Consider the following 69,710-nt stretch of genomic DNA (forward strand, 5'->3'; position numbering starts at 1 on the left):
CTGCAGTGGCGGGGGAGGGGTCGTTGGAGCGGCCATCTCTCCTTTAGTTCTCACGCTCCTACGTGGCAGAGAGATGCCCAACAAGGAAAAAAGTGCCCTCCACCCTCCCCCGCCAGACGCCTCCCCTGGCCCTCCCTGGCCCGGCACTGCAGGCTTTGAGGTGGCAGTCCTGGAGGGGGACCCCCGCTGACTGACCGCAGGGGGCCTGGGGTCGCTGGCCCAGGCCCCGCGAGTTTACGAACTCGGCGCCTCCGGGGCCGGGGCGGACCCTCGGCAGGGGAGCGGGCAGCGCGAGGAGCCGGACTGCCTAGAACTGGGGCAGCCGCGCCGCACAGGAGCAAAACAAGAGCACGCGCACCTGCCGGCTCCGCCCCGCCCCTGCGCGCCGGCCAATCGCGGGTCGCGGGCGGGGCCGGCGCGGGCGGGTCGTGGGCGGGGCCGGGGCCCCAGCTGCGGCCGGAGCCGGAGCCGGAGACAGAGTCCGCGCCCGGCGCAGCCGCCGAGCCTAGGGCGAGCGCAGCCTCTTGCCCGCCGCCCGTCCCCGCCGCCCGCAGCCTCGTCCCCGCCGCCGCCGCCGCCGCCCCCGGGGCATGGCCTGTCTGACGGCCGCTTTCTCGGTCGGCACCGCCATGGTGAGTGAGCGCATCCTTTGGCCCCGGGGCTTGGTTCTGTTCTCTAGGAGAATAAGAAAAGCACAAAGACCCGCACCCGCACCCTGACACCTGTCCCCCGAGCCCCGGGAGAGGCGCCCGCCTCCCATCGCCCCCCGCCCTAGCTACCTGGCTCCTCGGGATGCCCCTTGCAGCCGAGGATGCGGGGAAGGCGGAGGGGCCAGGAGAGGCAGGGAGGAAGGAGGCCAGCAGCCCCACAAGTGTACTGATGGCCTTGACCTCGTCTGCCTCCGGGTGAGGGGCCTGGGGCCTGGGGACCCGGAGTGTACTGGGGCGGGGCGGCAGCCCGGGCCAGAGGGAAAGGGGGCCCCATCCCTCTGCCGGCGCGTGCGGCCAGAGCCTGGGGAGCGGGCGCCTCTCGCGCTACTCTCCGGAGCACCGGCACTGTCTGGGGGAACAAAAGAGAGAGGCGGTGGAGAGCCGGAGCCCGTGCTGCCCCTTCGCCCTCGGGGACAGCCTCTCCTGGACCTGCTCAGGAGGGGGCGGCGGAGTCATGGGGAGGCAGATGAGGGCCGAGCCTGGGTACCTCTGGCCACATTTCTGCACCCTGTAGAGAGAATAGGGTGGGGACAGAGGCACGCATCTCACTTTTCCCAAGGGTGCCAGCTCCGTAGGGGTACCACCGGCTGCAGGCGCATTCTTTGCTAGACACTACTACAGTAAGTGCTATTCCTCTGAGTGGTCAAGAGTCTCCACTTGCCCCTTTAACATATCTCCAAAAAGTCACATTAGGAAAAAAAAAACAAACTAACCATCGTCTCACCCATCCTAGGGCCCTTCATTTCTATGCCTAGCACGCCGACAGTGCAGTTAGGTACCTCTGGACCGATTTCAGGTCATCTGAAGTACAAGTAGAAAGCATTCCGTATTCCAAGCCCTCTCGCCCTCCCTATCCATCCCCCTTCTATCCTTTGTCTATGTATTTACTATCCTGCTAGTCACTTCCCTTGAGCTGTAACCCCACCGTGCACATCGGTTTTCCCCTCCACCCCTCGCCTTTATTTCATTTTTAGCATCCCGTATTTGAAGTCAGCAGGGCTCAGCAGGATTTGACCGACAGTTACCTCTTGCCTTGAGCTCAAGAAAAAAAAAAAAAAAAGAAGTAGCCGGGTTTCTGCGCATGCTCTGCTCTGACAACTGCATCCTATGATTCCAAACAGGTTACTGTAGAACATACCGAGCCTCGGCAGCTTATTATATAATGATTTTGTGTAAACCGATACAATGGGGCCTCGGACACATTAAGGAGGTTGGTAGAGCAGGAAAGAGCCAGGGGCAGGGGGACGCACAGGCCGGGTCCCATCTCTGGGCATGTTCTGCCTCTATGACTTAGCTTCTCACATATAAGAGGGATCAAAAAATGAAAGAGGCAGTCCCCTTCTCATGGCATTTGCTTTTATCTGGTTGCATGTTTGGGTAACACTTGGCCATTCTTCATTTCACCCGTGTTCATTTCTTTGGGATTCCTAAATGATGGTGGTAATGGAAAATGAAGGAGGTTAGTATTGTTAGTTGTGGGTAAAGAAAGTTTCAGGTCGTCGAGATACTGGGTAACTAACTCTTGAAGCCCTTTCAAGACTGCAAAAGTAGCTCATACATGTGGGACAATAATGAATCAGAATGTTTTAAGGTACAGGTGTTTTTATGTCAAGATATTTTGGATGTTACGTTATGGTTGGAGACAGCCCCAGAACTCAGGTGTTTCGTTCGTGTGGAGGTGCCAATGGCTGAGCTCATTTTTTCAGAGAATGTTGTTTTGTGTGAAAACCATTCTCCCTGAAAACCTTGTGCTTTTTTGTTTTTAATTTTAAAAATTCTACCCAAGTCATAAACAGAGCCCTTGGGAGATACCCAGGATCCTAAACTTTGCTCCGCGGTCCAGCCCGGGGCTGGCTGCCAGGTGTGAGTCTGGAGAAGGTGCCTTGGAGGATGGAAGAAGCACCCACATGGTGTTTCAGAGTCCCTGAGCTGGGCTGGGCGGGGCAGGCAAGGGCTCCCAATGGGGACTGGTATTTGGGGCTGTTGGAAGCCAGATTTTGGACAATGAGGTTGGCATTCTAAGCGACCATGCCAGTGACACCTACCCTTTGCTTAGTTAAGGGCATGACGTTTGGGTTCTTTTCCCTTAGGCGGTGGTCTTGAGGATTCTGGACCAGTACGTTCTCCTCTAATGTGCCCAGGGTCCCAGGGAGGGATCTGCCCTTCAGCTGCAGGGTCTGCTGGTCTAGGTGGGCACCATAACTGGCAGCAGTGAGAGTGCACGCCTGGAGCCTGCGAGTTCCTCTTGGCTCTCCTCCCTTCCCCCAGATGCTGTGGGGCAAGTTTCTATCTCCAGCTGGACTTCCCTGGGTAAAGAGAGTGAAGAAGCTTCACAGTGGCTCAGGGGCTCTCTGACCATTACAGACCCTCCCCAGCTAAACAAGCATCTCAGTATATTAGCATTCAAACTGAAATCAGTGCCCAAGAAAATATTCCTAACAACAGCGGGCAGGAACCGTCCAAATAGGGTCTCCTCTGCATTCCACACCTGTGAACGGAATCACTAGTATTTACCAATTTTTATGCAGCACAAATTGTGTGTGGAAGAGGAGGTCAAAGACAATGCTTCAGCGAGATAGGGAAGCGAACAAAGAAAGGGAAAGAATGGGGAGGGAGGATGTATTTGTTTCATCTTTAATGAACTCAGGAGGCTAAGGACAAGCTAGCTGTAACCTACATCACCGGCGGCTCTCATCTGAGGATGTGTTTCCAGAGAGCTGGTCTATTTTGGAGTGACAGCCACTGCCACCCATCAGATAGGATTTCAGAATTTTATTAATTGGACACCCATAGCGGAAAAGTGGGTGATGGCATGCACCGCTTTGGTGTCGGTTGCTTTAGGGGTAGGGTTGTGTGGTCCCCCATTCTCTTGTGGATTTCCCTGCAAGGGACGGGGGCTGGGATGACCCAGGGTCCACTACAGCTTGCCTACAGAAAGCCAAGCAACGTCCCGGCGCTGCTGGGGACTGTTCGGGAGGACCCGTGCAGGCAGGGAAGCTGCAGAGAGCTGGACCCCTTAACGGTGGGGTCTCAGGCAGGTGAGGTGGTCTCCTCGTGAAATGGAGCGGCAGAGGGTCATACCCCACCCAGCCCCGGCCCCCGGAGAGCTGTGGAGACAGAGGAGGAGTAACCCGTGCAGTCTGGAGTTTAATGAGCGCGCTGTAATTGTGCATTGCTGCACGAATAGTCGCTACTCTTCCTAATTGCTTTCCTACTCCGCGGGAGGTATTAATGCAAAACTGTGAATAGTAAGTACGGGCCTCTGGCTTCACTCTCTCGCTCCCAAATCAGTTTACTCCCCCAGCTTTGTCCTACTGGCCCGTCCACTTGTCTCCCTCCCCACTGCCCCCCGCTGGTGAAGGCCACGCACCCTTCCCACTGCAGGCGGCTGCAGGAGACGTTCTCACCGGCTCGCTGGTCTGCTACTTCCGCCTTGAGATGCCTCCGCGGCCCGCAGACACCTCCTGATAAAGTGCACATCCCTTAACAAGCTTTGCAAGCCCTCCACCGTGCGGACCCCGGGTGCCTCGCTAGTCCCACCTTGTTCCAAAAGCCCCTCCCCCCTCCACAAATCAGAACTCCAGCCCCTGAATCTCAGATCTCCAGCTGTTCCGCTGTCTTGCTGCCCGAGCCTTTGCACGTGCTGTTCCCTCGCAGGGAATGTCGGTCGTGAACGAGCACCCCTTCCCCACCCCACCTCGCTAAGCTCACCTCACAGTTTATTTCCTCAGAAACACCGGGTATCCCCACCCAGGGCCCCCACTGCATTGCGTGACCCTCGTGGGTCCCTGCATCGTCTTGTTCTAGCTCTTGCCCCTTGGCATTGAAATTGTTTGCGGCCCAGTCTTGGACTTGAGCGAGCTGAGGCCATAGGCCACGTCTGTCTGGCTGACTGCTGATGCCCAGGGCTTTATCTGGGCTGTGAGTGAGTGAATGAGTGAGAGGATAAATAGACTTGGAGTCTAGACGGGCAAGTCAGACCCTCATCATAATCCAGGTCTGGCATCTGCTCCAGCTGGCAGGTGGGTGGAGTCATGGCCGTTTGTCCCTGTATTCGTGTAGGTTTCATTAAAAAGGGAAGACCCGACCTGTCCCTGGGCTATCTCAGGGGTTGACGCGAGTGGTGGGTGCTGGGGGAGAGTGTGGAAGGTCCAAGGTGGCGGGAGGTGGAGGGGGCCACGCCCTGGGGAGGGGCTTCTGGAAGCTCCCGCCCCCAACTGAAGACAGAGCAATTGGCTCTCCCGGCGTTAGGGCCAGTGCCCCGGCAGGACGCGGGTCTGGAAGTAGACGTCTCACCTTTCCAGGTAGGGGTGAGGATGGACTTTGGGGACCAGGCCTGGAACTAACTGTCTCACCCATTGTTCTGTCCACTACCCACCCCCCACCCCCCAGCAAAGCCAGGATTTGGTGTTTCCAGGGCCCCTGTGGAGTCAAACGGGGTTATAACCCTGGGACAGCAGCTCGTGTTCCCCAAGAGCAAGACAGGTGGGCCCAGGGGTGGCATTTGGTGCTGCTCTGGGTGCTGGAGCTGCAGGTGCACGAAGCCAAGAGCCTGCTGAGCTGGGGCAGGGCCTCCTGTTGTTCCTTCAAGGGGTGCTGACGCAGGACGCACCTGACAAGCCCGGATGCAGAGGCCACGCCCTGCAGCGCCCTCCCGGGAGCCGGAGAGGCTCTGAGGAGGCCCGTGGTCAGGCTCAGACAAACCTCCCCGATTATGCGGAGGATGCGCGAACGTACTCCTGCTTGTGTTTGAAGCATTTCTCATCCTCGGTGCCAGCGGCAAACCAAGATTAATTTTGTCAGAGTTTTACTCCGCACTTTAATTTTTAGCCACAGAATGTTATAGTCAGCTAAGTTTTCATGCGTTTAAGCTTTCCAGAGGTAGGAGATGCCTGGGAGGTGTGTGTGTTGTGTGTCTTTTTCTTAAACAGCAAAGCAACATTTTCAAACAGCACAAGAACCGGAAACCCCTGTGCCCACATCTCCCCATCCCCCTATTTGTGTTTTAAGGATTCAGAACCTCCAAATCGTCCAAGATTTCCACGATGGAAATAATGCGGAATAATAATAATGGAAATCCTCTTCAAGGATGCGGTCACGTACCCTCAAGAGGCCACTCTAAGGCGGGGGAGGGCTTGTTTCGGTCACTAGAGTTGCTGGAGTTTATAAGGGTGTTTATGGATGATGCATTCTCTGGTTTTGTTTTAGCCTTTTGTTAGGAACAATAACGATCAAAAAGCCATCAACTTTAAAGAAATACCTCACAAGCTGTGGAAAAATAACAGTAGGATGTTATTTAGAACAAGCAGCAGTATGGCAGCATCTCCCCAGTCCTACGGCCATCAGAAGGGCCTGAATTATCAAAGGTGGCTGTCCACGGGCTCTCCAGATCAGGCTGACTGCCTGCAACAGTACGGAGGAGTGTCGCCAGGGGCCACGCTTTGGGCACTGTGGAATGTTCTGTCTTGATTCAAGAGGCAGCTAGAAAAAGCACCGCGCATTATTCATCCACCCCAGGGTTCTTCTGTGTTTTGGAGGTGCCTAAGGCATATTGACTTGTCCGGCCTTGCCAAGCCATTAGAAAGAATATTCCTTTCTTTGCTTAAAGACCTTTGATTCTTGGCTTATCTGTAACAGTTCAAAGGACTCCCAATGGAAGCTTGAAAAGCCAGTGTAGCTATGTATTAGGTATCCAGGTGATGCAGTGGAAGAGGCAACCATTTTTTCAAGGTGACTCATACTGGGATCACTTCTGCCCCTCACTTGATCGTAGAGCTCAGAGCAAGTTCCTTAAAATAGTCTGTGCCTCAGTTTCCTTGTCTGTATCCCAGAGAAAAACAAATCAACCTTTCGAACACTTCAGTGCCATTATGAAGGTACAGTGAGAGAGGAGAGCTGTAAGGGATTTGGAAGATTTACAAGGGAAACACAAAGGCCATCTCCTACAAACCCCGTCCGTCCAAGTGGTATCACTGCTCTTGAGAAATGTCTATGCGGTTACGCCAGGAAGGGACTAAAAGAGCTCATTGTAAAGCTTTTTCAGTTGTGCATTTCTTAGCAACCTCATGCATTTTTATGGGATTTTTTAGTGAGTGGACTGCAGGCAGATAATTTTTAGGGTGGCTGGTGTTTCATTCTTTGAGACAGGTGATGTATTTATCAGTTTTGTGATTAGATGTTAGGATTCCTAAATGAGACGGTAGATCATAGTTTGTCTTTAGCATGTTTTTAGTAGAAGAATAAGTGAGGGCCGGGGAGGAGGAATTCGTCTAGGTGAGCATCCTTCCTGTGACGCTGGGGGCACCATGGAGGGTGAGAAGCATTGATCGATGACTCTGACTGATCGATGGCCCTGAGCCTAATGGTGAGTCCCTGTGGTCCTTCCCGTGGTGTAACTTACGCCTCCTCTTGGTGCTTTTCCTCCCCATCTTTCTAGAATGGTAGCAGTTACCCTGCAGCAATGACAGAGCCCAAGTCAGTGTGCGTCTCTGTGGACGAGGTGGTCTCCAGCAGCAGGGAGGTCATAGAGATGGAGCTGCTGAACGGACATTTGAAGAAAGAGGAGAACAGTCTCTCAGAGGCCCAGCGCCTCTCTTCCCTGCCGCGGAGGGCGGCTGTGAACATCGAATTCAAGGACCTTTCCTACTCGGTCCCAGAAGGTCCCTGGTGGAGGAGGAAAGGTAGGGCGGGGGCATCCAGAGGCGCAGGCACCTCGGAGGAAGGAACAGGTTGTTTGGGAAGATCTGGGTCTGGAAGCTGGGAGGCTGATTCTCTTTCCAGACTCTGGCTCTGCTGTGGCCAATGTATGTAATTGCTTTATGCCAGATTTTTCCTCACTTATGATATGAACAGATCAGATTAGATGACTCAAGATTCACAGCATTTGTTGTTTTTTTTTTTTTTGACTGAAGTATAGTTGATTTACAACGTCGTGTTAGTTTCAGGTGTACAGCAAAGTGATTCAGTGATACACAGATACACACACATATATATATATATATATATATACACACACACATATATATAAGTATATATATATATATATATATATGCACTTTTCCAGATTCTTTTCTATTATAGGTTATTACAAGATATTGAGTATAGTCCCCTGTGCTATACAGTAGGTCCTTGCTGTTTTTCCATTTTATATACAGGAGTGTGTATCTGTTAATCCCAAACTCCTAATTTATCCGCCCCTCCTTTCCCCTTTGGTAACCATAAGTTTTCTATGTCTGTGAGTCACACACTGGTTCTTAAGCTCTGATATGATCACACAGTTTGACCAGGGTCCATGTGTGCCAGTTTCCTGTCTGCACTCGGAGGGTCCTCTTTACTGGATGCCGTTAATGTTAGTCTTTCGAGATCGGACTCTTTTTTTTTAATGTTTCAGAGCAAAGTGGAAGCCAGGTGTTTCCTCCCAAGCTTGAAGTGTTGAAAAGTAACCAGTGACCTATAGTAACCTCTCTGGAAACCAGACATGTATGTTTACAGATCTTGAAAGGACTGTCTCATGGGGGGCGTTGGTGGGCTATCCATAAAAACAGAAGAGATGACGGAGCGGGTGGGACTCGGAGGTCTCGGGAGAGCCGCGCACACAGGAGTTTGCCGCCAGCCTGTTGCATGTTAATGGAACTGATGACTGACGGTATTCTGAGTTTTCTCAGCAACGTGGATGCTCCTTTGCCAGCTCTAGGTTTTCAAAGTGTGTGGAGTTAATGCCTCCCTGGGTTGGTATTTTTTTCTCGAGCCTGACCGACTTCTTCCCGTGGAACTCGCTCCGTGTCCCCCACTGCCCCGTGCACCCTCCATGTATCCATCTTTGGGGGGGGGTGACTGGGAGAGGACGTGCTACACATCACCCAGAAACAGTGGTCCTCAGTTTCTAATGAATCATTTAAAACAATTTGAAAATCTATGAGGAATTTGGAACAAAGTGACTCAGGTACCCCCGGAACATCCTGGAATATTGGGGTTGTTTAGAGCTCTCAACTTCAATCTAGATTCAATCCTTCTTCCTTTTTGAAGAAGACCCACCAAGACTCACGTGTTTACTTTTCATCTTTCTGCCCCTTATTGCCTTCATTTTGCTTCCTGCTCTCTTGACGTGAAGCAGTTGAGACGGTTGGCGTGGGCACCCTGGAATTCCTTGGAGCCATGATTTTAGAACCTTGATTGACTGGTCCCTGGGACCTTTGAGCCGAGCTGGTTGTGGGGTGATTTTGTGTCTGTTTGCACAAATGGGAACAGATCCCAAACCTCCTCAGCGGTTGATACCATAGCACTGTTATCTGAGACTCAACATTTTCAGAGGGTGCCAGCCTGTTTCGTTAACAAAGAAATTCTGTGAGAGGCTCAGGGTTGGGCCCATTTGGTTGAGCCTCTTGAAATTTCAGCATAAGGGTCCAGCCTTTTCCTTCTCCACTTGAACAAAGATTTGACCGAAACAATGCACTGAGCGACCAGGAGGGTGTCGTGAGGTTTTGACCTGACGTGTCTCTATAGACAAACGGCGGCAGACCTGTGGGCCACGTGGGCAGGTTTCTGTCCACGTGTTACGTGTGGCCTTAGAAACGTGGTCATGATGCTGAAAACGCTTGGGTGGGTATCCTCGCAGGTGAAGGCTTGAAATGCAGAAATGCACATGTTTGAAAACCACGGCAGAATCTTGGTTTGAAATCCAACCCTGCAGGTGTTCACCTGGGGCTGGCAGGTGAAGAATACCATTTCCTGGTCGGGTGTGCGGCTTGCCCACCCTCTGTTCTCTACGTGTAAGAACTGGTCACACTGATTGTCAACAGTGATGGCCTCTTAATTAATGAGGGAGGAGCCACTACCGTCCATGGCCGGTGGCCTCCTAGGAAGCCCCGCCCAGATGGCTGCCGGATAAACACCTGCCCTGCAGTAACCTGTGTGGGCTCAAGCGGGGAGGAGTAGAAAGTGGGCCCCCCGGGACCTGCCTGTGAGTCAGAGATGGCTAGGGCTGGAGAGGAAGTCGGGCACCGTCAGTCTGGCGTGTCCACGTGTTTGGTTTCTCAACCAACGAGGCCTGACTTCACTGTCTGGCTTCCTCCTGGCCTCTTTCTCCACCCCAGTGCCTGTGTCCACTTCCCTCTCTGTGCCCATTCTCCCGTGCAGCCCCATCGTTTCTTCTGTTCTTGGTACCCTCTCAGTTCAGAATTTAGATGGTTTATCACTGCCACATACCTCGAGGGTGTGGGATACCCGTCCACCTTCTCACTGAATAGAAAGGAAGCCGCGTGTGAAGGGCTTGCCCGAGCCTGAGCTGGGAGCTAGGCCGGGGGCTGGGTGGTGGTTTCCGACGCTTGGGCACCGGGCAGCGCCTGGGGCAGGGCATTGGGGTGCCAGGTTCCCCACGGCCATAGGGAAGCTGTGCTCCTTCTCCAGGCTCGGTGCCCACAGATGCTGCCGAGCTGGCAAGCATTCCCCTTTTCTCTTGGTGGTAGTTTTATATTTCGCGTCGCCTCTGTGGGATGCCCAGCGTGATGCCAAGTGTGACCGAACTTTGGGGCAGGAGCTTATGCTCTTACTCCTCTGACCATATTCTGTTTTTCTGTCTGTATCAAGTCAACAGTCTTTTGGTTTTTGGTTTTTGTTTTTAAATTCAACTTTATGTGCTGAGCTCATTGTAATGACCACAGTGAAGTGTGCGGTGAAGGACAAAGGAGCCTGAGGGCTGGAGTGATTCGCTCAAGGTCGGAGCCAGCAAGGTCCACCATCCAGCCGTCGGATTCCTAGTTCAGGCTTCTTTCCATCACGAAGACACTGGGCCACTCCAGTAAACTCTAGGAAAGCCGTTTTCTCCCAGAATATGGTGCTACAACACACAGAATGCTGTAGCAAAGCCTGGCACTGGGATTAGAATAATATTAAAAACTCCTACACAGTTATTTTAAAGAAAGAAGACGGAGAAAGAGAGCTTCATAATCCTTAGTAGAAGGGTCGTAAGTAACTCCACAGCAGTATTTTGAAGAAGGCAAATGTCAGGCACTGATGCTTTCTAATTCTTGAGCTTGACAATTGCCAGGCATTGACTTCAGCGTCGGAGAAAACAACTTGTATTTTCAATTCTAGCTCCATTTTCACCATATGGTTAATGATGGCTCGAGAGGAAAATCTGGATCGTGTCATAGATTCCTAGTAGACAACATAATTGTGAAAGGAACTGTTCTCAGGAGAAAAAAAGTACACCCCAAGGATGATTTCCCTGGCTTCTGGTACAGCGATTACTTTCCCTCAAGGAATTCACTCACATAGCCTAAGTTGATGGGACAGATGATTTGGAACAATGTGGACTCCGGTGCCGTTACACAAACTGTTGTGTCGAGGGACGTAGGGGAACAATCCGGCTTGATTGTCCTCACCCACCCCAGTGTGACTTATTTTTGAAAGCGGCTTTTGCTCCCTGGATGGTAGACACTGCGTTGGCGTTGGTAACATTTAGGACCCCTTGTTAAGAAGAGAATCCACATTGTGAAATGCTGAGGTGAAGCGGAGAAAATTCTCCACTCAGACAGCACTCTCGCTTTCAGAGCTCGTCCACACAGTGGAGTTGAGGGGGTACTCTGGGTCGTCTGTCCCCCAAGGAGACTGGAGCCATTTGCATTTATACAGTTCAAGCAGCCCTTTGGTCCAGTCGGCTCAGGGGCCAATTCTGTCCTTTCAATGTGTGGAGTACACGAAGTTCAGAGATATATCCCAGGTCACAGGAGCAGGGGAGGTGGGACGTGAAGGCAGGTCTGGGGGGCTTGAGGCCACAGGACCTGACAAGACACCTAGTAAACATCCGGCCCCGATGTGAGCACACAACGGGACCATTATGGCACGGATGTGCCTCACCCCATTTTACAAAACCACTGGGGGCGGCCTTGACTGTTACCTCTGACTCATTTCCCCTTTAATCGGCCTGCTTGGATGTCAGGCACCTCTGCCTTTCACAAGGACCCATAAAGAGGTTTCCTAATCCCATGGAGAGGCTTGGCTGTCCTGTCTCCTCCCCAGGGAGGTGAGGCTGGCATGCACGGCATGCTTTGCGCAAACAGGTGACATGATTCTTAGAAATGAAATAACACCTCCCAAGATTACCTTGTGGGTTGAGAACAAGAGTAATATCTGAGGGTTTGGAGAGTTTTCTTTACTCTTCCCCAGCCCAGCAGGGGCCTCAATACAGTAACACTCCGATGGAATGGGACAGCACCTCCTACTTTGAAACCGGACCCTCCAGCCTCATCCTTGCCAAATGCCAGGATGGAGCTAAATATTCTAGGCAGCCCCCCATCAGATTATCTGTACTGGTTTGCTGCTGCGCTATAAAAATGCATCTGAACACCCTTCTCAAATTGAAGTTTGCTTTCTCTTAATTTCCATGGCAATTTCACAAGGCCTGCACTGACAGGCCGGCTAAAATGAGTAGAATGTGCCATTAAAATCCCTGTCAGCGGGCTTCCCTGGTGGCGCAGTGGTCGGGAGTCCGCCTGCCGATGCAGGGGACGCGGGTTCGTGCCCCGGTCCGGGAAGATCCCACACGCCGCGGAGCGGCTGGGCCCACTGAGCCTGCGCATCCGGGGCCTGTGCTCTGCAACAGGAGAGGCCACAACGGGGAGAGGCCCGCGTACCGCAAAAAAAAATAAAAATCCCTTTCAGCGATTCCATTAAGGGAAGACTGGATTCCAACCCAGCGCTAGGAGACTTGATCCAACCGACTGGGACAGGGGTGGGGAGGGAAGGCCAGAGAAAGGGAGAATCTAGAAATCCCAGAGCAGAGAGGGGGCTCCAGAGGGGGAGCTGCGCAAGTGCAAAGGCGGGTTTCTCTTCCCCAAGCATGAATGAATTACTTTCGTACTTCTTGGAAGCTATCGTGCTAAGGTGGGCTTTCTTTGGGGTGCAAAAGAAATGGCTTTTGATACTCTTCCTTTGTCTTTATTTGAGGCTGTGACTGGTCTTATAGTGCAGTGTGGCAAACCTAAACCTTGCTTGCCAGGGCTCCCTGCTTGAGGCTGGGGCTTTACACTGGGAGCCCAATGACCCCAGGTCACCTTGGTGAACGCAGATGGCTGGAGACCTCCTCCCATCCCCTCCCGGGCCAGTTCTCAGACTCTCAGTGGCTTCCTCTCAGGCCCATTTTGTGATGAGGTCTTCTGGAATAGTTCTGTACCTCCGTCTTATATGCTCCGAAAGAGGCTTTATAAAACTGTGGAGGATGGGCTGACTCTCAGGACAGATGGATGTAGCGTGACCATGTACAAAACCAAAAGGGTTTGCTAGTTTACAGCAGAACTTGAACATCCAAGGGGTCTAGGTGCCCCTTCTCCAGCCAGCCCCTTCTCTCCCTTGGAGCACACTGCATGGAAGCCAAACCGTCACCAGTTGGGACATGGAATCAGGGGTGCGTGATTCAAGTGTGGCTCTATCAGGTTCAACAGCCCCCGTAGACACGGCACAAGTGGCCCTGCCGACACTGGCTCTTCTCCTTTGCTTCACTGTCAGGCCACCCCCGTCGCCTTCCGATTGGCAAGGCACAGTAACACGTTGCTGTTTTTCCAGAGAGTGTGCCTGGTCCGGAGCCATCTGGTCTCTTCAGTGTGACTTTGCAGGACTGTGTTCTGCTCAGTGGGGGGTTGGTGTCACTATCACTTTTCAAGGACATTCTTGTGACACTCACTTTCACTTGCTGGGGGGGTGCCCTCCTGCCTTCCTTTAACACCCCCAAATATGCTGACACCTTGAAAACTTCCCATGCAGGAACTAACGTCCTCTCTTGTAAACCGGAACCGAATCCATCAAGGCCAAGAAATAACACAGGGTGACGTTCTGCTGAGCATGAAACCATTTCTTTTGTCTATAAATTGGCAGAAGAAAACGTTTAATAACCATACACCTGCTCTTTTTGAGTTCAGTTGTAGAATCAACAGATTTGTTTATTTAAGGACCAAAGGTAACCGCGTGGGTCAGATTAAAAAAACATTTGGAAAGACTGAACCGTACAAACCAGGGGTTTGTAGAATGGAGGTACATGCTCTATAAAACCCTTGCTGATGGAGTTCCAAAGCCTCTATAGGAAAGCTTACATTCAAGTGAAATATCTCTGATACTGAGTGTTTTTGCCCCTAATTTGAGAAAAGGCATCAAGAGGAGTTTTCAGAGTGAAGGATGGAGGCTGATGCACCTGCAGGGACCCGGCCTGACCCACAGCCCTTAGTTTGACTTCTCACTTTGTCAGCTGTGTTGTCGTTAGTCACCTTTGTGCTTGTGGGGTAAATGGCATTCGGTGTCAAAATTAAGACGGGCCAGAGTGATTTCAAAACTGTGATTATGTCCAGCTGAGACCTATATTTAGAGCCAGAATCCTGGAGCCCAAAGGGTCCTGGGAGCTCCCTCATCTGACCTCTCACCCGTGGAGCAGTCCCTCTCGCCCCATGACAACGGGTGGCCAGCTTGTCTGGGCAGCAGCCAGACCCTGACATCCCTCTGCGTGGCCAGGTCCGTGTCTGCACGACTCTTATTCTTAGAATTCTGTCTGTTGAGCTGAAATCTCAATTCGAGTCACGTTCGTTTGTTGATCCAAGTTCTGCTTTTTGGAATTCTGCAGAACACGTACAATCTTGGTCTTGAAATGAGCTCACCAATTGGGAGGAGAAAAGCCTAACCATGTACAAAACAGGTACATCAAGATCCAGGGCTACCTGGCAAGGAGGAAATAAGAAGCCTGTGGTTTGTGGAGGAGATGAGGCTGGAGTCCTGCTTTGGGAGCAGGTACCACAGTGGCATCCCTGGGGGCAGGGCAGCGAGCGGGGGGGCGGGGGGGGGCCCTGCTGGAATGTTCTTGGTTTTGGTTGTGAACTGGTAAGGGTGGAGACCAACGGAAAAACAGAACCTGGGTGACTGTTTCTGTTTCTTTTACTGTCATAAGGTGAGCTGATGCGCTCAGACAAAAAAGTCCCTCGCCTTGATAGCTCCACTGCCTATCTTGAAAGCGAAACTTTTAGCAGGAATTTTATGGGATTTCTCAGTTTTTATTTCTTCCCTCCCACTTTTTTGGCGGGAGAAGTGTCTGGGTTTTTTAAAATTAAAAATAACTGTTTACTAAGCAAATGCTGTTTGCTTTAGCACATTGTCTCATTATGTGTTCCCCGGAAAGCCACGGGGCATTATCAGTGTGGACATTACCCGGGAGAAAAGGAGGCTTAGAAGGAGGCAGATCTCAGGTTCAGGCTTAGACCGCAAGTCCTAACGACCTGCCTCTCAACAAGCTCCACTGAGAACCCTTCTCCCTTTTGTCATTTCGCAGGTCCACGTAAGATGCGCTGTTTTTCTCACCTTTTCTTTGCGGGTGACAAACACAACCCCAGACCCTGGCGGCAGCAGGGGTGCCACAAAAGCGCTTCTCATCTGCTGCGGAAGGGGACCCCCAGATTTCCTTCATGAGCTGGGCTGGGAGCAGTTCTGGCTTCCATCGTGAATCAGAACTCCGTCCAGCTGGCTGGGGTCTGTGCAGGGAGCCTCTGCTCGCCCTGCCTCTCCAGGACGGGGTTATCAGCCCCCCTGTCGTCCACCCCTACGTTCCTTCCAAGGGCGACCGGACCGGCTTGTCTCGAAGGAGCGAATTCATTCTGGCCAGGACCACCCCCGCCCGCCGAGAGGGCTCTTCCGCCGGCTTTAAAAATGGAGTAAAAACCCATCTCTTTTCTTGGCGGGGGCGGACGCTGACTCTGCAGGCATGGGGCCCAGGGCGACGTTTGCGCTGTCCCAGCCAATCGGCAGGGACACGCCTGCTTTCAGATATAGATCTGGCTGAGGGTTCGGCAGAGGCTCCCTGGAGGTTTTCGTGCTCCTCGGGAATCCTAAATTTTCAATAGTCGAAAGATAAGAGCACGGCCGGCCTAGCTGCGGGCCGGGCAGGTGCGCCCCGCTGCGCGTGCGCAACGGCCGCCGGCCGCCGCCACCGCCGCCGCCGCCCGCGCCGGGGTTACTACCGGTCAACGCTCGCGGGTAACCTCGGCGGCGCCGCGCGATTGGCTGCGCGCCGGGCGCTGTTGCTAAGCGCGAGCAGAGGACGCCGAGCTCCTAGGTCCGGATGCTGCGGCCCCTCCGAGCGCCTACCCCCGACTGGGGCGCCCTGTGCACAGCGGACCCCCGGGCATGCACTCCCCACTGCTCCAGCCCAAATCCCTCGAACACCTGGGCCCAGAAAGTGGGAGAACCTTTCCAGTAGCCTAATTTTGCTCTGGAGGCATCACTAAAATGTATCTGAGGAATGGAGATATTTCTTACCCAATGATTATTATTTTGATGCCTCTAAGCATACTTGGGAACCTTCACTGGAATAGAAGTAGCACATAGATATTTAGAAAGGCTGTCCTCAGGGAAATGGCTGGCGTCCTGTGCAGTGTCTCGGTCCTTACCGCTTTCAACAGAATGGGGAGGCTCCATGAATTTTCCAGACTTCTACTTAAAGTGGCAAGTGGGGCCATTGGGTCAGGTGCATGCGTTTCCTGTGAGACAACCGAAACCTGAATCCTCAGGAAATGTTGTTTTGCTTTGTTTTAGGTTCTCCCTGTGGGTGAAGTAATGAGAGGCAGGGCCTCCCAGTTTGGGCCAAGCAGATGAAGCAGTCAGCGTTTACAAATGACCAGGGTGGATTTTGGAATCCTGGAATTCCCTTAGGAATCTGAGTGGCAGGTCCAGTAAGTGGGCTGGAATCCAGTGTCACGCTGCAAGGCTGCCGCTTCCCTGATCCCTGCTGACTCACTTCTGTCCTGGGTGTGTTAGCGAGGCTTAGAGAAACAGCAGCTGAACTTTAAGTGTGCTTCCCGTAGCACCCAGTACACATCGTGTGCGCGCGTGCGTGTGTGTGTGTGTGTGTGTGTGTGTGTGTGTGAGAATCCATACATGCGATCATAAATATAAACATGATTTCTACAAGTTGGGCTCCGTTCCAGCGCCTCAAAGGCCTGGGATGCCTTGGTGGAACTGGAGGTGCCATGCTTTGCCTGTCCCTGGGAACCAGGGTCTTCCCTAGACACCCGGCCAGTCTGGTTCCTATGGGCTGAATTTAGGTGACTTATGAAACGTTCAATGCCATCATTCATATGGCTCCTGACCAAACACAAGGAGACGGGGAGCTAATGATTGTTCTCATGAGAACAGTCTTGGGTTTTACTTGGTTGCTTATTTGATTTCGTGATTGTACAGTTGACATAAACCTACCTAGAAAGTATGGTTCTCAAATCTCTGAGACTCACTGACCTGAAGGTTGGATACAGGGCTCAGAGATGGTGGTGGGTAACTTTTACACACAAATTCCCTCTTGTGTTTTCCTGAGATGCGGCTGGTGAGGTGGGTGAGAAACCTTTGGAAAAAAGAAGGAAGTGCACATTTATGATAGCCGAGACGTTCCGTTGCTATAAACAATGACAGTGCTCGTTGCCAACACAAGCACAGACTATATCCAAAAGCTGGTTGAAAAGTGGGGACCCCTTACATTTAGTTTCACATTTCATGAGAGTCCCCGTTGAGACTTGGAAAGGAAGCTTGTGGGTTTCCTGTTTCTAAGACCTGCGTGTCAGCCTGTCCAGAAAATGGTTATGTCCTAAATGGTATGAGAGGGTACTGTCTAATCATGGGCTTCTGGTCTACCCTGTAAGTTGTCACAAATGTGCTGCATGCCTTGGTCCAAACCCCACACCCTTTTCTCATCTCTGATTTTTGTCTGGCTTAGAGAGGAGGATGACAACTGTCATCTTGTCCCTTTGTCTCTTCTTAAGAGTGTTCTTAGTTTCAGGATTGGATAAGTCTCTAGAAGGTGCTCAGCCTGGCCGGAAGGCTCTCTGTGGGCCACTTCCTCCTTGTCTCTTTTCTCTGCAGCCACTCTGCCTGTGCCCGCCAGCTGGACCGCCTGCTGCAGAAATGGCTGCTTACCCAGTATCTGTGTGTTCTCTGCCTGGGCCACACCCTCTGCCAGGAACCCTCCCTGCCTCCCCAAGGGGGAAAGCCTGCCCTCATCCATCCTTACCTCCGGGGCCAGGGTCCTTCCTGGGCACCTCCCTACCCCTCTGCCCTACGATCATAGAACTCAGTGCCTGATTTTATGTGTTTCTTCTTCTGAGCTTCCAAGCAGGGGCTGTGTCAGTCACCCCTCATCTCTGCCGTCTACCCCAGGCTTCACTCAGAGTCGGCACCCTCTAGGTGTCTGCCAGATGAATGGATGAAATAACAAAAATCTGAATCACAGTACAAGAGCATATGCTTTTACCCCAGAAGAGGTCTTAGGAGAAGTGGGGAGGAAAAGCAAGAGCCTGAGGAGATGGACTGTTTTGATCTCCCCTTGCTGTGTCAAGCCCGTGAGCCATCTCTGACTAGCCATGTAGGAAGTGGTCTCTAGGTGCTGCTTCCTTGGGGCAGCTCAACCGCTGGCCTCAGCTACAGCATCGTGGATGGGCAGGCGGGGTGCCGGGCAGTGGGGAGAGCCTGGATTCTGGGTCAGGCAGCCTGCTCTTGAAGCCTGGCTCCACGTGGTTTGGGGGCCTCGGTCTCTCATCTGCAGAATGGGGCTGATAAGAGTGCCGGTCTCAGAGGGTCGGAGTGGGGAGTGACTGTGACCCACGTGCACACAGTGGGGCTCAATGCTTTTTAGTGTGTGGGTCGAAGGTCTCTGAAGGGTTGGGTTCTTGGCTTCATTAAAGGTTTGGCATAATAATAATAATAAAATAATAATACAGCTCATGCGCAGTTGGTTGCCGTCTTCCCAGCAGCCCCGTGGGAAGGTTTGCTTACCCTTGCCCTGTGGTTCAGAGCAGTGAAGTCCCTCGTGCAGTCGTCCAGCAGCACAGAAGTGCCGTCTCTTGCACGGCATCCAGGATCTCTCATCCAAATGCCTGGAGCTTCCTGCCCTCCCAGAGGGAGACAGCTGACAAGCTTCCCCAGGGATGCTCTCCGAGAAAATTTCTATACTGTTCCTTCTCTACCGTGCCCCTGGGCTTCCTGCTCATGGCAGCAATTAGGACTAAATCAACCGAGCGTTTCAGAGATGTGAACAAATGCCTCTTGGTAAGATGCATGTGCTTCCGTGGACCAGCTAGGTAGAGTCTATTCTACCCGGGAGGTCTTCCAAGAGCTTTAGGTTACCACCCGAGGAGGGTTGCATGGTCCAGACATTTACAAGGAAGCGTCTACACTTGTCGTTACTGGATGGAAATTTCCACCGTTGGAACGAAGCTACCCTCAACCTTACACTTTAGGGCTTGGCCTCAGGAGTGAAGTTTGTGTAGGTTACCTTAGGAGGATGTGAGGTTTCATCAGGTGCCGTGCATTTTAGCCTGGTGGCTAGACTTCGACGATTCAACATTAAGTATGTTGTACCCACTGCTCCAACTGGCAGCTGCGGGGGTGTCGGTGGTGAGCGAGGTCTCAGCGTGGCAGCGGCGTGGCCAGCACAGAAGGCTGTTCTTGGAATTGCAGGTATTGAACGTGAAAGCCCACTGGCTGCAGTTTTGTAGAAAATGTATTTTCCTTCCTTTACAGTCATTCTGAGACTGTATGAAAGTCTGAGAATGACTTTACAGTCATTCTTAATGTGTACCAAGAAGGAGGTTAAGATGAATTGAATTGTATGTGGGGCTTGGTTAAAATTTTCCTTCTTTCTCTCTCTGTTTATTTTAATAAAATGATTCCCCGTCTAGCGCCTTTTAGCAACATGCACTCAGCAGAGAAGGGGGTGGGGCTGGAACCGTGGCCTCCAGACTAAAAGAGTCAGGGTTCAAAACCCGGCTCTACCACTTACCAGCTGGGCAACTGGCTGAGTCACGTAACCTCCCTGGAGAAAGGGGTTATTAATAATAATAATACCCATCTTATTGGACCAAATATCTGGGTACAGGTGAAGCTCTGTGCCCAACATGTAGCATTTAATAAACAGTAGCTACAGTCCTTATGAATGGTGTTATATGGGATATGATAAAATAATAATAGCCTAGAGTCAACAGGATGTTATCATTCTAAAAGTAAGTTGGGGCTTTAGAAATAAAAGGAGTGAAGCTACGGTGAATGTTGGCTTAGCTGAGCATTTCCTAGGTGCGAGGGAGGAGGGGAAGGACCTCCCGAGCGAGCTCACGGGGCTGTAAGTCTTGTGTTAGAGGGAGGGTCCAGCCCCGTGTACCTGCCTTGGGCTGCGAGGCCCCCCAGTGGACAGAGGAGGATGGCAGTGGTGTGACCAGCCTCGCCGGTGTCCCCACCACCTTGTCATTGACGAGGGAACCGCTGCTGGAGAAGCGTGAGCGACGCGTTCAGCCTTCCTACGAGGGCCACTAGGACCCCAGGCTCCCCCTCTCGGTCCTGCTTCCTGTCAAAAGATCCTTTGACCTCCCAGGCCCACAGGCATTTTTAATGAACTTGAAACGTTAAAATATTTCCTTCTTTCACGCATGTGCCCTGCAGCGTTGTCTTCGTCGAGAACGAGGTAGTGTCATCCGAGAGAAATCTGATGAGCTTGGAGGCTGTGGTGTGGGGATCCTGCAACCAGGGCTCACATCCGGCCCAGATCAAGCCTGCTCTGCGTCTCTGGGGACAGCAGACGGCCGTGACAAGTGGACACCACACTCGCGCACGCAGGGCAGTGCGGGGTGAATCCGCTGCTCTGGGACTTGGTCAGCCTCGCGGGGGTGGGGTGGCCACGTGGCAGACTTTCCAGCGGGAATCAGGGGCCCGGAGGCCTGTAATGGCCAGGAAGGAGCACGTGGATCTCTGGGAGTTTCGTGACTCTGACGCTCAAGGACTTGCTCTGAGAGCCCTGCCCACATCCAGAAGTGACTGGACTTGGAATGCGAGAGCCGGACGAGCTGGCTGGGCCACCAGGTTTCATGAAAACCTGTGCAAACTGGGCCTTCTTGGTTCACATGACGTCCGTGAGCTTGCTGTAGACTGAAGGGGGACACATCAGAGCTGTGTTTCTGGGGGGAGTTTGAAAATCCATAGGGTTTGGTAACGTTATACTGTTTGGTAAATGATTCCGTCGTATGGAGAAGGCCCCAGGGTGCTTTGGTCACTTTTTTTTTTTTTTTTTTTTTGCAGTATGCGGGACTCTCACTGTTGTGGCCTCTCCCGTTGCGGAGCACAGGCTCCGGATGCGCAGGCTCAGCGGCCATGGCTCACGGGCCCAGCCGCTCCGCGGCAAGTGGGATCTTCCCGGACCGGGGCACGAACCCGTGTCCCCTGCATCGGCAGGCGGGCTCTCAACCACTGCGCCACCAGGGAAGCCCTGGTCACTTTTTTTACAAACGTGCCTGCCATGGACCGTACAGTGGAGCCAGATACCTCCCTAAGGAACGTAGGGCAGTGGGGTTTTCTTTTATTTTGTGCAAAATTATCAAAGCACATGCTATGCTTACTACTGTATTTGGACTTTCTGCGTTCCCATTAGGGATTAGCGGCTTTTCAAAAACTGTGCTATGAGAGGGGAGGAGGGTGCTGGAGCAATTAAGGGCAGCGATGCCTGGTACCCAGAACTGGATGGTCAATCTGGGGATGGAGAGAAGTGCCGAGAGGTAAGGGGTGAGTTTGCTGCTGGGAGAAGGCCGACCTCTTGGGGGGCTGTTTCACACGTCACACGTCCACAGCTGCTCTCAGAGCTGGTGAGGGTGCGACGGCCCAGGAGGTGGCCCTTTGGCCAGAAGCTGACGTGGCAGGAGTCCATCACAGTGAGCAGCGGTCCCAAACCAAGTGAGCACCAAAGCGGCCCGGAGGGTGACTGGCCCCCTGCCCCGCGCCGAGGCTCCTCTTTGGGAATCTGAGGCTGGCAAGCCTCGGTGTGTCCAGCAAGTGCTGAGTGACACTGATGCTGGCCCAGGGACCCTGCTCTGAGAGCCGCTGGGGTAGAGCAGAGAAGCTGGCGGCCACTTGAGAACCACACTTGACCTTTTTAAAAGCCGGAGCCGGAAACGGCCCTGCTCACACAGTCAGCTTCCCTGGGGATGAGGGCGGTGGGACAAGGATGCAGACCTCACTTCGTGGGAGATGCAGGGCTAGGCATAGCTTCTGAGCCCCCCACTCTGTGGACTTAGGGAGCCTGCAGGCCCCTCCCATCCACAGCGACCTGTAGAAGTTCACTGTCCCTCAAGGCGTCTCTATGCTTCCAGACGCTGGATAACAGGGCAGGAATGCCTGGATTCAGCGATTTATTTATTTATTCATTTTTGGCCGTGCCTCGCGGCTTGTGGGGTCTTAGTTCCCTGACCAGGGATTGAACCCGGGACCTCGGCAATGAAAGCGCAGAGTCCTAACCACTGGACCACCAGGGAATTCCGAGGATTTAGCAATTTTTACCATTATTTAAGAGAGCACAGATTGTATTTTTATCTTCATCTGATCCAGAGAACCGTGTTCTAGGTACCCATCCGTGTGTGTGTGTGTGTGTGTGTGTGTGTGTGTGTGTGTGTGTGTGTTTCACGCTCCCTGGTTTGCAGCATCTTCTGTGCAGGATAAAGAAGATCAAGTTTCCTTCTGCTTATTTGCAAAAGCTGGTCAAGCCCCCAAGTAAAGCTGTTTTGATCTCTGTCACTGTCCAACTTATCCCCTGGCCAGTTCGTCTGTGAAATCTGGGGAGAGGGCTGGTGGGAAGGGCTTCGTAGCACTGCCCAGACGGACGGTGGGAGAGTCGTTGGCGGGAGCCAGGTGCGTACAACTCCTCACCTGGCTACCCTGGTCCTCTTCTGGCTAAAACCACACAGCAAATAGCAAAATCATTTGCAGAGGCTGGAGCCTGCGGTCAGTCTGGGGTGAGGAGAGCACGTCAGGGGCAGCTGTGGGGCTGGTGGGTGTTTAGGGTGGGGCATTGGACCTGAGCCTCTCCGTCCCCTCCCGGCGCTGTGTTCTGACATGAGCCTGTCTGAGCCCTTCTCTCGGTGTTTTGTATGTAGTGATACCGGTCACTGCAGAATAAGGTCGGCATGTCCACGGTCCTCTGCAGCAGCTCCAGGGACCACATAGGAAACACGGGCAGCTGATGTTGTCACTGACTTGCCAATCAATCGGCACATCCGAAAGGCCTCCAAAGTCTGTCCTCTCACGCACCGGGTACCCACAGTCTAATGGATGGCATTGCCTTACTTTGTGATCCCCACTCTCTTTCTGGCAAAGAACTGGAGCCTCTTCCTTGTCTCCCAGATGGCAGATTCTGAATTGCAGGGATAGTAATTCATGAATTTTAAAAAGTCTACTTGGAGCACGGAGGTGTCCTAGTGGTTGGAGCATGAGCTGGGTGATCGGAAGCCTTCTTGCCTCTGTGCTGAAGTGAGGGCCTTTTTCCAGGAAGTCCGTTCCCCCGACACAAAAATAACTGACTCTACGAAAAGCTTGGAAAACACCTGCTGAGAGATGACTGTGACCTGCACCCCTGGGGAAGCACCTTCCCTTTTGGGGCAGAGAAAACGCCAAACGTGCTGGAGAAACTTCAGGTTCAGAGAGAGTCATTCCGGGAGGGGGAGGAGAAACCAGAAATGTGGGCGCCATCATTTCCCGACTCGCTTGTGGAGGGTGACCTCCAAGGAAGACTACCCAGTGCCTAGCAGGTCCCGAATCCCCCAGTCACTGGCCCAGCTCTGCCCTTCAGGTGCCTCCTGAAATTCAGCCCCATCCTAGCAGCTGACTTTCTGGAGTGTGTCCTCCGGGGCTGCCCCTGGGCCTCCTTCAGTGAATTCCAGACACCCTGTGCTTTGTACCGGAGGGTGTAGGCTGAAGCCGGCTTCAGGATCAGAAGACTTTTTTTTTTTTTTTTTCTGGCTGCACTAGGTCTTCGTTGCTGTGTGCGGGCTTTCTCTAGTTGCGGCGAGCGGGAGCTACTCTCAGTTGCTGTGCACGTGCTTCTCATTGCGGCGGCTTCTCTTGTTGCGGAGCACGGGCTCTAGGCGTGCGGGCTTCAGTAGTTGTGGTACATGGGCTCAGTAGTTGCGGCTTGAGGGCTCTAGAGCACAGGCCTAGTAGTTGTGGCGCACGGGCTTAGTTGCTCTGCTGCATGTGGGATCTTCCCATGTCAGAGCTCGAACCTGTGTCCCCTGAATTGGTAGGCGGATTCTTAACCCCTGCACCACCAGGGAAGCCCCAGGATCAGAAGACTTTTGAAAGTCCATAGATGGAAGAACCAAAGAAAAAGGGGTTTACGTAAAAGCTTGAGCCATTCCGTTGGTTTGTGTATAAGCCTGATTCATAAGGGAGACGTTGGTCTGGGGTTTTTGTAGTCATAAAAATTATAAAGACACCGGAAATTGCATTTTTCTCCAGTTGACTTTAGGCATTCGGGCCAGATAAAGGGATTACCCAGTGAGGGAAGCAGGACACCTTCGTCCTGATTTGCTTCACGACAGTGACATTGCCCGGACGAGGCGCTCTCGTGGACACTGGGGTCCTCTCACTTGTAAGCTGGGCCACACATCCTGCCATCCGGCACAGATGAGATGGGCAGGCAGGGGGCAGGACAGATGCAAAGCAGAAGCAAAGACAAGCCGGGTCCCCTCGTGGGAGGGAGGCACGGAGAGATCCGGGGAGAGGGAGTGGCCTGGCCAGGCGGGCGGATGTCCCGTCAGGGCTAGGACAAGAGTGGCTCAGGGGAGGGGAGGCCCGTTGGGTGGGAACTAAGCTCACTGGCCAAACTCTGGGGGAAGCCAGGTGATCCAGCAGTTCCCATCTGTTTCTGAGCACCCCCTTTCTCAAAGGCACCTCCACATCTGAGTGTCTTGTCGGAGTTCTGACTACTGGCAGACGGGGCTCAAGGCGGGTAAAGTGCTGGTGGGGCAGCATGAGACACCTTGCCTGCGTCTCTTCCACAAAATGTCCCGGAATAAAATCAGGGACAGCAACCTTGGGTAGGAACATCCCAGAGAGCCCAGGGCAGTGGGACACCTGTCACCGGAGGAGGTAACAGCTCTGGGTGGGGGGTACAGGAGCCAACGGCCAGGGGGCAGGAGGTCACCGTCCCACCAAGCAGCTCCCACCTCTGGGCAGCTCACTGGCTCAGCTGTCAGCTTCCAGACTTGGGAGGTGGCCGGAACTGAATTTGCCATCTTAGCACTTCAGAGGAATTAATATGGGGAGTTTTAGAGGCTGTTGCTCGAGGGGAAACATAGTCATCAATGGATATAAGATAGCTTTTAAAAGGAATTATTACTATCGAGACATTTTTCACCTAAGATACTGGCAAAAACAATGAAGCTGTTCTAATAATTTGCCTGTGAATGAAAATTTTCATAAACGAAGCTCAGTCCGGTGCAAAAAGAGTAAACAGAACCGCTTTGGCTAAAGGAAAAGTCATCAGACACAGCTTTTCCTCACTGACGTAACGGGATGCAATACAGCTCCGTGAGCCTTTTAGTCTCTTTTTCATGATTTGCCTTGCAAGAAGGAAGAAATGTAACTTCACGACACAAGAGCACGCGCCTATATTTGTGCTTGTATTTATAAATACATTCATGTGTGATTATATTTATATATGAGTATTCTTTTAAGTTAGGAAGAGCCGTGAAAGATTCCTGTAGTTCAGTCTTCTCATTTTATAGATTAGAAAACCAAGTCGCGGGTTGAGAGGTTTTGGGTTTAAGATAAACCAGCTTTTGAGATCAAGTCCTATTACTGCCGCGTCTAAATGTGTGTCTTATATACATGTATTTATTTTGTTCGGAGTGAGACAGTGAAACATTGATGATTCTCCTGTCAATACTAAAGCCTCATGTAACCAGATTAGGATAAATCAAAAAAAAAATCAAACACCTACAATTACAACAGAGCCACAAAGCTGTAGCCTTGACTCTGGTTTTACAATGACACTGGGGAAACCTTGTACTTCGAATTAGTCATGAACGTCTAAGGTAAGAATGCGAGGGATTATAAACTCTCAAGAAGCAATTTCTAGCTGAGCCTCTTCCTACTTCTCATTGAGTTTGCTTCTTTTTCAATCTGAGTAATTTTCAAGGTAGAAAACATTTGAATTTTTTTTCCATTTCATTCTGCGGGATTAAGCATCTGTTCGTCATTCAACACGTTTTTATTTTAATTATCTGTTATAAGCAAAGTACTTTTGTTAAGTGTTGGGGAGGAAAAAGTGGACGAACCATGGCCCTCGATGAGTTTCTCTTTGGCACGGAGAAGGTCTCTGGGCTTTGGGAGGGGGGACTTGGATGACCTGGGAAGACAGGACACAGAGGCAGTTGGTGAGGAAGAGGGGGCTGGGGACAGAATGTCCAGGGGGGGCAGAGGCAGCCCAGCACAGCTGGCAGGAAGCCTCTTTAGAACAGAAGGCGGGTGGGAGCCACAAGGAAGGACCCTGCTGAGGGCTTGGCTGTGGAGTTGAGATTTGGTGCTGGGAGAGGTCAGTGGTACCTGGGGATGGAAATGGGCTTTCCGGAGGCTGCCTGATCAGGGTGCAGGGTGCCTGGGAGGAGAGAGGCTGGAGGCCCATAAAGGGTGTTTCACCACAATTCGGGTGAAGATCTTGGACTCAAGTGTGATGCTGACTGAAAAAAAATGCACAACCTAAAGGTTGAGAGTTGATTATTCGGTGAACTTTCTGAGGACTCATGCCTGCCTAGGAGGCAGCCTCCCAGATGGCTCCAGAGAGGTTGGGGGGAGCCAGGATATAGAGGAGCTTTTGCAACAGGTAGTTGGACCATCAGAAGCTCACTGATAATCAAAGAAAACCAGACGTCTCAAGTTAACGCATTTAGCGCTTCTCTATGTACGGGAAGATGCTAGAGTCTGGGCTCATGGAGATCATTCCTTGCGTAGGCCCCGTAGCTCTCTGGGGCCAGTATCTTGTGCCTTCCCATCCTGCGTCCCCTCAGGATGCAAGGTTGGGGTCGCCTGCAGTGGCCGTTGGCTTCGTGGCCACAGCAGCCTTTGTTTACTCATGTGGCAGGTGACATTCTTCATCCACAGTGACAACGGGGTAGTGGGTTGAATGGTGACCTTGAAAAATGCTGAGTCTCTGTTCTAACCCTGGACCCTGTAAATGGGACCTTACTGGGAATCAGGGTGTTGGCAGATTTATTAAGTTAAGGATCGGCAGTGCAATCATCCTGGGTTAGGTTGGACTTGACATCCAAGGACAAGGTCTTAGGAGAGAAAGGGACACTCTGAGCTAAAAGACACAGGGCAGAAGGCAGGTGAAGATGGGTAGAAATTGAAGATGCGGCCACCAGCCGGGGGGCACGGAGCCACCGGAGCTGGAAGAGGCAGGAAGGACCCTGCCCTTGAGCCTTTGGAGGTAGCGCGGCCCTGCTCACAGCTTGATTTCAAACTTCTGGCCTCCAGGCTGTGAGAGAATACATTTCTGTTGCTTTACGCTGCAAACTTTGGGGTAACTCATTGAGGCAGCTCCAGGAGACGACTACAGAAGAAAAGAAGGGATCAACATTTTGACAAAGAACCTCACTGCAGAGCGTTGGTGGGGATGTAGAGGGAGCACGCTCTTCCAGACCCACTCCTCTCTTCCGGGGGTGTGGAGGGGTGCGGCCCCGGAAAACATATCTGGCTTTATGAAGCCAAGTCAAAGACGCATACGCTTGGTGACCCAGCACTTTCCCTCCTAGGTGTGTGCAGTCGTGTGTTTTTCGTTAATAGCAGAAAGACTGGAGACAACAACCCAAATGCTCATCGAAGGAAGGGTGGGTAACAAACAGTGGTTAACTCCGCGGTGGAACACGGTGGAAGCGTGAAAGAAAATGAGCACGGTCATAGCATCAACAAGAATGAATCTTACAGACAACATAAAGTGGAGAGGAGAAAAAAGCAATTCTTGGAAGACACACGTTATGACACCATTTATATAAGTCCCCCAAACATGCAAAACTTACCAAAATTATTTAAGGATAAATACAAATGTGGTACAATAGAGACAAAAATACAATTCAAGACAATGGTGGCATCTGGAGTGAGGCAGGGGACTGAGGTCAGGAGAGCCACGGCGCGTGTCTTCATTTATTTTTCTTCTTTAAACCTGCGCTAGAGAATTAGTATAGCGGCAAGTACGGGCTTAGAGCCCGACTGCTCGGTGTTAAGTTCCGGCCCTCCACCTGTTAGCCGTGGTACCTTAAGAAAGTTATTTTAGCTCTCTGTGCCTCAGCGTTCTCACCTATAAAATGGGGATATTAAAGTCTGTGCCACATAGGGCTGTGGTGAGAATCAAAGTCAATACACGTGAGAGCTCCGAACAGTGCAGGGCATATAGTGGGTCTGGATACACATCGGCTACTGTAGTTGTCATCACGTCATCATCATTATCTTATAAATGTAAAGCGCACCGAAATTAAAAAAAAGGAAGGGATGGGACCATGCAGGAATGAGGTGAGTGCACACGGGGGTGGTGGGGACCCTAACTGTCAGCCTGGGTGACCGGGAACCACAGGAGGCAGCGACACAAAATGAAGACAGAGGGGTGAGGCCTGGCCGGAGCTGATGATCTGTTTGGGTGGTTGGCGTTCTCCTGGGGCGAATCCCGTCCCTCTGCTGGCCGGTGCCGTAGGGGCCCTGTTGAAGGCGTGTTCCCGGGGGAAAGCAGGGACTGGAGCTGAGCTGGGACTTGGGGGCGGGGGGGTTTGGCCCTTCTGGTCACATTTTGGAAGCATTTAAATGGACAGAAGAGGCAGCTTGAAACCCAGTTCGCCCTCCCCGTGCCGCTGGGCGCTGCGTGGTCCTCTGGTCTCTTTGGGGTTCCTGTGGATGTCCTGCACCAGGAGGGTGGCTCCGGGCTCCCCAGGGGCAGGCAGCTGCATGCAGTGGCGCTCAGACGTTGAGAAGCCACACTCAAGCTCGCTCCTTGGAAGCGGCGCCTAAAGATGGGCACTGGGGCGTCCGTGGGAATGAGTCAAGGCCGTTCAGGAGAAGCGCCTCCTCCTGGCCTGCTCGTGGGTCCCCCCGTGGCTGTTCTTGGTCCTCTGGGGTCACTCATGGTGTCAGCAGAAGGCATGCTTGTCTGCATCAGGGTCTCTCACACGGTACCGTGAACCCAGGCCGGTTCTATGCCTCGTGTTCACCGAACTGAGGATAACACAAGCTTTTCTGTCTCTTGCAATTGTACCTTTCCTCCTATCATGCCTGATTGCTGGCTTGGGAATTTGTTCAGGAGTCAGATCAAGGAGCAGACAGCGGTGTGTGGAAGGCCTGCTCCAGGTACCCGGGAGGATGGGGCTTCCAGGCGAGACCTGCCAGACAGCTGGGAAGGGGAACCACGGCAGAGCTAATAAGTACACTGCTGCCAACAATAGATGTGATCGCAACACAGCGTCGATAATAGTAACTAGCGTGATGAGCACCCACTCGGTGCCAGGCTCTGTCCCCGCCTGACACACGCTGCCTTATTTACCCACCTACAGCCCAGATGCAGCTACACCGCCCTTCCTTTGAAGGTGAGGAATCTGGGGCCCAGGGGACTCTGTCATTGGCCCAGGAGGGAGGCGGGCAGGGGATCAGCTGGTTTGCCTCCAGGCCTCCCATTTTGACTCTCAGGGTGGTGAAATGATGAATTGGCAAATTGAGCAAATGGATGAAAATGGCCCAGGTGCTTGGAGGAGGAAGCCATTGCTCTAGGTTTGTGGGGGGCAGTCTTTGAGACCCAACCACGTATGGAATGCTTCCCAGTCCTTGTGTCATTTCATCTTCCAGCAGCACCCAGTGGTAGGAGGTATGTGTATCCCCAATTTACGGATGAGAAAACAGAGGCTCACAGAGTTACATCAAGTTGCCCCAAGTCCCACGATACTCGAAGGGTGGGTTTAAGGTTTGAGCTGTTGTCACCCTATAAAGGTCATTGTCTTCCTCAGGGGCCAGGGAACTGGTTTGAAGAACAGGTAGGACAAGGTTGAGAGAGGACGGTGGGCATGTTCTCAGTGGAGGAAGTGCACCAGCACGGGCGGGTTGGGGAGACCCCAAGCAGACCAGCCCGGCATGCAGGGAAATTGAGGCAGTGGGTAAAGGGGGGGTAAAGGGAGATGGGCCTAGAAGGGCTCATGTGTACTGCGGAAGGAAGGCCGTGAACCCCAGGCTGGGGCACGTAGAGTTGGTCCTGGAGGGAGATGGGGGGGCCCCATCCAGAGGGAGCCTTGAGAGGCTCAGCATCCCACCCAGGAGCCCCACTGGTCCAGGATGTGTCCCCGGAGCCCGTCGAGGACACATACGGGCACACAGCCAGCCCCTTGTGCAGCGCTCTCTCCGCGGGACACAGGGCAAGTTCACGAAGCAGGTGGCAGCAGCCTCAGCCGGGTCACCGAGCTCTTGAAAATCCCCAGTGTAGGCATACAGCAGCTCTCTGCGCTGCTGCTTCTAAAACTGCCCCCAGAATGCTCCCGCACAGCAGCCAGTGGCTGAGCCGAGCATCTCCAGCTGTGCCCGGCTGCTCGGAGGCGCGTCAGCTGTGGGCTGCCGGGCTCTGAAAAATGTCATTAACGTAAACATTCGGGGAAGCGCCAAAGCCCAGTGGTTGCCAGCCAAGCCCCGCTTCCAATGTGCTCCGCACCTGCCTTTGTGTGCGGGCTGATTTTTGCTTTGTTTTCTCTCTCTCTTTCACAGTATGAATTTGGGGCCAGGAGTACAGCCATTTGCTGTATCAGAGCAGTGATCCCGGCTCTCGTGAAATAGAGACCCCCGACTGCGAATCGGCCAGCGGGGCTGGGAAGCCGAGCTCAGAGGCACAGAGCTTGGGCGTCTCTTGGGTGCGGGGCATTCTGGCTCACCTCCTGGGCTGTCCTGTTCGAGAGTCTTACCTGTGCCTTTCTTGAGAGTCTGTGGCCTCTGGTTGGTGTTGCACTGTGATCTTTCTTTAATAGAAGGTGGCTCCGATGTCATTCAGCTTTGAAATGTGTCCCAAGAGAAAGCTTTATTCACAGATGAGTTGCTTGGGGACCTCAGCATCGTCCCGGCTGGGTGACTGCAGGCTGGAGGCGACCTTTCCTCCCTCCTCCCGGCAAACTTGGATTTCAAGGTTCACCACTTGGATTTTAACCCGCTTTGGGGACGGAGTTTGGGAAGTCATTGGAGGGAAGGCCACCTCTAGGTGTCGTCCCAGGCCAGGTGGTGGCGGCAGTGAGCGAGGTTCAGGGGCTGCTGCTTGGGCACAGCCGTGGAAGGGACTTTTGTGCTGGGGCTGCCACCTGTGTGCTCTGCCTTCCAGAGTCCCCACATGCCTGCATGTGACAGCGACACGTGGGGACATACGTAGCCAGAGCTTCAAGAAGCAGCAGACGAGGTATCTAAATCCAGATCCCAGCCTGGGGGCAGCTGGTCCCCAGGGAGTATACCTGCTCTGCCCTGAATCAAGGTCTGGTCACTGCTCCAGCAGGAGATACCAGGGTCGGCGTGGGCATTCAGCCGGGAACACGGGCGAGGGGCAGAGACCACAGCACCTGTCAGGGCAGGTGCCCAGAGCAGGTCACAGGATCAGACCAGGGATGCGCAGGTGCCCCCTCGGCGGGTGGGGAGTGAGCCAGAACCGTGCCGGGCTCAGCTCGGCAAGGCCTGGGATGCAGCCCACTGTATCGTTTTCTCACAGAGCCCCTTGGATCCTGGTAGGGAGGGAGGCCCCCATCTGGTGGGACCCGCCGGGCAGTTGCAGCCAGCGTCCCACTGTCCCCAGGCCAGGAGCCCGCCTGGGAGGAGCTGGGCGCCACCCTCGGTGCTATGACTTTTTTCTGGGGAACACGAAAGGGAAATTGCATTTCAGCGACTCTGCTGAGCGGCCCCTGACGTGCCACTGTCCTCCAAGTCTGCAGAGTAATGGGCTTTGAAGGACAGGCAAGAAGCTCTGTGTTGCAGGGGCGCATTTTAAGGTGGTGGATTTCCCAACAGTGTTGTGGGATCAGAGGTGAGAGGAAGTTGTGTGTGCCTCCTTGGTGGTGCTTGCGGACCCAGAGCATCATTGTGCACGATACCTACTGACGTGATCATGGCCCGCCGAAATTCAGAATACTTAGACCCACTCAGGCAGAAGGATGAGAGGCTGCTTCTGCTCGGGGTCGGGGCAGAAGTGGAACCTAGGGGGGCACTGGGTTTGTGGGGGGCGGGGGAGGGCAGGCAGACTGACAGGGACCTCGAAACATGAGGGAGAGCGGGGTGGTGAAGCGGGGAGAGGCTCTCAGGACAAAAGGATGGAAAGCATCCCTGAGCTGTGGTCAGGGGACCATCTTTTTTTTAAAAGCGTGGGGACCCACTGTGACTGGGTGTCCCTGGAGTTTTTTTTTTTTTTTTTAATATTTATTTATTTAGGCTGTGCCAGGTCTTAGTTGCGGCATTCGGGATCTAGTTCCCTGACCAGGGATTGAACCCAGGCCCCCTGCATTGGGGGCGCGGGGTCTTAACTGCTGGACCGCCAGGGAAGTCCCCAGGGGACCATTTTACGTCCATTAAAGTCGCGCCTCGGGGGAACCTTCCGGAAAGCTTGCCGCCTTGTCTGTTGCCCTGTCGACTTCCAGAGCGTGAGCGCCTGCTAAAAATCCAGGGATCCGTGTTCACAGCATGACAAATCGAGCAGCTGTTCTGAAGGCAGAGTGGACTTCCTGCTGTAACATCCAGCGGGGGTTGGCAGGGGGTGACGTGCTATCTGCGCCGTTTGGGGACAAATGACAATGTCCTCATTTCACGAGTGGTTCTCCCTCCCCGTGACTCAGAAGCCTTCACGTGTTATGGTCGCGTCCATGTTGATATTTTTAAGCCCAGCTTCCCAGACCTGGTTCTTGTTGTTATTGTCGGCAAAAAAGCCCCCTTTCGATTTCAGAAGGTGAGAAAAACAAGAAGAGGTCTGAGCTGTGGGTGTGGCTTTGCCCCTTAATAAGGAAAAGTGAGGCATTGATGAGCTGGCCCTTGGGCATCAGGGGGATGAAGCAGGTGGGGGAGAAGGAAATGTCACTGGCGTCCGGGAATATGGACCTTTGTCCTTTTTGCCTTGAGCTCTCTCTTGGAGAGGGAGGAAGAGGGGTCTGGAGAATAAGGCTGTCTGTTCTCACCAAGAGCCCCTTTCAGCTCCAAGGGGAGACTGATGGGGGAGGGGAAGGGGGAGGAGTAGGGAGCGCAGCTGGGCTTATCTGGTCAATGTTGGCATCTAGAGGAAAAGCACGACTTTGGGTGCAGAAATGGACCTGCTGTGTTGATTTCAGACTGAAGTTGACGTGATACTAGGAGATTATTTGGCAACCTTATTGGTGCTTTTGGCATAATTTAAGTAATCAGAAGGATGTTTTTTTCTTCATTGTTCTAGCAGGTTTAGAAGCTTGTGAAAAAGACCAGTTCTTCTTTTAGAAGGATAAAAATACTGCAGTGATAGAAAACTGCTTCATGCCTGACAGGCAGATGTGAATAACTCCCACCTATTTTTTAGTATCTGCACTGGGGCAGGGGCTCCACTGCCAGTGCACTGATGAACTAGCTGCCTGTGGGGCATGGGTGTGTGTGTACATGGGGGGTGTGTGCACAGTGTATGTACATGGGGGGTGTGTACATGGTGTGTGTACATGGGGTGTGTGTGCACAGTGTGTGTACATGGGGTGTATGTGTACGTGGTGTGTATGTGTACATGGCGTGTGTGTACATGGTGTGTGTGTGTGTACATGGGGTGTGTGTGCACAGTGTATGTACATGGGGTGTGTGTACATGGTGTGTGTATGTATATGGTGTGTGTGTGTACATGTGTGTGTGTACACAGTATGTGTGTGTACACAGTGTGTGGACAAGGTGTGTGTATGTACACAGTGTGTGTGTGTACATGGCATGTATATGTGTACACAGTGTAGGTACATGGTATGTGTGTGTACACAGTATATGTGTGTATATGGTATGTGTACATAGTGTGTGTGTACACAGTGTATAAGGTGTGTGTATGTACACTGTGTGTGTACATGGTGTGTATGTGTGTACATGGGGTGTGTGTGCACAGTGTATGTACATGGGGTGTGTGTACATGGTGTGTGTATGTATATGGTGTGTGTGTGTACACAGTATGTGTGTGTACACAGTGTGTGGACAAGGTGTGTGTATGTACACAGTGTGTGTGTGTACATGGCATGTATATGTGTACACAGTGTAGGTACATGGTATGTGTGTGTACACAGTATATGTGTGTATATGGTATGTGTACATAGTGTGTGTGTATGGGGTGTATGTGTACATGGTGTGTGTACACAAAGTGTGTGTACATGGTATGTGTGTGTACACAGTGTATGTACACAGTGTGTGTATGTACACGGTATGTGTGTGTACACAGTATGTCACTGCCGCTCCCCGTAACGAGTCAGGTCTCAGGACCGCGTGCTTCCTGCCTTTCGCTTCCGCTTCTCTCTGCCTGATTCAAAGGTCCTCAGGGACTTGCCATCCAGCTCAAGGAGGCAGCTGGTGACAGGCTGGGTGTTTAGGGTGTCCCATCTGTGGAAGACGAGAGGAGGCTGGGAGAAGACTCCCCAGACCCAGGCTGGGGCTCGAGTAGACACACAGGTTTGGGGGTTCAGGGAGCGACTAGGGGCAGAGTCCAAGACCAGGGCTCAGTCGAGGGCTTCACAGGCCCTTTCCTCATCAGGCCCCTTTCAGCTCTGCGTGGGAAGCCAAAGTACTGCTTTTGCCCAATTCTGATCGTTTAAGGGCATGTCCTTGGAATGTTTCTCAGGGACTGAGAAGTGTTTCTTCTTTTTTAAGTTTAATTTTTATTTTATTTTATTGACTGAGCCGCACAGCACGTGGGATCTCAGTTCCCCGACCGGGCATTGAACCTGTGTCCCCTGCAGTGGAAGCGCAGAGTCTTAACCACTGGACCGCCAGGGAAGTCCCTGAAAAATGTTTCTGAATTAAGAGTCTTTTGATGAATCCACTTGCTTCTATTTTATTCTTTGTAGCTCATATGAACAGTCTGCTTGAGAAAAAGTACCGTGACTCCATTTGGCATACGTAGTTTTTTTTGCTTTTACAAAGCTCTCGGAGGTAGATGATGTGGCAGGAAGTCCAAAGCAATGTGATGCAAGTACAAAATGATAAGCTTTTAATTATTAACGAATTAGTAATACATGAATCATTTAATTATAAAGTAATGATTTGTGAATAAATTCTAGACAAATAATTTATACCGGTAGAGATGAGAAATAGAACATTCATACATGAAATAATAAATTAATCACTTAATTGATAAAGGCATGAGTTGACCATTGTGGTGGGTGGTGCAGCCCTGGGTTAGGATCTGTTCACACTGGCTCTGGGGTCCTGGACAAGTCGCCCAGGCCCGCTGGACATCCGGTTCCTCAATCCGAAATGAGAACGGTGGAGTCCTTGTACCCTAGATGATGTCCGCGAAAGGGCTTTGTAGACGTGCAGTGGAGGAAGTAGGCAGAGGCATCCACAAAACCTGAGGTCCATTTTCTTGCCCAGAACTCAGCATTTTCATAAATACTAGGGCAGGGGTCCCCAGGGCAGGGGTCCCCAGGGCAGGGGTCCCCAAGCCCCGCCCCTCCAACCAGGCCGCACAGCAGGAAGTGAGCAGCGGGGTGGGGGGAGCAAGCGAAGCTTCATCTCTATTTACAGCCGCTCCGCATGGCTCGCGTTACCGCCTGAGCTCCGCCTCCTGTCAGATCAACGGCGGCATTAGATTCTCATAGGAGTGCGAACTTTGCTGTGAACTGCGTATGCGAGGGACCTAGGTGGCGCGCTCCTTATGAGAATCTAATGCCTGACCATCTGAGGTGGAGCTGAGGTGGTGATGCTGGCGCTGGGGAGTGGCTGCAAATACAGATTCTCATTAGCAGAGAGGTCTGACCGCCCAGAAACCATCATAAATCAACTGCCTGCAGACTCATATCAAAACCGTATCAGTGGGTGGCAAGTGACAGTTAGGCTGCATCTTATGGAGTAGACTGGACGTAAGCAACGCACTTCGGGTGTCACTGTCTCCCATCACCCCCAGATGGGACCCTCTAGTTGCAGGAAAACAAGCTCAGGCCTCCCACTGATTCTGCACTATGGTGAGTGGTAGAATTATCTCGTTATATCTCACCATGTAATAATAATAGAGATAAAGTACACAGTAAATGCGATGCGCTTGAATCGTCCCGAAACCATCCGCCCCCCCGCCATCCGTGGAAAAATTGTCTTCCACAGAACCAGTCCCTGGTGCCAAAAAGGTTGGGGAATGCTGTACTGTGGTGTAAAAAACCTTGCCTTTGGCCTGGGTTCTGCAGCCAAGTGTACTGTGTGTTTGCCTCTGCAGTACTGGGGGCAAAACAAGCGAGCCCTGGTTTGAAAATGAATGTGATCTGCTTTTCACAGGATACAAGACCCTTCTGAAAGGAATTTCTGGGAAATTCAACAGTGGAGAGCTGGTGGCCATCATGGGTCCTTCCGGGGCTGGGAAGTCCACGTTCATGAACATCCTGGCCGGATACAGGTGAGCAGACCCTCGCCCAGTGGTCAGCCAGGGGCCGACAGTATGAATGGTCCATCCCGTCACTTCTTAAGGCTCTGGGCAGCCTCCCGGGAAGCCAGAGGGGTGTCTCACAGTAAGGGGCTTTGGAACCTGTGAAGGGAGCAGAGCTCCGGCATCGGGGGCATCAGAAGGTAGCACATGCTGGTTGTCACGTGGTGGTGGTGAGTGGATGCTGTGCTCAGGAGAGGGAGGTCCTGGGGCAGAAGGGCCAGGCCTTACGGGACAGGAAGTAATGGAGAGGTCCAGGTTGGGGAGGGGGACGGCAGGAGAACGCTGAGACAAGTGTGAATGAAGGTCAAAGGTAAGATGAGCCATTTTCAGAAGAAAAGCAGCAGCGGCAGGCTGGGGCCCAGAGCTCACGTGACTCTTGCCTGTGGCCACGTTAGCTGCTCCGACATTCGGAAAACACAGCTCTCGACGTCCTGTCCGGTGACGTTCATGTGAGGATGATTTGAAAACCGAACCTTCAGAAGTGTTAACAAAATGCTCTCTTAAAGCCAGTTCTCTTCAGATCTCATGGCTTCCATTTGCTACTTCAGCAAATACATTTTAAAAATAACTTCATTTACTGGCAAAGAAAGAGAAATTCTGCCCCCCCTTACTTAGCACTTCTGCATTACTCTTTAAAGATGAAAATTAGGATTTTTAAAAGTCTCACTTATGGCAGATTCCTGTCTGTTGTATTCACTTCTAAAGGTGAGAGCCAAACTTCCAACACCCAGCGTCATGCTGGGGACACGGGAGGGGAGAGCAGCCGTTTTTCAGCTCATCGCACACCCTCAGCTGCTCTCCAGCCTGTGCGGCACGTGGCCGTCCTGGAGCCACAGAGGGCAACCTGGAGACAGCTGAGCTCCCAGCCTGGTTCCCTGGAACGCCAGTTGATCCCACCCATTCCCTGAAGGAAAGAAGGGACCCACCACAGGGCGCACGCTCACAGCAATGGGCTGGATGAAGTTGGACGCCAGATATAACTGCACTGGTCTCCATAGACGCTCTGTGTTTCTGTTCTTCATGGCATCGGGGAGGCAGGGCTGGAGAACGGGGGTCCTTAGTAGGATGCCCATGACTCCCACTGTGTCCCTGGACTGAGATGACGCGCCCAGAAGAGCGTCGGGCCATAGCGATGCCCAGTGGGTCTGTGGATGAGGGAGTGAGCGTGGCTGGCGGGGCCGTGCCCTTCCATCTCCACAGTACACATAGGATGCCCCACCTCCACTGTAGTCAGAGAGAACAGCTTCCCATCGCTTGGCCGAGGAGGGTCAGGGCGCAGACCGCCTCCTCTTTGAGCCACCTGAGCCCAGGGAGCCTGCAGTGGTCCTCCCAGTCAGCATCATAGTCGTGCAACCCCCAGGAACTGGTTCTGATGTAGCGGCCACACCCCGGACTGAAGATTCTTGGCCGCCGGGGCCTCTGGGGTGGTTGGTGTAACCTCGGCTACACATAGCATTGTTCATACGCCCGTCTCATAAAACCCTGCAAAGCCAGAGGTGTGCGTGGCACCTCGTGGCTGCGTGTAGGAGCGTCCGTGTGTATCTCCGTTGGTTTGGTCCGCAGGCGCCTATTACGAACGTGCTGTCCCAGAGAGGCCCCACGCTTGCCTCTCCCTTTCCACACTGAGTGTTTTCTTTGTGCAGTTCCCTCCTCTGAGTTCTGGTGCTGTCTGGGCCTCCCATCCCTGCCTGGCTTGGTGTCCCTACCGGCCCAGTGAGAAGATGCTGGGAGGGGCCGTCCTCTCTCCCGTCCCCAGGTCCTGGAAGAGGAAGGGGTGCAGGAGGGATCGGGCTGACACGTCCTCTCACTGGCCTTGCAGGGAGACGGGCATGAAGGGCGAGGTCCTCATCAACGGCCTCCCGCGGGACCTACGCTGCTTCCGGAAGGTGTCCTGTTACATCATGCAGGACGACATGCTTCTGCCTCACCTGACCGTGCAGGAGGCCATGATGGTGAGCGTCCTGGGGCCTGCAGCCCCTCACCTGGCCGCCCCCCTCTCTCCTCGCGCGAGACAGCGCAGCGCCCAGCACCCCTCCCTCACACGGAGTCCTGACACCGGGTGTGCTATTTGGACAGCTTTGCCCAAGGCAACCCCTCGAGGCCCTGGGTTCTGTAGACCCTGGATGATGAAATCGAGGTCAGGTTTCTGAGAAGGTTTTTAGCCTGGCTGGTGTGAGGGACCGCTTCCAGGGTGACCACAGTCCTGTGCCCCAGTTGAGGCTCTTCCCTTCTCATCAGTGCTCTGCGGCTTTGGGCACAAGTTCCAGGCAGTCTGGTGCCTGGGTCAGGGCCCCGAGGGTCTCGTCCTCTGACTCACGTGCCCGCCAGGTGGAGGTGAAACCAGAGCTTGCTGCACACCGGTTGGGTCCCAGGCCTTCACCTTCATAGCCCGGCACAGTCATCAGACATGTAATCCTGCAAAACACACGAGGAAGGGCGCCTCCGAGAGTTTAGCAGTTAGCCCGGACGTCCTGGGCAGTGTGGTCCAGGATGGCCTGGCCCAGCTGTGCTCTTTGGACAGACCATGACCCAGCCAAGTACCAGGTGGACAGGGACCACAGTGACCAACTGTGGGCCAGGGGAGCCACTAGAGAGCCTCCCGGCCAGAGGAGGTTGGAAGGTCAGTGGGCTGCCCTTGTCCGTCATGGAGCGTGTGTGCCCGGGGCTACTTGATGTCCTGCGTCCCGTGGTCCACGGCACGAGGCGGTGCCCGACCTCCGGGCCTCTCCTGGCACGTTTGGGACCGTCCCAGCTAGTCTGCCTTGTACTTGGGCAGTAGATGGGCATTCCTCTTGGGCTGCTACGGGTGAAGTGTTGCCCTGCACTCTTTTTTTTTTTTTTTTTTTTTTGCGGTACGCGGGCCTCTCACTGTTGTGGCCTCTCCCGTTGCGGAGCACAGGCTCCGGACGCGCAGGTTCAGCGGCCATGGCTCACGGGCCCAGCCGCTCCGCGGCATGTGGGATCCTCCCGGACCGGGGCACGAACCCGTGTCCCCTGAATCGGCAGGCGGACCCTCAACCACTGCGCCACCAGGGAAGCCCATGCCCTGCACCCTTGACTCGGATGGCGCAAGGCTTCCTGTCTGTGGTGTCGCATCTTGTCCGAAGGGCAATTCCAGGAGATCCTTAGCTGAGCAGAGAGAAGCAGGGAAGGTGTCGGGTACGTGATCTGCCCTCTGACAGGCTCCCCCAGCAGCCATGAGCGCAGGGCACCCTGACCATGTAGCTTCTCTGGCCTCCAAACGGGCATACTGATGGGGGCACAGGGAGCTCAGGAGGTGTTTGAAAATAGGGTGGTAAAGTTAGGAAATACAAGGTTTCTACCGACTCTGTGGATTCCTTAATCGCTACTTCACCTTCATCTGGGGTGACCAGAGTTTCGCTTGTCAGAGTTACTGCATGAAGTCCTTGGTTACTTGTTTGAGGAACTTCACTTTGATTTCCAGCTCAATCACTGCTTTCTTTTGCAAACAAGATTGATGACTCCTGCTGTCACCTCCATCCTCCCCCAACCTGTCACCAGGCTCTGCTGTGAAATCCATTTCGTTTTCAGAGTTAAAATCAATTACATTTTGATTTTGAGAACTTCACGGTTCCTTTGATAAATACAGTTACCCTGAGTTAATGAGAAAGGGTACCTTCCACTCTGCAGGGTCCTGTCCCACGTGGAGGGGTGATGTTGGCCACCAGCCATTGGTGGTACATTTCCATGTGCTGCTCTGACCCTCCACCACCAGGCAAGCCAAGATGTGACACTTGGTGTCACATGGCAGGCGGCTGGCCCTGTCTGACTCTGGGACCGTGGCCCTTTGGCCCCTCGCCCCTGCATCTTAGTCTCTCGTGGAGCCTCGGGACACCCTCGCCAGCTCACCGGGTGGGCAGGTTCTAACTCACCACTCCGCTGATAAGGAAGCCGAAACCCTTGCTTCCCAAGGTCACAGGCGTTGGCAGAGAAGAGCAAGGCTGATGCTGGGCACGGTGATGGTTACTCAGGGTTTCACCAAGCAGGGTCAGGACCCCCACAGTGTGCTAGCAGGCAGGATTTCGAACAAAACAACACAACAGCAACAGCAAAACTGGAGTTCTTAAATGTACCACTTACCAACTTCTGTGGCATAAATACTCCGCTGTGGATAATTATAAGCTATCAGTGGTTTAGCGGGTGGCTTGTGAAATTCCTGAATATGCACCAGTCGGCTTCAAGCCCTCGACGATGCCTGGGGATTCCTCATCTCTCTAACTTCGGGGCACAGCAGAGAATCCCCTGAGGTAACAGGATGCATCCCAGGCATCACTGCTCTCCTGGACCTACCTTAGTTAACCGAGGAAGCTTGGAAGCCCAGACCTCTGAGGATTTCCTCCGTCGTCTGGCGGCTCAGCCCCCCGGGGCACTGGGCCTGCGGTCGCTGAGTGAGTCTGTCCTGTTGCCGGCCACCTGTTCTGATTCCACACTGTGACCTTCATCCCCTGCAGGTATCTGCGCATCTGAAACTCCAGGACAAGGACGAAGGGAGACGGGAGATGGTGAGTGTGTCTGCTCGGGCCACAGGTGCTCCAGAATTGCCCGAAATCCACTCAGCGCACGTGCGTGGAGGGGCCTTTGGGGGCAGGTTGAGCTTGTGGCTTGGCCCCGGCTGTCCTCGTGTGGGTGGCGGTGGCATTGCGGTGTGCGCCTGGGCTGGCGCACACCCGGTGTGACCGCGCCGCCAGGGACTCTCAGACGCAGTGAGGATGTGCAGGACACCGGCCTGAGGACCCAGCCTCAGGGTTTGACCCAGCGCTCTGCCCTTTCAGTGTTTAATACACATTATGCTCCATTGTTTTTTGTTTGTTTATAAAACACCAACAGTGAAGATAGTTAATTATTCATTTAAAAGTAACCAGAGTCCACCCCCACACATTTGCAAGGAGAAACTGGGTTCTTAACGTGTTACTAATCAGCCTTTTAAGAATAGCACAAGCAAGTTTCTGGGATGATGGAGATCTCCTAATCCTTTTCATTGCTTTTTTCTGCTTCCCTAAAACCCCAGGGAGCACGAAGGTGTTGGGTAAGCAGACCCCGCAGGGAGCACCAGAAAACCCCACTTAGTGGGGAGGCCTGGTGTGTATTTACACATCCCTTTATGTTTACGCATTGTCTAAGGGAAACTCAACTTAGCTAACCCTGACCCTAACGGGACTGTGTGACCGTCTAAGCCGAGGACTGCTGCTGAGGGCATGCCCTGACTCATTTCCCTCCAGCCCCTGTGTGTACCTAGGTCCTGGTTGTTTACTTCTCGAGAAAACACAATAGAATGGAATGTTCCAGCAGGTGGTAGAATGTTGCCCACCTCCCTCATTTCCCAGAAAAGCAGCCTCAACCCTCGAGAACCCCCAGCAAGGAGCCTTCCTCAGGAGCCAGTTCTCCCAAGGCCGGAACATTGTTCTTTCTGATTAATTTTAAAACAAAACCAGCCTTCAGGGCGTCACTCTTGAGAACCGGGGACCAGAGGCCGGCACAGGGCGGAAATGGGAGGGACTTACCTTGACCTCCACCTCCAGCATCCTTCCGGTGGGGCTGAGGGCAGGTGGGGATGTGGTCTTTGTTCTGCACCTTCCGCCTGGGTTCCCGGGGACCGCTGGAGCCGTGTTGTCCTGGGAGGGCCAGCAGACGGTCCACGTGAGGGAAAGTGTGCCTGAAAGATGGCCTTTTCTGGGCGACCACGCTGACCTGCCTTCCGGGAAAGAGGCAGCGGAGCTGGGTTTGGGCTCAGCAAGGGAGAGGCCAAGCAGGATTCAAACCCATATCCGTCTGACCCGCCTGCTTCCCGGCCCGTGGAACCGCTATCCCCTGACTCTTCCCGTCACCAAAGCCACATTTTGTCCTGACCGTGCAAGTAATTCAAGAGCTGGGGTGGAAGTTTTCTTCCTTGTGAGCTTCTCCTCCTTTTGGATGACCACATCTCCCCAGAGAAGCCACCGGACCGGGGTCCCCCCGCTGCCACCAGGAGCTGGGACGATGGCCCAGTGGATGCTGGCAGGGCCTCCGTGGCAGGCTGTCCCCTGAGAGGTGAACCTGGAGTTGGAGGCAGGGAGGGCCGCTGCCCCCGGCAAGACGCTGGGATGGACCCTGAACGCTGAACACTGCGGCCGAAACCCACACCACAGCCTGCACCGAAGTCCGCCGACCTTTCCTGCCCCCCGCGTCAATACCGCATCAATGATCGGGCGGGAACAGCCGGGGAGGGCTCAGTGCACAGCGGGCCGTTTATATCTTGGTGCCCAGGCTGCTTCCAGGGTGGCATCGGCAGGGCCGCTGAGGGAGGTGGGGACAGCTTTAAGCAGTTTCCTCGCCTTGCTGCTGAATCAGAGAATTTCTTTGCCTGTTTACAAGTGTGAAAGGGGCTTCACCCCTTCTTTCCGAGAGGCCCGGCCTGCTTGACTGTGTCTACAGGAGCTGTGTACGCTAGTAACAGTGTCACCAATGGCTGCCTTCGAGTAAATGCTTGCCGGGCGCCAAGCATCTTATCTGCTGCGCTGAGTCCCCTACTTACGGACGAGTTCCGTTCCGAGAGCACGTTCGTAAGTCCAATCTGTTCATAATTCCGACAAAGTTAGCCTAGGGACCCAACTAACACGATCGTCTATATGGTACTGTACCGTCATAGGTTTATAATACTTTTCACAGAAACAAACACACACAAAATAAAACATTTTAGATATCACAGTACAGTACCTTGAAAAGTACCGTAGTACGGCATAACAGCTGGCACGCACGGGCACGTTCGCAACTTGAAGGTTCCTATGAAGGGGACTTACTGCATTGCATCAGACCATCAAGGTGCCCCCCCCCCTTTGTGCCGGTCAGACACCTGGTCACTCGTCCACCTATGTGTTCACTGATCCACACTTTCTGCAGTGTTTATCCAACATCTTCCCTGACCCGGGCCCTGAGCGAGGCTTACAAGTGAAGGGACTTGACAGGTGACCAGCAGCGGGCAGGACCAGGACCCCAACCCGGGACGGCCTGGCCCCAGCCCTGCCTCTCAGCCTCCTGGGTTCACACGTGCCGAGTGTCTGCCGCCTTGGCAAAGGGCAGGCGTGCGAGTGGGCTTGGGGAGGCAGCTGGGGGTTCCACGTGGGCCCTGTAGGCGGCTAGGGGGCAGGTGGTCCCTGATGTCACTCTGGCTCCACTGTCCCCCAGGTCAAGGAGATCCTGACGGCCCTGGGCCTGCTGTCTTGCACCAACACGCGGACCGGCAGCCTCTCGGGCGGCCAGAGGAAGCGCCTGGCCATCGCGCTGGAGCTGGTGAACAATCCTCCAGTCATGTTCTTTGATGAGCCCACCAGGTAAGCAGGAGCCATGGAGGCAGGAGGCCTGCCCTCCCTGCCGGCAGGAGGGGATACCTCCTGAATTCCCTCCCCTCCCTGCGCAGACCCAGCCGGGACACTCTGAACGCGGGGTCTGGTTGGGGACCACAGGCGTCTCACGGTGCCCCTTGCCTTGCAGCGGCCTGGACAGCGCCTCCTGCTTCCAGGTGGTCTCCCTGATGAAGGGGCTGGCTCAGGGGGGGCGGTCCATCATCTGCACCATCCACCAGCCCAGCGCCAAGCTCTTTGAGCTGTTCGACCAGGTGCGTACGCCTTGCTGTGATCAGCCTGGGTAAAACCAAATCCCGGTACCCACGGCTTCCCCTTAGTTCACTGGGGTGTCTTCATTTCTGAGTGGCTTTAAGTGTTATGTGTCTTAAGATTCTGGCTCCATAAACAGCTCAGGGGGCAGGACCGGAGGGGGTAGAAGAGTTGACCAGTGTCCTGTCTCTGGGGCTGGTGTCCGGCTACGGGGTCTTGGGCGAGTCACTGACATTACTGAGGCTTCATTCCCCACCCCCTGGTGACAGCGGGGCAGTACTTGCCATACAGAATTAGATAGCAGGTTGTGCTATCTGGACAATATCATCTCTTTTATAAATCTTAGGTTTTGATACTGTCATGAGCAAACAAAGTGTCCCAAGGAATGAAATGTGTATAGCTCCAAAATCTTTCCTAAGAAGGCGGCTAGCATGAAGGAAAAAAAGCAACATCATAATAATTTCTGGTCACATGACATCCTCTGTTTTCCCTGACTTACCATGGATTTCCCTTTGAACTTTGAGTCCTCGGGAGGTAACATAAAGCTCTCCTGAGAGAGAAATTAATGGATTGATGGATGGGTGGGTGAATGGCTGGATGAATGTATGGGTGGTTGGATGGATGGATGGATGGATGGATGGATGGATGGATGGATGGAGAGTGTCTCTTGCTTTACAGAGGAAGGCGGAGTTGATGTTTCCCTTTTCCGTACTTTTTTCCAGCTTTATGTCCTCAGTCAAGGACAGTGTGTGTACCGGGGAAAAGTCTCAAATCTTGTACCGTATTTGAGGGATTTAGGTCTGAATTGCCCAACCTACCACAACCCGGCCGATTTTGGTAAGTAGAGCCATGACCAGCCGGAAGGAAAAGAAAGGGGGTCTTTTTTATTCTTCGTGGGTTTCCGCTTTTACCTGAAGCCTCCAAAGCAAGAATTACTTGAACATTCCACAGATAGCTCAAGTGCCATCCTGAGGTAGAACTTTTAAGACCACATCAAAAGAGGTTTTGTTTCCTCCAGATAAAATACCTGGGAACTACAACAAGGGATCTATTGTTAGGAGAAATATTTCCTCATACTTTACTCTGTGATGGCTCTAGGCTAAAGGAAGTTATTTCTGAAAAGAAATCACCTTAAGGAAAAACCCTTTTGCCTTGATTAATGGAGATGTTGAAATGCTGATTTAAATTTTGACCAAACCCAAGAAAAAATGTGACCCTGGGAGTCCAGAGGCCAGGCTAATGGTCCGAGTTACTTCTCCTGACTCGGAGGTCCTGAGGCTGGTGCTTCCGTGCTTTGCAACTTGTGATTTATGAGTTGCACCTCCGGTGCCCCCGGCGTTCCTGCTCTGGCCTCCCCTCTTGGCCCAGGCCCTCCAGAGCACTGACAACGACGTCTGAAGTCACTTTCCCACCAGGTCTGCCCACTGTGTGGCACGCACGTTTACCTGCAAATGACAGCCTCTTCAAGTCCCACGCCTCCCTCTTCCTCCGTCAGATCTGCCCTTCCTCACCCTGCTCTCCAGGCGGGAGACCTTGCACCCCCCTCGCCTTCTCTTTCTCTTGAGCTCATATTCACTAGACTACCATGTGCTCAAACAGCCCGACCCATTCCTGTTGTCTCCCTCTGCCACTGTATCTGGGGTCCCTTCCTGGCCATCGCATCCTGCTGTCCCGGCACTGCTATAACAAAGCACCACGAACTGGGTGGCCTAAAACGAGAGAAATTGCATTTGATCACGGCTCTGGAGGCCAGAAGTGAAGGTGTCTCCGGGGCCAGTCTCCCTCCTTAAGGCTCCGGGGGAAGGTCCTTCCTTGCCTCTTCCAGCTTCTGGAGGCTCCAGCATTCCTTGGCTTGTGGCTGCATCCCTCCAGTCTCTGCCCCTTGTCTTCACACGGCTCTTTTTCTGTGTTTCTCTGTGTGTCTCTGTGTGTCCTCTCCTCTTACTATAAGGGCAGTCTTCGGATTCAGGGCCCATCCTAAATCCAGGATAATTTCATCTCAAGATCCATAACCAGAAAATTACATCTGCAAAGAACCTTCTCCAAATAAGGCCACATTCTGAGGTTCCAGGTGGACATGAATTTTGGGGGAACACCCTTCAATCCACCATAATTCTCCTCCTTGGTCTCCTGGTCACCGGGCTTTCTCACTCAGTTGTTTTACTCTCAAGCATCCAGACCCCGCATTCTCTACATGTCATCTCCCAGATAGTGTTCCACAAGACGCTGTTGCTGGGAACTGCTTCTCTCTTAAAAGAAGGGGCTCTCATGAAGCAGGACCAGAGCGCTGAGAGCTGGAAGGACGTGAGGGCCGAGGGAGAGGAAGAGGATGCTTGAGCGTCTGTAAAGGCAGGGATGGATCAGGTTGATAGCTGCCCAGTCAGTCGTTCAGGAGAGAGGACAGCCGGGGACAGGCGCTGCTGCACAGGAAAGGGCAGTGAGGTCCGTGGCCTGCGAAGAGGTGAGAACCTAGAGAGAAAGATGACAGGAGAAGGAACAGAGCACGTGGGACTGAAAGGAGGGCCCAAGAAGGGGACGGTGTGCCCTTCTGGTGGCTTCTAGACGCTCAGTATCACACCTGAGAGGGTGAGAGATGAGGATGGCCGTTTGGAGGGTGGTGGGTGTGAGTGACTAGCAGAGCGGTCAGTGCTGGCCCGTTTGGTGTCATTGATCGTGACGTTCTGGTGAGGGCAACCTCTCCTGGTATGTGACCAGATGGAGGACGGCTTCGTCACCCCGGCTCAGGAAACCGACGGCTGGTTTTGCCAGGGGTGGGGGGGTCCCTGTGGCTCTGCATTAGCAAGAATCTTATTCGGGTGAGGGGCTGGGACCCACACCAGGAGGGACAGGATGGGGCAGAGGAGAGGGCAGGTGGGAGGGCAGGAAGGAACAGCAGTCGCCGGGGGGAGTGTGGACCCAGGAGAGAAGGGGCAGCGGGGGGCCTTGGACAGTTTGGGGTGCAGAGGCATGACACCGGGGCCAAGGAAGGAAGGTGAAGGAGATGGTGCCTGGGGATCTGAGAGGTGGGGCTGGTGGTCCATGATCTCGACGTCCCCAGGACGCCGAGCGCACCTCCCTCAGTACCCCCGGCACTTCTCCTTGGTCCCAGAGAGCTGCCACAGTGCCCGTCACTCATCCCCGCCCTGGGAACTGCCTTCCCAGCAGGAATCCTGCTTCCTTCTGCCCTCCTTCCAGCTCCAGCTCTGGTGCTTGAATGCCCATGGCCGGCACTCAGTAAATATTGGACAGATGAATAAGTTAACAGATGCATGAGCTCATGACTTCCCGGGCTCTCCGACCTCACAATCCGTATTTGCGTGTTCCGGCTCCTGACGTGATAAATGGCCTTGCCTGGGTGTTTAGAGCCAAAAGAACATTGGTCGCTAAATGATTTTTATCATATCGTTGGCATCATCACACAGCATCTACATAATCAGTTTAAAATATTCCTGCTAGATTAATGATTTTGTTGCAAAGCAAAGAGGCCCACCGTTCACATGAGCGATGCCTAGGGTGACCCTGTCTGTGTCTCACGGTGCAGTCATGGAAGTCGCGTCCGGTGAATATGGCGATCAGAACGGCCGCCTGGTGAGAGCCGTCCGGGAGGGCATGTGTGACTCTGACCACAGGAGAGAGCCCGGAGGTGATGGCGAGGTGAACCCTTTTCTTTGGCACCGGCCCTCTGAAGAGGTAAAGCAGGCAAAACGATTGAAGGGGTGGAGAAAGGTAATGCGAAGCCCCAGCCCCCAGCAACGCTACACACCCCCTCGTGCGCCCACTGCATGAGAACTTTTCTTAGCTGAGAGGGGAGGCGTCCCAGGGCTGGGGTCTCACCCCTCCTCCCTCCTTGGTGTGTCCTCAGGACTCCACTTCCATGGAAGGCTGTCACAGCTTCTCTGCCAGCTGCCTCACCCAGTTCTGCATCCTCTTCAAAAGGACTTTCCTCAGCATCTTGAGGGATTCGGTAAGGCGGTCTCCGTGGCAAAGGAAGCTGTCGGGGCATTTTCGGGTTGTTCATCCTGCTTGCGCTCTCAGACTGTTCTTCCGTCTGCATCCGTCAGCTCCCTGTGAAGCAGTAGTAACAAACACTCCCCAGATGCCAGTGGCTGGGACAGTAAATACTTATATCTGGTTCGTGTAACGGGTTGTGGGCCATGGCCTTGCGCCACGAGTCTTCTCGTCCTGGGACCCAGAATGGAGGACCGGCTCCTTTCTGGAACATGGCAGAGGGAAAGTGCAGGAGAAACCACATGGCAGCCCTTAACGGCTCTGGCTCCCAGAGGGAAACGGTCACTGGTGTTCACATTCCGTTGGCCAAGGCTGACGTCGGGGAGTGTGTTCCTCCCTCCGGAAAGCTCCGTCCGACACAGGGCATGGTGGGTTGTGCAGACACTTACAGGAAGGAGTTGGTGAAGGATTGGGAACCGTGACAATATCCACCCTTTCGAGTGGATGATCTGACAACCTGTGTAGGGGGCTGAGTGCCCAGGGGCCTCTGGGAACCAGTTTGAAAGATGTAGGGGTTGGAAGCCACCAGGCGGAGCTCTGCAAGGGTGGGCCTGTCACGTATCCATTCTTTGCCCCCTTCACCACCATCGTTGTCCCTTGTCCTCCCCTCTGAAGGTACACTGCCCTCCCTGGTTTGCCACTTTGAAGGGGATTTCACAAAGGATAGCAATTCTTTCTGTTTTAACGGCAGTAAAACGCTGCTGTGTGTGTTTGTGTGTGTGTGTGGGCACGCACGCACGCACGTGTGCTGGTTTAGGGTCGGGGGCTTGTTTCGTGCAGGGAAGGGGCAGGACAGAGCTTGTGACCCACCTTGGCCGCTGCCTGTGGAGGCCTTGGCCGCCTTGTTCTTTCACTGTCCACCTTCGGACTTCTGCACACCTGACTGTGAACCACGTCTGTCCCCAGGTCCTGACGCACCTGCGGATCACTTCCCACATTGGCATCGGCCTCCTCATCGGGCTGCTCTACTTGGGGATCGGGAACGAAGCCAAGAAGGTCCTGAGCAACTCCGGCTTCCTTTTCTTCTCCATGCTCTTCCTCATGTTTGCAGCCCTCATGCCCACCGTCCTCACGTGTGAGTGCCTGGTGGACCCCGTGCCCACCTCTCCCTCCTTATCTGCCACTGAGGCCATGGCTGGCTTGGCCATGAACACACAGCGTCTTGTGTTTTTAAATACCGTTTTCTTCGTTGACAGATGTAGGTATTATTGTATTATCTGTTAGACAAGAAAGTGCATACTATATTTAAGCCAAAGGAATGAACCGCTAGGAAGTCTTGTAAGCCTGGTGGAAGGCTGAAGAGACGTTCTTAAAAGGTTTTCTAATCAGGATCCCCTTAAACACTAGTGCGTGAGCATTACCTCGTTCAGTTAAGACAGCCCTGGTGCGGCCAAGTGTGTGCGTGGGTAAAGCTATTCTAGGTGGATTTCCACGCAATTCTAGACTATTTGCAAAGTAGGCTGCCCTTGGCCCCTTCAGGGAGACAGTGTATAAAGCTCTTGCTTCACCAGCTCTCCAGCCTAAACACCCCCTCCCGGCAACACCTAAACACCCCCTCCCGGCAATGCCTCCTCCTTAAATTGCCCTGAATTTCCAAGAGCGGCTTGCGAGGCCTTGTCCAGGAAGGGAATCCCATTGTTACAGTTACTCAGTGAAAATAAGGGCGACCGTAGACATTTGTACCCATCACTACAGTGATGCTTCGCACTTGGATTCTCCCCTTCGTGACGCTTCCGTTATAAAAATGACTGGCAGTTTTTCCAGACGGGTAAATCATTTCACACCTTTCCATTCAACCTTCGGGTACTTTGTAAGTACTGCATGGTCCACAGGGAGGTGTAGGACAGGTTGGGGCTACAGAGGGCTCGGCAGGAGACCACCTGTTTTTTGTTTTTTGGGGTTTCTTTGCGGGACGCGGGCCTCTCACTGCTGTGACCCCTCCCGTTGCGGAGCACAGGCTCTGGACGCGCAGGCTCAGTGGCCATGGCTCACGGGCCCAGCCGCTCCGCAGCACGTGGGATCTTCCCGGACCGGGGCACGAGCCCATGTCCCCTGCATCGGCAGGCGGACTCTCAACCACTGTGCCACCAGGGAAGCCCGAGACCACCTGTTTGAGGTGGTGATCCCACTGTGATGTCTGCCTGACCCTTCCCATTTTCCCGTCCCCTAGTTCCCCTGGAGATGGGAGTGTTTCTTCGAGAACACCTGAATTACTGGTACAGCCTGAAGGCCTACTACTTGGCCAAGACCATGGCTGACGTGCCCTTTCAGGTACGTGAGTGGCAGTGGCATGATGTGAAGAGGGGCAGGGGTTCTCCAGTGCCCCCAGTGGGGGCTTCCGGGAGAGGGTGACAGGCCCTGTGTCTGCAGATCATGTTCCCCGTGGCCTACTGCAGCATCGTGTACTGGATGACGTCCCAGCCGTCCGACGCCGTGCGCTTCGTCCTCTTCGCGGCACTGGGCACAATGACCTCGCTGGTGGCGCAGTCTCTGGGCCTGCTGATCGGAGCCGCCTCCACATCCCTGCAGGTATCGGCCGAGGACGCACCACAGGAGAGGCCTCGCTTCTCCACCCTGGCCCGTGCGACCGGGGCCGTGGCTCTGGTGGGGCTCGGCACCCACTCCTTGTGACCCTCCTCCTGATTCTGCCCCAAGTTCCTCGTCTGGCTTCAGTAGGTCGATTGACCCCCAGGGAAGGGGTCGAGTGGTACTGGCTTCTCAGGATGGGTGGATTGACAGCAGCAGGTGCCCTTGTGTGGAGCTTGGGGCACACCAGCTGCCGGTCTCAGTGCTTTCTGAACATCAGCTCATCGAGTCCAAGCACACCCATGAGTTACGTGCAATGCTCCCCATTTCACAGATGGGGAGACTGAGGCCCAGAGGGGCAACGTGATTTTGTCAGAGTCACACAGCCGGCTCAGAGGCCAAGCTCTCGATGCCTACGTTTTGTTGCCTCTGCGGGATCCACTCAGCTGTCCCCTAGACACCCCCCTTTGCACCCCATGTTCCCACCCTCCTGAGCCCCTCCAGGTGTCCCTTCTGGATGCCTGGTACCACCCACCCCCAACCTGCCAAACCCGCTGCGTTTGCAGTTTCTGCACCCCTGGGGCTTCCCGGTGCTCAGGCCAGTCCGACCCTTAGAAGACAAAGCCAGAAGCCTGGGGAGTCAGCACCACCGTGGCCTTCTGACGCCCCCCTCCCCGGCGTGTGATGGACTCCTTTCTGTGTTCAGAGCCTCTGGGCGGTACCCTCATCTGTGGCTGGGAATAGCGATGGCATCCACCCCACAGCCGAGCCGTAGAAAGTGCTCGGCCCACGCCAGCTGCAGTCAGCACCCAGGGAGTCGCGCTCCCGACCCTTCCTCCCTGGAACACGCTGACATCAGGTCCTGGGACGCCGTGCCTCTCTCCCAGCCAAGCGCCCTCACAACCACATGTCCAGCATCGTGCCACCCCTGCTCTGTGGGGTTTCTACTCTTTCTCACCTTCTGTCCCCTCTGCTGGGCCTCTGGGCACAAGCCCCGGCCCCTCCCTGTGCCAGAGACCAGCCAGCTCGCTCCCCAAACAGGGTGCGTCTCTGCGCCGTCCTGGCCCTGGTGTGACCTGTCCTGAAGCCTCTGGCCCTTTGCCAGCTGCTGGCGACCGTCCAGAAACACGGGCTGTGGTCTCCGGGCCACCTGGGGAGGAGGAGGTAGATGGGAGTAAGTCCCCTTTGTGTCCCCTCTCAGGTGGCAACCTTCGTGGGCCCCGTCACGGCCGTCCCCGTCCTCCTCTTCTCAGGATTCTTCGTCAGCTTCGACACAATCCCCACCTACCTGCAGTGGATGTCCTACATTTCCTATGTCAGGTACATGCGGGGGCACCTTACGCCTCAGGGACTTTAGGACGACAGAGGGAAGGGACTTAGGGACGTGCAGAGGCTCACAAAAGCCACTTGTTTGCTGTCAGCTAGATGACGGCATGTTTCTTGGATCGTGAACCCAAAGAGTATCGGTGCCCTTTGTTTTTTTCCTAGTTGTGCATGCCACACACACATGCATACTCGTGGCCCCTTCGGGGAGCTGCCTTGCACATTTGCATCTTTCAGGAACTTCATTCCTCTCTGGGATGAACAAGGTTCTGAACCCATAAAACCTTAATAAGAAATCCAGTGGGAAACAGGTCATGTTTCAAGCATCTTAATATCCTTGAACAAGACAGTTCTGGCACCTCAGCACTTAGGCGATCAGATTTCACGCTCTCGACGCAGAGGTGCTTCGCCACGTTGGCCCTCGGCAGGAGAGGCTGGTCGTTAGAGCTTTTCTCCCCAGACACAGCCATTCCACGTGACAGCCAGGGTCCCCAGTTGTGGACAAGCTTGTCTTTTCTAGAATGTCAGTTCAGACCCAGGTCTATTGTTCCGGAGAACAAAATCAAAACAAAGCGCTTGTACAGAGTTTCAGCCACAGGTGCACCTTCCGAGAACAAGAAATCAGAAACCCGTGTCTTTCTTCTCGGAATTAGCGTTTTTGTCCTGATGGTGCAGGGCTGGAACAGAGTGAAAGGTGATGCAGAAATGTTTTATTTAAATGCTCCCCAGTCCTTGGAAAGCTATCGGACCCTTTATTATATTTAACTGTTTAAAAAAAAGTATGATTTCAGAAGTAATCAAAGTGCTTTTCCATTCGTATCACCCTTGAACAATACCTACTCTTGGTTTTTTTGGGTGGGCTTTTTTTTTTTTTTCGTTGAGACTTTGGAGGAAACAAAATTGGAAAACACATCGTCAAGCCGTTGAATGGATATATCTGAGGAAGCTGTGGAGTCGTGAGGAAGTGTTCCAGGGAGAAAGATATCCGGGGAGGGAGGGGAGCCAGGCTGAGGATGGGGGGATGGTGGTGGTACCTTACCCTCCGTAGATGTGGGCGGAGGCAGGGAGGAGGGTTCCTGAGCCCTTCTCACACTGGCACTTCCTTCCTCAGATATGGGTTTGAAGGGGTCATCCTCTCCATCTATGGCCTCGACCGCGAGGACCTGCACTGTGACATCGATGATACGTGCCACTTCCAGAAGTCGGAGGCCATTCTCAGAGAGCTGGACGTGGAGAACGCCAAGCTCTACCTGGACTTCGTTGTCCTGGGGATTTTCTTCATCTCCCTGCGTCTCACTGCCTACCTTGTGCTGAGATACAAAATCCGGGCAGAGAGGTAAAGCACTGGAAAGCCAGAGAGAGGAAAATCGGACACAGTGGCCAAGGGCCACTTGCAGAATCTGCGGCAAGCCCGGGCCCGAGGACACAGACACTTCTGTGACCCAACCCCTGGGACCACGTTTGGTTGTTGGGCGTCCAGTGCTGGATGGACATCGCCGCCCCGCTGGGTTGGGCCTTCTCTCCATTACCCTTTCTAGCTGTAACTAAGAAGAAGGTGTAGAAAGGTTTTTTTTTTCCACGTGCAGGATTTTAAAATACCACCCCTGAGGCAGAATTTAAAACTGCAACAAAGCTGATGACGAGAGGGTTCCTTGGCAAAATTCTTCCTTCTGACCAGGGAGCTCTGGTCCTGGACCGGGGATTCAGGCAGCTTCCTGGGGATCCCTGTGCAGTCAGACGTCCAGGGGCAGAAAGGCGAAGCCAGGAGAGATTCCATTCTGTGACTAGTGTTTTCGTAGTTTCACCTTTCTACGGTTTGTCTCTTTTTCCAACGAGGTCATTTTCCAAGCCAAAAGTCGATAAATTTCATTCATTTCCAGAAACTGTACCTTTTTAGTACTTGGTGAAGAAAATTATTCCGGGTAAATATACTTTGTTTAGAGATGAGAGGGGTTTGATTTGATCGCTGAGCTGGTCTCATTTACAGACAGAACTTGGGAAAGACACAGAAGCCGGCTCCAGGTTGAAGGATGACCTTGGAACCGTACGCACTAAGCCGTGTGGAAATCTTTTAAAGTTACACAGAAAGTTGTAAGGTGAAATTGGCCATCTCTTTCAGAGTCTTTTATTTTCCCCGTGCTTCTTATTTTAAGCAAAATATATTGGGTTTCTTTTTCTTCCTAACTTTCCAAGCACCTTAATTTTGCCTAAAAAAAAATTCTAGAAAATCAATCCTGTTGATTTTTTACAAACATTTCCCTTCCCTGACATATCACATCGACTACCTCCACTGAACCTGGGGAAGCTGGGCTTAGAGAAGCTCCAGGTGTGAACGTTGTGCCGGTGTAGCCCGCCAGAGATGTGCTAACTGCACAGGAGGGAAGGTGCTGAGGTTTCCTGAGAATCCAAGGCCTTTGCCAGAAACTGGCCAAGACTTAGTGTGGCCGAGGCATCTGGAACTCCATCAGGTCATGCACTGAGAGCCGTGGGAGAGTCCGTCTCCCACATCTGGTTTCCATGGCGTGTCAGCGGCACCTTCACCTTCTCAGCGCCGGGCTAGCATAGACCTTCCAGACCAGAAACTCCTTTCCAGCGATACAGTCACAGAAGTAAAATCCCTCTAGCACAGGCGCAGTGGGCACGTCTGCAGGGTAAACGGCCTTTGAATTCATGGCGGGCGCCCGTGTGCTTGTTGGCGGCAGTATGACCCCAGTGTGGAAGGGGACTCTGGCCGAAGAAGGTCCTCGGAAGGAAAACGGAATCGCTTTCCCCTTCTAGAATGCCGTGAACCTGGAATCCGGGTCTCCTAATGAAAGACTGTATTTTTTTGTGGACAGATTCATTCATCTCCCTAAGCCTCAGTTTCCCCACCTGTAAAGAGCAGCGCGAGATCGTCCTCAAGGTCACGTTCAGCTCTGAAATGTCCTGAGATTCCTAGGTTGTGTTCCAGAACTTCTATTTCCTATTTAAGAGAATGAGGAAGGTGCAAATTTTACTCACATGGATTTGATTTCCAAGTTCTCAGAGGCCTCTTTTTCACCCTCCGATCCCTTTTAGTAAACACAATTGAGGTATTTCAAATGTAATTTTATGTTTGCCTGTTTTACACCAATGTGGCGTTGCCTTCCAGATTAAGTTACTTAACCAGGGTCAAACTTAGCCTTTAGGAAAAGTCTTTATTCAGTTTCAAGATAGACTTGCCTGTACGAATGTCACACGCAGGAAGACACACGTGGGAACAGCCTGGTGAAATAGAGAGTTGGGAATAGGAAAAGTCCTGGACCGTGCCTCAGAATTACATCAGCTGAGGCCAGTGTTGAAAGACTTTTCCCTCCAGGTGAGTCCTTCCAGTCGTGGGTCTGTGAGCCCAAGAAGGACATGCACACGGGTATTTTTTAAAGGATGCTCTACCTGGAGAGCGGTGAGTACTCTGAGGTCACCACCCCAGGATAATCTGATCCGGAGCACCTGAGGCCGGGTCCAGTGAGGATGTCGACCTGGGAAGCTGCGTTCATCATTCTTCAAGTGTCAGCGATGCCCCTCGCTCCAGCTTTCTCATCCTAAACCCTCGGCAGCATAGACCCAGACGCTGCAGTGTGGGTCTCCAGATGCTTCCCCTCTGCTCTTTGCTGTAGGGAAGGTTGCATTGCTTATTGCAATGGCCCAAGAAAACATGCAAGCAACTTGTTGATTTTATTCTTCTAAGTAGGTGCCGTTAAGAAGTGTGGGGCGGGGGGCGGTGACGTGCTACCTTTCATACGCTGGAATTTAAACCAGGCCGACTTCCCAAATCCACTTCTTTTAAGTAATTTCTGAATGTAACGACTCAGATCTTCCTTTCGTCTGATTGCGCTTCTTCGTTTAGAAGGATGGAGGAAACATCGGATGAGCGATGTGCAGCCTTTGCAGTTGTTAGTAGAGAAGAAAGTGGAAGTCCAAAGAATATCACTGTTACGTGGAACTGGGGAGAGGAAGGGCCTCCGCTGGGTTCTAGTGCCCGCTCCGCGGAGGCGTCAGGGCCTGGGTCTGCTGACCAGCCCTGTCTCGGGAGCCGTGCACCTCTGTCCACGTTCATAGCATTTTGTGCCTCTGTTTCTTCTACCCTTGCTGGGTAGAATTAAATGCTTCAAAAGCTCCTGTGTGGGTGACATGGGAAGGAAAGAAATCAGGTAAACATTTTACATAGAAGATGCTGGAATCCGATTGTCACCTTGTGGGGAGGGGCTTCAGAACCAAGAAATAGGACTTAAGCTTTTAGGGAAAAACTCATCCTGGAGACCCACAGAAAGGTCATTTTCCCACCTAAGAAAGGCACTGCCAGGAGGTCAGGGGCAGGCTGAATCCATGGGGTAGAAAGCCCTCCGGTGGGTTCACTGAGGAGAGAACAGCTTGGGCCTCAGTGCCCCAAGCATCCTTCCTTGCCGGGTGGCCCGGGAGCTGGCTGGATGCCTTACCAACGCCTCTGTTCACTTACTCACTCAGCAGACGTGTGTTGACCCATCCCTGCGTACTTGATGTGGCCCAGGCACAGGGGCTTGGAGCTCAGAGCGGGCTCGCCCTCCAGTGCTGGCAGGCCGGAGGGGATCTTGTTCTGCAGACGCAGGATGCCGAGGCTGGAGAGGGTCCGTGAGGCCCCGGGTCCAGGGCCGGGAAAGGGCCCGAGTCGGACCCCAAATTCTCTGTTTTTTCTTTTGCCGTATTGCCTCCTGTTCATAGTTTGCAAATGTACGTGAAAACACTTTGCAAGGTCTGAAATGCAATACTAGGTTAGCTCTGGACTTGCTGTCACCAAACGGACAGCTGAGATGGGGGGTAGCCTGCGCCCCTTTCCTCAATTGCCTGGTGTAGGGGTGTCCCGAGCTGGCCTGGGGGCCCAGCTTCTTACCCCCCCGTCTCAGTGGAGTGGTGCCTTCCTCTGCCATCGTTCAGCCTTAGCTTCCTAACTCAGCGTACCGGTGGGCTGGCTGGGGCCCGAGAGGGGCCGGTGTGTGTGCGCGTGCATGCATGTGTGCCTATGAGTGTGTGCGTGCACACACGTGTGCACTCACACGAGGGCACGTGCCAGCTCGGTCTGGGTATGTATCTCATAGTGCTATCTGTGGTGTTTCTAAATCGTCAATCGTCCTTCACTGCAAGAAAGAAAGAGAAAATTCCCTCACCTCATGCCTGCCGAGCAGTTGGTAAAGTGTAGTCAGAACCCACTAAGTCTTTCAGCAAATACCAGCTCAATTAAAATGTGACAGAAACCAAAACAAAACAACCCAGCAGGGCGGAGGGTGGTGCAGCGTGTGTGGCTATAAAGTTAGATGCTCTGAAGAAATGGGACTGCTAATAAAATATTGTATGTAAAACTTTGTACTTGTGTTCAGTGTTAAACGCTTCAAATTCAAAATAACTGGCTTGAGGTGTACCAGGTAAAGGGGAATTTTAGGTTGCATTTGGAATATCTTCGTTGTATGTCTAGCATGGGTTCTGGTTCATTCCTCAGTGTTCTGGTCCAACACCCCACTGTCGATAGTCACCTTTCTCTCTCGGTAACTTGCATGTTTTAGGTTGAAGTGTCTTAAAGTTTTGTGTTTTTCCTCCGTTTTCCAGCCTCGTCACCCATCTCTTCCCTCTTGTTAATGTCGGCCGGGGCTTTAAGAAATGCCTGGAGCCCAGATGCACGGGCCCCACATGTGCCTCCCTTGCCATGGTCCCCGGGGACACGGGCCCTGGGCGGGAGGACCTAGGAGCCGGGCGTAGGGTGTTGTCTTAGCTCAGCTCTGGTGGGTAAACTACACTGAGCCGCGCTTCCGAGAGCAGCGTGCTCAGGGCCAGGCTGTCATCCCCGGCTTGCATTCCTCCTCAGGGACACAGGGCAGAACGCGACGCTGGGCCAAGCCCCAGAGTTCACGGCCCCTGCAGTCCCGCCAAGTGACAGGGAGAGAGGGTGCGGGGAGCCTCAGAGAGCACCCTGGGGTGGGGCAAGCTCACGAGGCTCCCTCGGCCTCCTCTCTGCACCCCTCCTGCCCTGCAGACCCTGCCCTTCTTCTGTGTAGCTTCCATTAAGGTCATGGCCCTTCAGGTCCAGGCACTTGGCCTCCTGCCTCAGGGAGATTCCCCGGAGACAGTCATCCTTGCCAAAGCCAGATGTTCCTGACGTCCCTGTTGGCGCGCCTCCCTGGGACCAGAAGCAGGAATAAGTCGGGGAGCCCCGCACCCCCATCGCACAGTCCAATTCTCACACCTGCAGGCTCCGCTCAGCCTGTGCTGGAAATCTAGCCTCCTGGGCAGGAAGTCGACGTGAAGGTGATGCAGTCACGCCCATCCTTCTGCAGGCCTAGCCTAGGTTTTCTGTTAACTATCGCGTATCCTTCCCTTCTCCCCATCTTTAAGGAAACGGGGGTTTAGCATTAGCTTAATTTTTTATGTTACCTCTGAACAGTCCACTTGGAATCATTCCTCAGACTGACATTCTGTGGCCTGCTCGAGCGGACCCTGAGGTCAGCCAAGGAAGCCAGGTTTCTACAAATGACTAACGTGAGCACAGGTCAGACGCAGAGCTCCTGACCACCTCCCTGTTCTCAAAATAGTCCCTTGGTGTCAGAAAGGAGAAAGTACCCCAGGCACACTGGCCATCACATTCTGTCCAGCCAAGGGGTTATCACCGGTGGGGGCATGGCTTCAGGGCTTTTCCACAATATAATGACCATTGTAAAGCTGAAGGGAAAGGAACAGAAGCACAAAAGTGCCCTCGTGTTGTCACAGGCTGGGCGGAAGCCGAGCCCCGCTTTGGGAAGGAGGGTGGTGGGATGTGCGCACACAGCTGGAGGGCCCGGCCCACCGGTTCCCAGGGAGACATGCCAAGCCAGGGACGTGGCCACAAGCACGTGTGAGTTCCTCCCTGGGGTTCGTGGTTTGACCCAGATGTTGGGAACGGCATGAGCCCAGGCCACACGAGCGGAAAATAGCAAAGCCGGAAACGATTACGTTCAGCTGACGTTTTCTCTCAGTGGCGTGGCCCCATCCCCTGCTTGGTGTGTCTGAATAAACGTGGAAGAGAACCCTGTTGATCACCTGTGGGTGCCTTTGGCCTGCACTTTGCACGTGAACCTAACCGTGGCCGTGACGCTGTACACAGTTACGTGGCGTCTCCTACGTCCACTGATGCTCGGACGTCTGATTCTGGGGAACCTGTAAGCCACCCGCTCGTACCTCTGCAGGACGGGGGTCGTCCCTCACCTGCAGCGGGCGCCAAGGTGAGCAGGGACGGAGATGCTAAGGCTTGGCTGGCAAACGTCGGAGTGGTGAGGTGTGACCCTCCCTGCCGCCTGCTTGGGGGCCCGTTCTCAAGTCCCACAGGGCATCTCCTGGAAGGAGGGTTCGGGGAGCCCTTGTTGCCAGCCACTGGGAGGGGAGTGTTCTTTCGTCTCACCTGCCGTGAGGTGACTGTCCAGCATCAGCCCCTTCCTTCCATCACAGCCCTGGATCGGCACGGGGGAGCTTTAGAGAAAACAGTGTTTACCCAACAGGGCTTTGCTGAAGCAGAGGAAACAGCAGGTTCATCCGTTTCTGGGGGAGAAGTTACCAAACCGACCTCCGCTCTTGGGGCCCCAGCATGTGCTCTCTTGTGCTGGGTGGAATGGATCAGGCCTTGAAGGGAAAGGCCGAAAGTCATGGGTACCTGGGTCAAGGTTAAGGTCCCTAGATTCATGGGTTCCCGGACATCCCAGGTGCAACCTGATCTGAAAGGTACCACGGTTGGTTTCTTTGAGAATATGCCAGTGGCCATGGTAGATATTTTGTTTTTATATCTTTACATGTTTTCACAATTCTGTCATCACGTACCTTGGGGGTCTCTTCTCCACAACCTTTGGAACACAGGTTGCCCAAGCTTCATCATAAATATCTCATTTCAAGTCCTCCGCCAGTGAAAACTGGTAGCCGGAGGTCCTGCCATCCAAACTGCTAACAAAATGGACCACCCACCCCACACAGGAGTTTTCTGTTTCTCTAGTCAAATGCTCCCTGGGGAAGGGGGTGACCAGAAATGAGTTTCTCCATAGAATGAGTATGTTTAAAAAGTTAGCGTGTGTAGCTGACCCCCTCACCGGGTTTGGTTTTACTTAACGGTTAGCTAGTTAACACCTTTCCTTTGTTCCTCCTTCCAAAGCAAGAGTCAATGCAAATAACACTTTGAATCATTGTGTAAAGATGTGCATATGTCTGTATATCTAATATGTAACTATGTAATGTCTGGTTTTTATAACGCTGTGCGGATAACCTTACACTGATTTAGCCACGTGACTTTAGGAAGTACTGGGCTTGCACGCTGGGAGAGGTGTGCACTGTCCCAGGTGAGAACGTCTATACATACGCGCACGTATATGTGTGTGTGTGTGTATATATATATATATATATATAATAACAGCGGCTCCCTTGGGTACTTGTCTCGTTGGCTGTTTGCCTTGGGTCTGTTGGAACACACACCCAAGCAGACCCTAACATGTAAGCTTTCTGACTCTACAGACCGTGGTCCTGCTTTGTATATTTCTGCAGAGCTCTCCTTAGAAAATTTGTACGTGCATTTTTTGCAGACTTGAACACTGTTTTCTGAAATTAGATGCCATTTATGAAAATGTGACATAAATCAAAATAAAGCATCGCTCTTTTCAGATTTCTGCTTCTCTCTCTGGTTTGCTTGTAACAGCAGCAGCCTGCAGACCAGCCGGGAGAATTGGGCCTGGGGTCTGACGGAGCCTGTGGGGAATTTTCTCATTCTTGCATTGCCCTCTCTTTTAATGAAAAAGTTCCTCTGGTAGGTGTTATAATGGCTTTGGATGAAATTGGGAAGAAAAATAAGAGTGACGGGGGTGATGTGCAAGCCCCACTTGTTAGGTGACGTGATAGCACAGGGTCAGGTGCCTTTTATATGTGGTCTCATTTCACTGCCATCCTTGGGGCCAGCGTGTCACCGCCAGCCCATTTCACAGGCCAGGGAACTGAGGCTCAGAGAGATTAGACAAGTGGCCCGAGGCAAGTGGTGGAGGCAGAATGCAGACGGTGACAGTAGCCAGGGAACCGATGCTCCGGCCCCTGCTTCGCACTCCCTCGTTTGGAAGAAGACACTGAGAAACTGACAGCAAAGAATCCATCGGGTCACAGGAAGTGGCCTGGGGGAGTCCATCCCCCACACCCAGGGGAAATTTCTCCCAGACGCTTTGCTTAGGGTAGGTGATGGGCAAACATCCCCAGGAGTCAGCTTTGGGGGTCTTTGTGCTGTTAGGGCCCCACATGGGTCAGCACTGGAGTTCAGGCGTCACTCTGGGATTAATCACCCGGGTGTGGCCGTAATGGGGTTGCACTAGGTTACCTTTGTTGGTGTGGAGGAAGTTGTGCGTGCAGGGACAGGACAGAGAGAGAAACCACACTGAGGACCTGGCGCCCCCGTTCCTTCTCCCTGCCCAGGCTTCTCTGTCCCTGGACGCTCTCTTGTGCTCCTGAACCACCTGCCACCTTCCCCACCAAAATCTCCGCTCCTTCCCCGCTCCTTCCCCGCTCCTTCCCCGCTCCTTCCCCCCTCCTTCCCCCCTCCTTCCCCCCTCCTTCCCCCCTCCTTCCCCGCTCCTTCCCCGCTCCTTCCCCGCTCCTTCCCCACTCCTTCCCCACTCCTTCCCCACTGCTTCCCCACTCCTTCCCCGCTCCTTCCCCGCTCCTTCCCTGCTCCTTCCCCACTCCTTCCCCACTCCTTCCCCACCAAAATCCCCACTCCTTCCCCACTCCTTCCCCACTGCTTCCCCACTGCTTCCCCACTCCTTCCCCGCTCCTTCCCAAATGCTCTTTATTAGAAATTTCAATTTACAAATACCCTGCACACTTCTTTGAACAAATAATACAAAAGTTAGTAATCTCACCCCCAAACCATCCTGTCCCAAGCCCACCCCCTCCAGGTAACCAGATGGCAGGTTATCACCCAGCCTCTCATCCCACCCAGAAAGACACTCCTCATTGCCGCGCTTCCAGCCCCTCGCCCCAGATTGCCAACAGTGCCCTGGACCGGAAGGTACAGCACTCATGCCCTCGTCAGAATGTTCCAGAATCCATAAAGCCATGTCCCTCCTGATCCCTGCTGTGGTGGTTTCTACAACCGTGCTTCAGTAAGTCTGAAAATTTGGAAAACATCCTTATACTTATATCCTTACAACCTACCATTTAAACCACAGAAGCTTTTCTGGAAACTCAAGGGGAAGGAAATCCAAAATGTGAAACAGGCACGCAGAGAAGGTTTCCCACTGGAGGTGGAACTGCAGACCCCACGGGTGCCCCCCACTCTCACGGTGCTTTCAAGGCAGCCCCATCCAGCACCCACATTCTGCCTCCAGTCCCATGTCACCTACACGAGCACGCTTCCCCCTGGCCTCTCCCAACCAGGCCATTCCTGCCCCAAACGGGATTCCCCTATGGGGCACCTTGGTTTAGGGACCGTCCAACCACCTGTTGGAGACCTTGTCTAAGCTGGCTGTGGACTGAGACCCTGCCCACCCAGTCCCTCCTTCCCCGATCCACTCAGCAGTGTCAGATCCGCAGCGAGATCTGAGACCTCCTGCACCGCCCGGTCGTCCGCCTCACAGGGTCCCCCCGCCATGGGTCTGCCGAGCATCTGACCCTGTGCAGGTGTCTGAGCTTGAAGCTAAATCCCTCCCCTCCGTGCCACTGAATGTTCAAGAATTCTTGGAAGAGCATGACGAATTCCAGTGAATTTTTGACATACTCTGGAACAGTGCAGAGGGAACCATTGCTGAATAAATGCGGAAGCGACGCTCTTACAGACCAACCACACTGACGTAAGGGGAGGGGAGAAGCATATAAACACCACAAGGAGTTACCGGTAGGTTCAGTGGCCACGCTGTGTGCTGGGGGCTGGTGGGGGGGAAGCCTGGTGTTGTCTTCCTTTTCCACCAGCAGCAGTGGGGTTCTGGCTTCTCCTTGGCAAGTCAAAACTCTCATTCCATGGTTTCTGGAAGGTTCTACAAATATGCACCATTAGTCAGTGAGGAAGGTACATGATATCAAAGTGATCCCTGGATCCTGTGAAACTCAACTGATCATTTGAATTCACCCTGAGCCACTTGTGGATTCAAATTTTAGAGGCACACTGACCAGGAGGTAGGGAGGTGTAAGGGCGGTGTAAAGGCCACGTGGGCCGTGGGCAGTCAGTGTCAGCTGTGCCTTCAGGGGGGCTGAAGTCCACCGATGATGACCATATTAGACGCAGCCCAGCAGAAGTGGCCACAGCCCATCCCGGGTTTGAGTCTCATCAAGGCTGTGTCCTGGAGCGAATGTGTCCCGATGTCCTCATTGGCGAAGTAACAGTAAATATCAAGTTACTCACTGCACTCTAGATAAAAGAAAAAAACGTTTCCAGTCCACACTGTAGTACTTCTTATCCCAGAATTTTAAAATCGGTTAGCACTCTCTGGGTACTTAATTGACATCCAGTGTCCGGAGCCAAGAAGGTTGTTTAAAATTCCCAAGAGAGACCACCCACCCCTGAGAGACCCCCATCGAGTCACAGCGAACGCAGGGACAGAAGAGGGCTCCGTGGGATCATCTGCTGGCTCCTGGCGAGCCAGTAATTAGAATAATTATTCTACTTTATCGGCATTTCAGTGTTTCCTTTTTTTTTTTAATAGGTTTTCTTTCTTTTTTTTTTGATAGTGTTTATTTATTTTTACTTGTTGACAGTTTGCTTTATTTATGTATTTATGGCTGTGTTGGGTCTTCGTTTCCGTGCGAGGGCTTTCTCTAATTGTGGCAAGCGGGGGCCACTCTTCATCGCGGTGCGCGGGCCTCTCACTATCGCGGCCTCTCTTGTTGCGGAGCACGGGCTCCTGACGCGCAGGCTCAGTAATTGTGGCTCACGGGCCCAGTTGCTCCACGGCATGTGGGATCTTCCCAGACCAGGGCTCGAACCCGTGTCCCCTGCATTGGCAGGCAGATTCTCAACCACCGCGCCACCAGGGAAGCCCTCAGTGTTTCCTTTTTAAACCTAGCCAGTTATTATGGACCTTTACACAAGGTTGGAAACATATTAACTATTTAAACTCCTTATCCCCCATCTGTTGTGACTTACAAACTGAATTAGATGGGAATGACCAGTGGGAGGGGCTATGATTCAGCCACAACCTTCTAGAAGGGCTCTGAACCCTCCCCGCCTCCTGCTGTTGGCCCGTCCTCGCAGGCTGCCTCTGGGCGCCACTCCCTGACCAAGTTACTATAGGGCTCCGTGGAGGGTTTTCTCTTCCGAAAACGAAAATGGGGATGGTGGTACCCCTCACCGCGTGGGCTTTCAAGGAGTTAGCAAATCTCAAGCACCTGATGGGTGTCTGGCGCGTGCCAAGTGCCTGATCCTCTCATTAGCTTTGATTATCTTTACAGATTCCTCTGGGTGTCCGCCAGGGACTCCGGGCTGGCTGCACCGTGAGATGTCCATGCCTGGGGGAAAGATAAAGGCAGAAACCACCCTGCCCCCAACACAGAGCACCCTGGGAACGACATCTCTCCGAGTTCCTTCCACCCCCCAGATGTCACCCTGAGACTCTGGGCTTCACGCAGACCCTTTGTGTGTCTGCCCAAAGGGCGAAGCGAGAGGCAGCCACACCATTAGGGCAGACACACAAAATGTGGTACACACGTGTTTCGGCCTCACCCCAAAATTCATTTGCGATGTGCCCATCAGTGACTTGAGTTTTCTCTACTGCGGAACTTAAAATCCCCACCCAGGCACTTTGGGGCAAATTCCGTCCCGTTCCCTGCTGAGCGAGCTGCGGCTTGCTGGGGTCCGGGCTTCCATGCTGGGCAGGATGGTGTGGACCTCCGCAAGCTGCCCGCCCCCGGCCCCGGGCTGGCGCACACCGAGGTGGGGTCCCGATGGGACACCCTCCCAGACCCTTCTGGAAGCTGCGGATTCAGCGGGGCTGCTTCCCGCTCTCTTTGGCAGGACACACAGCAGACCGGGGTCCTCACTGACCTGAGGGCACTGGAGCCGTCCGCCACACCCGCGCATCTTCCCCTCCCCGCCACCCGGAGGCTGCCCCGTCCGGCGTCCAGGCTGGGAACAGAGAAAGAGCCCCCTGTACTGTGAGAGCTCAGAGCTGCTGGGGTGGGAGAGTGTCTTCGGACACTGGAACCAGATCTCCCTGCACTGCGTGTGACCGTGGGGTCCTGACCTAACCTCTCTGTGCCTCTGCTTGTTCACTTGCAAAAATGGAGATAATCGTCCGGGGCTGCTGTGGGAATTAAAGGAAGTCAGATGCGTACAGCAGCAGTGGGCACTAAAGGAGGGTGTGCCGCTCCGTATTCACGTTCACCGGGACCCCAGGGCACACGGGGCCCGGCTTGCACAATGACCCCCTCTGCCCCCTGCACGAACGACGGAGCGAAGGTTGGGGAGAAACATGTGCGCCCCAGGAGGGGAAGATGAAGGCCCATCTCCCCATCCCCCCACCGTGGATGATCCTCCTCAGCAGGGATGAAGGTCGCTCCAGTGTCTGAGTCTGGCCCGGGATCTTCCCAAGTCCCCCGGGAAAGCACACACTCAAGACGGGGCCCTGAACCGCCAGCAAGGGAACAGAAGCCGCCGTCTGGGGCCTGGGGGTGAGGGGTGAGCACCGTCTCCCCTGATGGTGTCGGTGGCCTTGACACAGAAGCAGTGGCTCAGATCTGACCACGGAAGCTACGGTGGGTGGTGGCAGCAGCGTCTGTGAGGGGAGATAGCAGCTCCCCGGGCCTTGAGCTCCATCCAGAAGGGCGGGTGCAGGGGCCTGGGATGCTGGGGCCTCTGGGGTGGAGGGTGGTCCCCAGCCTCCGCTCCCTCCTCACCCCATGGGGTTGTGCACTGAATGCCCGGTCCTCCTGGGGGTGGAGGGCGAGCGGGGACCTGCGGGTGGGGGAAGGCGCTGGTGGGACTCTGCGGACAAGTCGAGTGCATGAGGGCAGACGCCGCGAAGAGCTACGGACTCGGCCGTCAGGGAGGAAGGACAGGATGGAGTCCCTCTCGCAGGGTGGAGGGCGTGAGAGTGCTCAGGGAGCGGGCGGGGCATCTCGCTCTTGGGGAATCACGTGCACCTCAGAGGGGCTCTATCTCCTCCAACCAGACCTCACGTGACAAATCGCAGTGTAACAGGCCTCCCCTGGGTGGGCTCTGGGGTGCTGCCCCCTCAGCAGGGGCTTTGGGATGAGTTACTTATCCTACAACAAAGGGAATAACATCTCACTTCTAGGATGTTCATAGGATCTCACTCGAGAGACCTGGCCCAAAGTGCAAGCTTAAAAACAAAGCCTTTTGTTTCGAAAAGGAGCCAGTGTCTCTTTTCCAGCGGGAAGGATGGCTCAGACCCAGAAACCCCCCGTCCGGAGGCTGCGCTGCTTTCTGCCCCGCCCCATGCGTGCCGCGTCAACAAGCCCTGCGGGAGAATCAGTAGAATCGTCTGTGCAACCTTAACAGAGTCCTGTCAGCAGAAGGAGAGCAGGACGCTCAGCTTGGATGGCTGGAAACCGTCCTGGTGTCCACGGAGAGCTGCGTGTCCCCAAGAGTGAGGGAGGGGACAACTCTCCATCTTGGGGTTACTAAGACTTCATGAGTGTTCGTCGTGACATTTGTTCATGTATCCACAAAGCTGCATCCATTTTCAGAGGAAAAAAGCAAAAGAAGGCCACCCAAGCTGTCACAGATGGTAAACTTGACTTATAAAGAAATACCAAAAAGTGCCAATTGGTAAGATGGTTTTATTAGCTTTCTCTTCGCCAGGAAAGACATTAATAATCTTTTTTTTTTTTTTTTTTTTGGAACTTACATTTGAAACGGTGTTTCTCAAGTGACACTTGGAAGGTGGCTTGCCCTCCCCATCAGGTCAGCTACTTTGGGACCCTTCCCTCCTCCCCAGGCCTGGGGGAGACCCTCTGCTGGGAGATGCTAAGACACCCTCTACCGCTCCCGTCTGTGAAATGCTGAGAAGGGAGAGTGTGACTCGGTAGAAATAAAACACAACAGCGGAAAGTCTCAGGAATGAAGACGTGTCCTCATGCTGAGTACGGGAGCTTTATTCTTTAAGACATCAGGCCTCACACATTAGGGGCAGTGCTTGCCGGGAGCAGGTGATAGAAAAGGAGAGGCGCTAGCGCCAGGCAGAGTCCCCCTCCCAAGCTGTCGGGCAGCAGCATGGCTTCAGAAGGTGCATTCTGGAAACAAAGCACAGACATGCGTTACCCTCAGCCATCCCGTGCCTGCCCACCCGCTGCTCCGCTTCTCCAGGTCCAGACAGGCCCCGAGGTCAGCGCCGTTTGCTGCTTTCCACACCAAGTCCCTGGGGAAGGGTTGAGTTCCCCCCGACCCTCGCGGGAGAATAGCCACATGCCCCACGGGGACCCAGGTCGTCGGGGCAGACGGCACCGGAGACGGGCCCAGGTAGGGCCACTGCCAGAGTTCAAAGAAGTGTCGTCGCAGGCCGAGGAGCCGGCAGAGCGGGGACGGCCAGCACAGGGGTGACTCTCCCTCCTGGGCCCAGAGCCTTATCTGGACCTCTGCCCGGCTTTGCCGGGAAGGGGAGGAGACCCTGGACAGTGGGAAGGGGCCCCGCGCTGATTAGGGAGCCGACATCAGGCTGAGACGCGGCCTCCTTCGTCGTTACCCGGGGACGAAGCGCAAGAGGGGCCCCCCGGGTGCTCGTTCCAGGAAGGGGCCTTGGGTAGCTACGTTCATCGTAGATGGTGATCTGGCACCGGGGCTGCCAGATGGCTCGTGGCTGCCAGATGGCTCACGGCCACCTCCACGTCGCACATGTGATGGGTGGGGCATAGAGGCAAATCACCTGTGCAGTCTGCCCCTGACACGCGGCTCCCCAGGGGCTGCCCTGCACCCCACTACTCCAGCGATGGAGGGGTGAACACCTCGTGCTGGGGGCAGGGTGGGGGATGGCAGGGTGGGGAGAGGTGCCAGGACTCCAGCCCAGCATGTCGCCAGTCACAAAGGACAGAGACTCTGCAGGGGTCGTGTGCTGAAAATGACCTTGAAATCCGCCCAGCTTTCCAAACCTACGCACTGTCCATGTCTCTCCGAACTAGTTCCCTCTCCACAGGGCCTCGGCTTTGAATACCTTTCCGAAATGATTGGAGTTTGCACAGACCTCCTCGGCCAACTGACAGCCGTGGTGCGGGGGGTCCCACCCAGGGCTCAGGTGTGTGTGGCTTCCTGGGAGCCCGGAAAGGTCCCCCGTGCATGTGGGGCTGACTCACCTGCTTCCTGCAGGGGCTTGAAGCACCAGGGCACCCCGGTGACGCTGGAGTCGAAGCAGCAGCCCCGGTTGACGCACTGCTCGGGGGTGACGTCGGGGTAGGCGCAGTCCACCCTGTCCTTGGCTGGGACCAGGCACTGGTTCGGCGCTGTCCCAAACAAAGCCCAGTCAGAGCCCTTGCTGGCTTGGGGTCGGTCTACCCTCCCCCAGCTCCTGAGTTCAAAGGCTGTGATCTCACCCCTCCCATAACCTGTGCTTGTCTGCTTGGCGAGGACACTCTTCCCGTAAATGTTTAAAGAGAAACGTTCTGTCGGAGATCTGGCTGGTGTCTCTCACTTGGGTGCTCCTAGCACCTTGCCAGGAAGTCAATAGGGCCTGGATTCCTTCCAGCTGGCAGGTACCCCTGGGAATCCAGGGCCCCCGAACTCGGAAACAATGTTCCCCTTTATTGTCTTATCAACAAAATCTCCCCCTTAAAACAAAAGGAGTATAATAGAAGGCAGGCATTCAAAAGAGAAAATCGCAATGTTTACTATTTTCTGCTTCTTTTCTGTATCTCCCTACCCCCCGTCAAGCCTTCCCTGTACATCCTTGGGCTTCTACTATTCATTTTCCAAGTAAGTCTTTTTGTCTGAAGTTCAGCAAAAGTCCACTTTGCCTCATTTCTTAAACTGGATTTGTCCTCAGGAAAATAGAAATCACGTGAAATCTCAAATCCTCTCCTACGGCTGCCAATTCATAATTCCTCATTCCACTGGTTCCCAAACTTCGCTCACATTGGGATCAGCCGGGGGTCTTGAAAAAACCATTGATACCTCCTCCCACCCAGAGACTCTCTGATATAGTTGGCATATCCTGGGCTTTAAGAGTTTTAAAAAATCTTCCAGGTGATTCTGATGGGTGACAAGTTTGAGACCTCTCAGCAGATAACTGCCACACCCTAATTTCTTTTCTTTTCTTTTCTTTTTTTGTGGTATGCGGGCCTCTCACTGCTGCGGCCTCTCCCGTTGCGGAGCACAGGCTCTAGAGCGCAGGCTCAGCGGCCATGGCTCACGGGCCCAGCCGCTCCGCAGCATGTGGGATCTTCCCGGACCGGGGCACGAACCCGCGTCCCCCGCGTCGGCAGGCGGACGCTCAACCACTGCGCCACCAGGGAAGCTCCACACCCTAATTTCTTCACACTCTGGTTAATGGAGCAGATTGTAGGTATTGAAAATGTGATCGTTTTCATTTGTCTTTTCTTTTTGTCTTACGAATGTGCCAGAATAACGCACAAAGACCTATATTGTAATTCGGAAATCTCCAGCAAGGAAGGCAGTGGGATAGTGGGCTTCGATGTTGGCTGCCAGCCAGGTGCACCTGGGTTCCAATCCTAATTTCTACACTGCCCGAGAGGGTCAGTTATAAACTTTCAGAGCCTCAGTTTCCTTGTCTGTAAAATGGGGACAGCAAGACCCAATATGCAGAGCTGTTGATAGAAAATGTGTGTGTCTGGTAAATGGCAATTATTAAATTATTAAGGGACCTGGTCACTCTCCTCAAGCCACAGGAAGCTCCCAGCCTGGCTCTCCCACGTCCCGTCCCCTTGTCATGTGCTCCCACCCCGCCACCCGGTCCCTCCTCCTTAAGGAGGTCAGAGCAGTACTCACACAGACTCACGTACTGCCCAGTCGAGCTGGAGGACACCAAGGGCAGGACCATCACCAGCAGCCAGAATGTTCTGGCCTCCATGGTCACGGGCGGGCTCTGGGGACCCGTCGGCTCAGAGGACATGCCACGTCTGCCGAGAAGACTCATTTTTTATACCCCTGTGTTTACACAGGCACTC

The 69,710-nt window shown here is 53.7% G+C and overlaps 2 protein-coding genes across 3 annotated transcripts; one reads left to right on the forward strand and one right to left on the reverse strand.

Moving 5' to 3' along the window:
• The first annotated feature begins 590 nt into the window (after positions 1–590).
• On the forward strand, positions 591–53,758 carry ABCG1 (ATP binding cassette subfamily G member 1). 2 transcript variants are annotated; one of them, XM_065877021.1, is made up of 15 exons: positions 591–632; positions 7,147–7,390; positions 35,994–36,111; positions 37,961–38,093; positions 40,614–40,664; positions 43,324–43,469; positions 43,630–43,753; positions 44,474–44,588; positions 47,293–47,477; positions 47,614–47,715; positions 48,666–48,834; positions 49,930–50,030; positions 50,130–50,288; positions 51,487–51,605; positions 52,720–53,758. In XM_065877021.1, exons 1-15 carry the CDS (start codon positions 591–593, stop codon positions 52,946–52,948), a joined length of 2,037 nt encoding a protein of 678 aa, XP_065733093.1. In that variant the 3' UTR covers positions 52,949–53,758. The 2 variants fall into 2 exon arrangements, with proteins under 2 accessions (XP_065733093.1, XP_065733094.1); XM_065877022.1 differs by having other exon boundaries at positions 47,293–47,441; positions 52,720–52,948.
• A 13,026-nt stretch (positions 53,759–66,784) lies between these two features.
• LOC136122546 (trefoil factor 3-like) lies at positions 66,785–69,646 on the reverse strand. Its single transcript, XM_065876629.1, has 3 exons — positions 69,532–69,646; positions 67,884–68,030; positions 66,785–66,830 (listed from the first exon to the last, which is right to left on the reverse strand). Exons 1-3 carry the CDS (start codon positions 69,611–69,613, stop codon positions 66,817–66,819), a joined length of 243 nt encoding a protein of 80 aa, XP_065732701.1. The 5' UTR covers positions 69,614–69,646; the 3' UTR covers positions 66,785–66,816.
• Positions 69,647–69,710: the final 64 nt, after the last annotated feature.

This window comes from Phocoena phocoena, chromosome 4 (assembly GCF_963924675.1).
Source record: "Phocoena phocoena chromosome 4, mPhoPho1.1, whole genome shotgun sequence".
Classification (NCBI taxonomy): domain Eukaryota; kingdom Metazoa; phylum Chordata; class Mammalia; order Artiodactyla; family Phocoenidae; genus Phocoena; species Phocoena phocoena.

Coding starts and splice junctions, on each gene's coding strand:
- ABCG1 (XM_065877021.1), top strand. CDS start 591: ATGGCCTGTCTGACGGCCGCTTTCTCGGTCGGCACCGCCATG. Junction 633..7,146: donor TCTCGGTCGGCACCGCCATG/GTGAGTGAGCGC, acceptor CCATCTTTCTAG/AATGGTAGCAGTTACCCTGC. Junction 51,606..52,719: donor TCCTACATTTCCTATGTCAG/GTACATGCGGGG, acceptor TTCCTTCCTCAG/ATATGGGTTTGAAGGGGTCA.
- LOC136122546 (XM_065876629.1), bottom strand. CDS start 69,613: ATGGAGGCCAGAACATTCTGGCTGCTGGTGATGGTCCTGCCCTTGGTG. Junction 68,031..69,531: donor TGGGCAGTACGTGAGTCTGT/GTGAGTACTGCT, acceptor TGTTTGGGACAG/CGCCGAACCAGTGCCTGGTC.